At 39.3% G+C, this 72,089-nt stretch overlaps 2 protein-coding genes across 4 annotated transcripts; both read right to left on the bottom strand.

Annotated features, from left to right (window-relative positions):
• On the bottom strand, positions 17,486-49,748 carry LOC109229421 (mRNA-capping enzyme-like). Of its 3 annotated transcripts, none has more exons than XM_019394852.1 (19): positions 49,674-49,748; positions 49,387-49,446; positions 40,139-40,344; positions 38,979-39,111; positions 37,263-37,414; positions 36,741-36,824; positions 36,570-36,632; positions 35,122-35,253; positions 34,832-35,038; positions 31,386-31,505; positions 31,124-31,170; positions 29,002-29,194; positions 28,776-28,913; positions 23,243-23,365; positions 23,037-23,135; positions 22,595-22,684; positions 22,336-22,417; positions 18,225-18,355; positions 17,486-18,070 (listed from the first exon to the last, which is right to left on the bottom strand). In XM_019394852.1, the coding sequence occupies exons 3-19, from the start codon at positions 40,277-40,279 to the stop codon at positions 17,939-17,941; spliced, it is 2,067 nt and encodes a 688-aa protein (XP_019250397.1). In that variant the 5' UTR covers positions 40,280-40,344; positions 49,387-49,446; positions 49,674-49,748; the 3' UTR covers positions 17,486-17,938. The 3 variants fall into 3 exon arrangements, with proteins under 3 accessions (XP_019250397.1, XP_019250398.1, XP_019250399.1); XM_019394853.1 differs by having other exon boundaries at positions 40,139-40,338; XM_019394854.1 differs by having other exon boundaries at positions 29,032-29,194; positions 49,387-49,743.
• On the bottom strand, positions 59,702-68,720 carry LOC109229420 (bet1-like protein At4g14600). Its single transcript, XM_019394851.1, has 6 exons — positions 68,436-68,720; positions 62,909-63,034; positions 62,712-62,801; positions 62,369-62,492; positions 61,014-61,070; positions 59,702-60,238 (listed from the first exon to the last, which is right to left on the bottom strand). The coding sequence occupies exons 3-6, from the start codon at positions 62,768-62,770 to the stop codon at positions 60,077-60,079; spliced, it is 402 nt and encodes a 133-aa protein (XP_019250396.1). The 5' UTR covers positions 62,771-62,801; positions 62,909-63,034; positions 68,436-68,720; the 3' UTR covers positions 59,702-60,076.

Raw genomic sequence — 72,089 nt, 5'->3', positions numbered from 1 at the left:
GTGGAGGTTTTTATATGGGCTGCCCGTTGATGGACTGCATGTTGCTCTCCCGCCTGGCATGAGAGAGATGACACGTGTGCAGTACCTGGACATGCTGTAGCAGCTCACTGCTTTTCGGCCAGAGGATGAGAATGTACTGCATGGGATTAGTCATTTTCCGCTGACGTCTATTCAACAATGGTTGGAGGCATTGCATCCTGAGATCGATGGCGATATGCCGGATTATCATGTTGACCGGTAGGGGTGTACATAGGTCGGGTTCGTTCGGATTTTACGATTACCAAACCAAATCAATTGTGTCAGGTTATCAAATCTAAAGACCAAACCAAACCAATAAAACTCGAGTTTTTCAATCTCGGGTTTTCTCGGGTTTTTGGGTTATTCGGGTTTTTTCCGGTAAAATTTTTGTAGAACAAAACATATAACTTGTGCTCAAAATATATCTTTAATCCTAGTAAGATACAACTATATAAAGTATTTTTCAATTAAATAATACAAAATATGAGATGTGTCACGGCATTATCCTAAAACATTCAACAATAAAGACACAACAAAATTATGTGATATAAATATTGCTAATTAAGAAACCATAATAAAAATAAACATAATCTAAAAGTACTAAGTCATGCTAAAGTAAGTAGACTAATAAGGGAGTATTAATTACATGACTAAACGCTAAAGAAAAGATAAAAATAGGTTATGTGTTTACCGCGAAAATGGTAATAACAATTAAATTTATTGATGGGACTCTAAAAATACGTTATCTATTTTTATGCTAGTTGTTTAAGCAGATGATGCTAAGTGTATGAAGTTTTAGAGACGAAATGCAAGCTAAAATAGAGTTACAATCGAACCGATGAGCTGAACAATCGGGGCCTCGGACTAACCGATATGGGGCCTCGAGGTCGATTCCTGGGCTCGGGCTCGAGCTATTAAGGGTAATCAGGGAAGGGCTAACAGTTGTAAAATAATCGGCGAAGGCTCTTTATGACCAATGATAAGCAATAAATGAAGAACAAGTATGAAAGTAATAAATAAGAGCAACAATATCGAGAGAATATGTTAGAGAGAAAAGAGAGAGAGTTCTTGTATATTTCGTGTGAAGTAGTTGGAGCAACAACCGCCCCTTACAAAATGACAAAGATCCCCTTTCTATAGAAGGGGAATCCCTACATGGTATAAAATACATTAATTGTAAAGATATGGGGATGGGATGGCAAGACGTGACACCCTGATTCGGGTTTAGAGTAGGCCGTTCAGAGTAGGCCGGCCAGGCTTTGTCACACTTAGCCGCGTGTCTTGGGAACTCCCCATCTTTACCCTTGCCACGGTCAATAATGCCTCTAGGCCGGGCGTCGACGAGCCTCTAGGGAGGGAACTCGGTCACAGCTTTGCGGCCTTGGGGCTCCGAGATGGTCTTCTGGAATGCCTTAATGACGGGAAATCGGACCCTCCGATTTTACCTTATACAGATAGTCTCCGCGTTTCCTAGAACGAAGCGATGGAAAATGATTTTGATGCCCAACTCTTCGGGCTCCCCGCGACGATGTCATACTGATGATGCAACGTGTGACATAAGCTTTCATGATAACCGAAAATGTTCTACCATCTCGATTTTCCAGGATCATTCAAAGCATTGCGGTTTCTCACTCTTCTAAGTCATAATGTCGCCGCCGATTCATCTCCCAAGGACGCATTAAATGTGCCTGCTGTTACGCTTTCCAAGGGCGATAGTGGCGTCATCGGTTACGCTGCCTCCCTTCCTATAAATGGGAACATCCTGGGATTAACCTTTCATCCAAGTGCTTTCCCATATTTACCATATCTTCTCTTCTTTCCATCCTTATCTATCGTTCGCCATGTTTAAGGCCCATGGCCTCGCGATCATCTGGCCGTGCTCATATCGGTCGTGCCAAGGTCTACCTCCTGAACCTCCCTCAGTCGAGAGATACTTTGTTGTTTCGTTGTTGTTTTTGTTGTTGTTCCGAGATGATGAGACAGGAGGCCGATTTCTCCCGTACGGGGAATGTGTTTGGACTACACACCGCTGCTCACGAGGGTGTTTTGACTATACTCCGCTGCTCACCCTTCTGCCCCGGCTTGGTGCACTACACCCTCTTTGATTTCCTTGGGGTGTGGTGACACTATCTATTAACTGTTGCATCCCGTGCCGGGGCAATGTCCCAAGAAGCGGCTTTACAAAAGTAGTACTGGCAAAGTTCACACTAGCCAGATTTTTCACCCAGCCACTTCTTCGCTCCTTTTCAGCTTCTCCTCCGTCATTTTGCTCTTCTCCATCGCTTTCCCCTTCTACATATTCCCTTTTGAAGATTCCATTCTGGGGGGTCAAGATAAGACTCCCGAGGGGACGGTGCTTTGGAAGATATTGTCTTTGATGTCGTGCGCCCGGGGATGATATCCGAAGATGCTGCTGCCGAGGTCGTACCTTTGAGAATAGGCTAGGCTCTTAGTCTTTTGCTATGTGTACCCCTTAGCTTCTTTGTTTCTGTGTAAGGACCCCTTGTGGGCTTTTGTAACCAAACGTTTATGAATATAAGGATATTTTCTTGACTTTCGTCTTTGATGCTTGCCATATTCTTTTATGTCTGTGGAGATTCTGAATGTATGCCTCCGCTGACTATTGTCCATATCTAACCCGGATGCGAGTATTCTTTCTGGTCTTCGGTTGATAGAAACGGCACCTCTCGGAGCCCTCTGTTGTTCCTCGGATCAACTTGAATTGGTCTGATAGACTCGGGCCATCGGGACCCTTGGGTCATACGAACATAGTACCTCGAGCCTTGAAATTTTTGAGAGTGTTCTCCGAGTGAGGGTCAGCTTTAGGCACCTGGAAACTTGCTTTGAACTTGATGTAGATAACCTTTGAGGTGTTCTAGATAGGTCCCAGATGAGGGGTCTCCAGATTTTAGGCGATATCCTGAGGTCGAACCCTTATGGACGGAGCTCGAAGTGCTTATTTTTCTTCTTGAGAGGAGCCTTCGAGACAGGGTACCATCTCGAATCCTGCAATGGTGCTAAATGCTTCCGGAGTCTACTTCTTTTTGATGGAGGTCCTCGAGGTCGGGTACCACCTCGAGACTGGAGATGATGTCGTTGGCTTCTTATAGCCTGGCTTCTTTTTTATGGAGGTCCTCGAGGTCGGATACCACCTCGAGACAGGAGATGATGCCGTTGGCTTCTTAAAGCCTGGCTTCTTTTTTATGGAGATCCTCGAGGTCGGGTACCACCTCGGATTGGAGATGATGTTGTTGGCTTCGTAAAGCTTGGCTTCTTTTTGATGGAGATCCTCGAGGTCGGGCACCGCCTCGATCTTGGCGATGATGCCGCTTCTTCATATATATTTATAGGGTCGTTTCCGCTCATTTAGGGATCTCCCCATTTTAGATAGTTATCCTCTCGCTTCAGCGTTGATCCCTTCATTACCTTAGCGTTAAAGTATTTATGCAGGTTCCTACTTCAGTTCTTCTAGTCTCACCATAGCCATGACTGTTACATCGGGGCCTGTTCGGCAGAGAGGGGAGAGTTCCGCTCCCGATGCTCTGGATCAAAGAGAGTCTTCCTTGAATATTATTTCTTCGATAGGAGAGGGGCACCTTGAGTTAGTGAGGAGAGATTGTGGATGAGGGGAGAGAGTAGTGTTACAGACTCTTTCCTCGGATGAGGGCATCTCAGATCTTGTTGATGGATTCCTAACCGTGTACACGTATCCTTTCACACTGGGCCCCCTCGATAGGGTTGTGCTCGACTTCTATTTAAGGTATCGGGTTACCTTGGCGCAAATACATCCGTCATTTTGGCGAGTAGTGTTGATGATGAGGTTCTTTGCGGAGAAGGCGGGGCTTGAATTTACGCTCAGTCATCTCATTAGGCTGTATCGGCTCTTTAACCACCAAGGTCTGCTAACCTTGCAGTGTCGGTCGACCACGCCCTTCATTGTTAACGATGAGGAAGATGGAGATCGGGGGTGGATGAGTCAGTTCGGACGGGTTCGGATGGCTGACGTTATCCCCGTGGAACTTATGCCATTCCCCGAGGAATGGAACTATGCACGTACGTGGTACATCCCGTGCCTTCTCAGATTTGTTTATGGCGAAGGCTAGTTTGTAGCCGCATTTTTTCCTTTTTTATAGCGATTTCATGGGCGCCAAGCGACGTTCCTGATCTGCCTGGTTGGGCCCGGAAGTTGGCGACCCACTCGACTTGTGATGAGCGTAGGTGGCGAGCCGTGTCCCGGGGCAGATGGGAAGCAAAACATCACAGTATGAGTGTGTACTACTTTTTCCTTACCCTTTGTTCATTCGGAGAGACATTTTTCCTTTTTGCATATTAATCTTGCTGTAGTAGGTATCGGAGAGCCTTCAGAGGCGAGGTCGTGCTCCTCCGGAGAGGGGGAGGGTTGCCAGCTTTCGAGCTAAAGAATGACAATAATAAGCAGGACATGCATTCGCAGGGCGATGGCGCTCTGAGTAAGGCAAAACGGAGTCGGGGCTTCGAGACGGAAACGTCGTTTGAGCCTGCCGTGCCCGTAGTTCCTGATTCTGGAAAGGTGGTCTCTACAAGCGACCGTGCCTCGACCGGAGTCGCTTCTTCCAGGGCTGAGGGGACTAGATCAACAGATTTGCCCTCGGTCTTCGAGGAATTCTGCCGGCTTCACTTTGCGGTGAGTTTCGACATAGGCCTTTTGAATCCCGCGTCTTGCTTTCCTTATCGAGTTTTCTTCTGCAGGCCTTTGACAGGCTTAGGTCTGAGCTGCTCCGTCATGGAGCTAGGTTCCGGAAAGCTGTGGATGAGGATAGATCCCTTAGGCTCCTTTGCGAGGAAAAGGAAGTCGAGCGGGCACACTTGCAATATGAGGCGTGCCGGAGCTTGAATTACGAGAGCTATTTGATGGAGATGGTAATTTTCCATCGAGGGTGCGTATGTGTTCCGCCTTTTAGCTTCTGAGGCTAACGCTTCGTTTATTCCAATTGCAGAAAAAGACGCGCCCTTGAACATCTTCGGAGCCGACCGAATCAAGAATGACTGTGACGAGCCAAGAGCTCGGGCGGAGGTTCAGGCTTTAGAGGAGAAGGATGCCTTAGCTAAAGTTCCTGCCTTCAAGGTTCAACTCCGCTTAGCTCGTGATAATGCTTTAGTTCAAGCGGATATGATCACAAAGCTCGAATCCGAGCTTTCGAAGGTTAGGGCTGAGATCGTTGATGCCCGGACCGGAGCAGTACTAAGCCGAACTAAGGCTGATCAGGAGATGGCAATTTATTTGAAGGACGCTACCGATGCTCAAGCTAAGTTGAAGAGGGTCCTCGATCGTTAAGAGAGGATCAAAGAATACGCTCGTTGCAAGTCTCGGAGAAAGATTCTCGAGGAAATCTGCGCCAGGGGTTTTGTCCTCTCGGAAGAGCTGGCACAAGCGAGGGCGGACGAGCGTGATGATCGGTGACTCCTGTCCGACACCGAGGAGAGTGAAGATGAGGCCGATAGGCCGTAGTTCCCAGGGGTAGGACGTAGATTTTTCCATTTTGTACGTAGCAATTCCAGAGCATGTTTGTAGATGGAGAATGCGCTTTTTCACGTATGTGTATGAAAGAAAACCTTGTGGCTTTACTTCTTCTGTCTCGCATTTGGCCAGGTGAACTGGTCTCAGAGTCGGTGAGAATCCTTAGATTCGTGATATGGCCCTGGGGCTCATTAGGCTGGCCCGGGGGCTCTTATGCGCTCGGTCGATGCGACCTTTAATATAAGTTGGCGTTTGAGCTCTTATGCTTTTGCTCAACTGTTTTGGGTTTAGTTTCCGAGTCGGGTTTCGACTCGAGCTCGTTTGGCCCTCAAGACTTTATGTTTGCATGGCTGGCGACAATGGCTCTTACGCCTTTGATCAAAGCGATCTTTTATGTGCGTGGCCTTGAGGCTCATTAGGCTGGCGACAATGGCTCTTACACTTTGCCCTGAGGCATATGTAGTTAACTATTTTGGGTTCTGTCTCCGAATCGGGTTACGACTCGAGCTCATTTGACCCTCAAGTTTTTATGTTTGTGTGAGCTGGCGACAATGGCTCTTACGCTTTGGGCCGATGCGGCCTTTTAATGTAAGCTAGCAACAATGGCTCTTATGCTTTGCCCTTAGGCATATGTAGTTAACTATTTTGGGTTCTGTCTCCGAATCAGGTTACGATTCGAGCTCATTTGACCCTCAAGTTTTGTATTTGTGTGAGTTGGCGACAGTGGTTCTTACGCCTTGGTTCGAAGCGACCTTTTATTGAATTTGTTTTCCCCTCGTCAAGGACTTTTTGAAGTAATTTTTGTCTGACCCGTTGTCGGTTCAGGAAGAACCTCTATTTCGAGTCATTTCATGGTGATGATCGAGCACCCCGTAAGGTTTGGCTCGGAGGCTGAGTATCTCGAAGCCAATGATGTGGAGTTGACGTGGTCGAAGCTCTTTTGCCTATGTCGAGGGTAGCCTGTTTAACCGGTTCATTTCGAAGTAGATTCAAAGTAATGGCCTATGATTTTGTAGCGACGGTCGGGCGTCCCCAAGTCGTGTTAGTTTAGCTGGTACAGCCGTATGACCGTAGTCATTTTTGTTTGGCCGGAGCCATTTTGGTCCCGAGTGTAGTAGTTTATTTGTCTATATCGAGGGTATGCCTTTTTAGGGATCTTACAAGTTCGATATATAGCCTAAACTTCGGGATCGAGTTTATGCCTATAGTAAGGTCTTACAAAATTTTCATGTCTTTGAGGTCTTACAGTTTTGTTGATACTTGGTGCAAGTATGATTCATGTCTTGCTTGAGGTCTTACAGTTTTGTAGATACTTGGTACAAGTATGATTCATTCCTTTCTTGAGGTCTTACAGTTTTGTTAATACTTTATACAAGTATGATTCATGCGTTGCTTGAGGTCTTACAGTTTTTGTTGTAGCCTCATATGGGTCTTACGAGACCAAATCTGCCCGCTCGGGGTCTTATGGCCTCGGGTTTTTTACTGAATGGCGATTGGCGACAGTCTCCGAGTAGTCGAGGTTGTTTTGGCTCATGAGCCGTTACTCTGCAGCTCGGTATTGCCTCATTGAGGGATTAAAATTTCGGAGATTTCGACCCTGAGGTCGTGCGATTTTTGAGTTTTCGACGCCAGTCCCAGAGTGTTCGGGGCACTTTTGGGCCTTATAGGTGTTTCATGATTTTGACACTACCTTGTAGAGGGCATATGAGTTTGGAGTTTCGACCCTGAGGTCATGCGGATGCCGAATCGTTGACGCCAATCTCCGAGTATTCGGGACGTTTTTTATGGAGAAATTGTTTTGGCGAAAATGTTAAGTTTCCTTTGGAGTATGAGATGCTTTGACAAAAGGTGTTCTTTGATTGCTTGGTACATGTACATGTGTCTCCGCTCTCGGGAGCTCGGCTACGCGGACACGGTTCATTCGGCCGTTTGGCCCGGTACATCATTTTCCTATTGGGACCCCATTTGGCATTTTTTGGCTTTTCCGAGGGGATGATCTTAATGGGGGGATGCCCTCCAGTGTTCGAGGTTGATTGCAAAAGAAGGCTTGAACATTTGTCTGGATCTTCCTTAGGTAGCATATAAATGTTGCCTCATTAAAACCTTGACGGTAAAACCCTTCTTGTGATGAAACCCGGCCGAAGGAAAAGAGTACAACGCATGCTTTCGAAACCTAAGGCCTTCGGGTTGGGAAGGGCTCTGGTTGTTTCGATCGGGTGCCTGCATGAGGGTTAGTATGAAATATAAAATGAAAAGGGAGATGATTATACCTTAGCATGGGATGCGCCGGCGATGTTCCAAAGTCTGATATGTCTCTGTCGCTTGTAATGAGGACGCGGTATGGTCCTTCACTATGTTTAATCGGGCTTAGCCAATGATGTAGTTTGCTTTCCCTTTGGTTCTTTCGAGAGTGGAGATATTGGTGTCGGTGCCACGTCGTGCACCGCGAACATTTCTCTTATCGCGTGCTGTTCCCCGTAGACGGTTTAATCCCATCCTTTGTTGGGAATTTCATCATTTGGTGGAGGGTGGATGGCACTGCTCTCATGCAGTATATCCATGGTCGTCCGAACAAGGCATTATACCTCATATCTCCTTCGATGACATGAAATTTAACATTTTGGGTCGTGCCGGCCACGCTGACTGGGAGGGTGATTTCTCCTTTCGTTGTTTCACTTGCCATGTTGAATCCGTTGAGGACTCGAGTGGCGGGCACGATTTGGTCTAACAATCCGAGCTGCTCTATTACCCTCGACCTGATAATGTTGGCCGAGCTACCTGGATCCACGAGTACACATTTTATTTGAAATATATTCACGAAGAAAGAGATTACCAGTGCGTCATTATGAGGTTGAGATAAGGCCTCGGAGTCCTCTTTGCTAAACGTAAGGGCATCCTCGGATATGTACCCCCGAGTTCTCTTTTCTCTAGTGATGGATATTTTTGTCTTTCTCATCACGGGCTCCTGGGGATCATCGACACCTCCCAAGATCATGTGGATAACATGTTGTGGCTCGTTCGCTTCATTCTTTTAGGCCGCCTCTCTTTCTCAGAACTGATTTTTGGCCCGGTCGCTTAAGAACTCTCGGAGGTGACCTTTATTGAGTAGCCAGGCTACTTCCTCTCGGAGTTGGTGGCAATCTTCGGTCCTATGGCCTGAGTGTTATGAAATTCACATACTAAGTTATGATTCCTTTGGGAAGGATCCGACTGTATAGGCCTGGGCCATCTGGTGTCTCTAATTTTGCTGATGGCGAAAACGATATCCGATACATCGACGTTGAAGTTGTATTCTGATAAGCGCGGTGCCCCTGTTGGCCCAGCGTTTCCATCTAATCCGATTCTGTTAATGAGTCCCCGAGGATTCTGTCCTCGGTTGATCAATCAATCGTTGCGAGGTGGGTTGCGCCTCAAGGCGTTCCTTCTGTCTACGGTGTATGGATGATATCTTTCCTTATTTGGCTTTGGCTCCTTCGTCAGAAGCCTACTCGGGTATACTGAGCCTGAGGGGGCTCCTAGTTGATCATCCCCGACCTTGATCTTTGACTGATATCGGTTGTGGACGTCCGACCAGGTTACGTCGGGATACTCGATCAAATTCTCTTTTAGCTGCCTAGAAGCTACTGAGCTCCGCTCATTCAGGCCTTGAGTGAAGGCCTGCACCGCCCAGTCATCGGAGACCGGTGGTAGTTCCATTCATTCCATTTGGAAGCGAGATACAAACTCTCGCAGCATTTCGTTCTCCTTCTGCTTGTTCTTGAACACGTCAGACTTCCTCGTTGCTACTTTGATGGCACCGGCATGTGCCTTTTTGAAGGAGTCTGCCAGTATGGCAAACGAGTCTATGGAGTTGGGAGCTAGGTTGTGATACCACATCATGGCCCCCTTCGAGAGCATTTCCCCGAACTTCTTCAGTAAGACGGACTCGATCTCGTCATCTTTTATGTTGTTGCCCTTTACTGCGCACGTGTAGGCAGTAACGTGTTCGTTGGGATCTGAGGTCCCATTGTACTTTGGGAGTTCCGACATTCTGAACTTCTTTGGAATGGGTTTCGGAGCCGCTTCCTCTGGGAACGGCCGTTGCACGAACTTCTTCGATCTACACCTTTCAGGACCGGGGGTGCGCCCGGGATTTGGTCGACCCTGGAGTTGTAAGTCTCGGCCTTCTTGTCGTTGGCTGCTATCATTTTCTCGCCCGATTCGATCCTTTTGGTGAGGTCCTCGAGCATTTTTATGATGGCGGGATCGGCTATCGACCCATTATTGCTTGACCTCTCCAGTGCTTGTTTGGCTGGGGGAGCTGTCTCCGGTGCTACCATGCTAGGAGTCTTATGGTGACTTTCCAGCTGAGCAATAACCAGTTCTTGTGCCTGCAACATTTCAAAAATAACATGAAGGCTAACTTCCTGTTCTTCCCGAGTTGGGGTTTTTTGGGCTTCCTATTGGTCGACTTGGTGTATGCTCCTGTTAGTGTGGGAGCTTGTTTCGACATGTCGAGCGTCACATGAGATTCCGTCTGCTGGAATCGGTCCTGGCACGTTCTAAAGATTTTGTGGCGGCTCACCAACACTTGGAACAGCCACACCATTTTCTTTGTGATTCTCAATATCGTTGTTTACTGAATTAGACATTTTAACCGAAAACCAAAGATTTTGGACAAGAAAAAGTGTGAAAGATAACTTGCGTTATGTGATGTAACCAGCAAGAAAATAATCACTATTATTTTTAGCCCCACGGTGGGCGCCAAACGGTTTACCGCGAAAATAGTAATAACAATTAAATTTGTTGATGGGACTCTAAAAATATGTGATCTATTTTTATGCTAGTTGTTTAAGCAGATGATGCTAAAGTGTATGAAGTTTAGAGACGAAATGCAAGCTAAAACAGAGTTGCAATCAAACCGATGAGCTGAACAATCGGGGCCTCGGACTGGCCGATATGGGGCCTCGAGGTCGATTCCTGGGCTCGGGCTCGAGCTATTAAGGGTAATCAGGAAAGGGCTAACAGTTGTAAAATAATCAGCGAAGGCTCTTTATGACCAATGATAAGCAATAAATGAAGAACAAGTATGAAAGTAATAAATAAGAGCAACAATATCGAGAGAGTATGTTAGAGAGAAAAGAGAGAGAGTTCTTATATATTTCGTGTGAAGTAGTTGGAGCAACAGCCGCCCCTTACAAAATGACAAAGATCCCCTTTCTATAGAAGGGGAATCCCTACACAGTATAAAATACATTAATTGTAAAGATATGGGGATGGGATGGCTAGACGTGACACCCTGATTCGGGTTCAGAGTAGGCCGTTCAGAGTAGGCCGGCCAAGCTTTGTCAGACTTAGCCGCGTGTCTTGGGAACTCCCCGTCTTTACCCTTTCCACGGTCAATAATGCCTCTAGGTCGGGTGTCGACGAGCCTCGAGGGAGGGAACTCGGTCACAGCTTTGCGGCCTCGGGGCTCCGAGATGGTCTTGTGGAACTCCTTAATGACGGGAAATGGGACCCTCCGATTTCACTATATACATTATGCATTTTTATCTAAATTATTGCAAAACAAAAAATAGATATTCAATACATTCTCGTTTGTAGTATTGACTATTGAATTGAATATCTTTTGTTAGCATTAGTATTGATTTGATTTTGGTTTAAGCTTTTGTTAGCATTATTTAATTTACTAATATTAATGGCTATAAAACTTATTGGAACAGTCAAAAGTTCTTAGTCCAACCTTAAAATAATACCTTAAAAGATAAAATTATGAAAAATTTAAGAAATATTTATAAATTACATCACAATAAATATATTTATATATTAAATATATCTAAAATTTCTATATATATAATGTCGGGTTGGTTTGGTTTCGGTTTGACTTTCTTTAGTTAAAACCAAACCAAACCAATTATGGTCGGGTTTTTTTTTCTAACACCAAACCAAATCATAGTCGGGTTTTTTTCTCGGTTTGACTCAGATTATCGGGTTGGTGCGGTTTTTCGGTTTCCTTTATACATCCCTATTCATCAGTATACGAGGTTACTGCTACTCCTTACGTTTGGAGGGGTCTTGTTCCCGAACACTTCGGGGAACCTAGTCAGCTTGAGATTTCTTCATCATCTTGAGCGGCTAGATCATTTACCCCAGTACAGCTGGGGCTCTGCTGTTCTCGCCTACTTGTACAGGCATATATGCCGGCGAGCATGGGCACCCAGAGTGACGTTGCTAGATTTTGCCGCTACTACAGGTGACAACATATTCGAATACTCTATTCATTTTAACATACCTAGTAAAAATATATCTTAAATTTTACGTCAACTTTTTATGTTAGGTTTGGGCCTGGGAGCGGTTCCTGCAGTTGCAGCCACCTCTACCACTATTAGATCCAGGTGTACCACCGGAGTTGCTCCTTCTAGCTAGGAGGTGGATTCTCCGGCGGGGATATATGCGCGAGTACGAGGCTCGGCATAATCTCTCCTTGTTGAGGGATATATTGGATTTGTTGGATGGCGCACAGGTAAATGTACTTCTAAGTTTACTTGTAATACACTCTAAACACAAGTTGCGTATAATGACGCTTTCTGTACTTACTTAATAGTTCATCTGGATGCCATAGAGCAATGAGTTGATAGCTGGCTTGCCCTATTATTGCTCGGTCGGCCGAATTATGTGCCCTCTTCTGTCCCGTTATTCTGCCTTGATATTGTGGAGCATCATGCCACCGAGCGGGTACTTCTCCAGTTTGGCCGTCCGCAGCTCATACCGACGCCACCCACCTGGGAGACCACATATTACCAGCGGGATGAGCGTACCAGGGTTGACGACGTATTTTTGGCATGGCTACAGGACCAGATATTTACATGGGACCGGCGAGCTGACCTGATTCCTCCCTCCCTCCCCCCCCCCCCTTCACCGAGATGGCCGGATACTGAGCTTGATTACATGGGTTGGTACCGCGGTGTTACCTGACTTATCGTCGGGAATCCCGTTCACCGAGCTAGCGGTCGGTACGTTCCATACGCCGGGAGGCACGAGGCACTAGTATGTTATTTGGTATTCTTACTTATAACTGTGATCTAGCGTGTCGTAATTTATATTTTACATATTGTGCAGGCTATTGGCCTACATTTAGTCCACCAGTTGGGACTGCAGATGCAGCAGCGCGCAGGCGATCCTGCTATCGCTTTGCAGGAGTATGGTTGGCAGGTTACAGAGCTGGCTGCCCAGACACTGCATCGAGCCAGAGAGGACGATCGTTAGAGCATGTCCCTACTTATGTGGCACCAGAGCACTACCATTGAGGTAGGCCTGTCCCACGACATAGGGATACCCCACGAGGCAGGGCTGTCCCACGGGGTCGTGGGGGCTGGTGAGGAGGTGGTCCCCAGCAAGGGGGCGTTGAGGCACCTGTTCAGGCACCTGATGATGATGTTGGAGCTGATCTGCCAGGTGACCTCCATCAGCCAGACGAGCATCCCAACAGCATGCCGTCGTACAGCCTTCAGCTGGTGTTCACTCCAGCCGCATTGCAGGTGATCCCGTCAAATCCATTGTTGATCACGGGCACGAGCCTTACCGGACATGATTGGGAGTAGATGTTTTCAGGCCCATCGACCGCTGTTGAGGATCGGCCGACCCGAGATGTGGATGGTGGGCGTCGGCTGAGTTATGGCTCATCGTCGACGGGTGGTGTGGATCTTTCACAGGATCAGGTATGTTTGTATTACTATTAAATTTAAATATGTTTTCATCTCATTAATTCACAATAAATAACTTTATAATTTTCTTATTAAGGCTTCACCCTAGCCCGTCACGGAGGCCACTTTGTGCGATGCATAGCAGGATGCGACGGATGCTTATATTCAGGAGCCCGACGAGACCATTGTAAGAAATTTTTTTTGACTTAACACGTACATTACTAATATATGTTTTCATATATTGAGCTGACTTATTCTTTTGTAGGTTGCTAATGGACCGAGGGCCCCTTCTACCGATCCTGCTAGAACTACTGACGATCATGCTGCAGCGCATCCTCAGATAAAGAGGCGACGTGATGAGAATGATCCTGATAGCGCATTCGGGCGGGATGGGCTGCGCCTCAGGCCAGCGGCTGCATTGAAGTACACAGGTTGTGGGACACATTGATTTTCTTTTTTTTGTATTTTATGTACGCTATGTAAATATTATTTTATGTAAATAATAACAGCAATTTTTTTATGTTTTCATAATATGCGCATTATGTTTTTATTTCCCTGTTTCTTCTTTATTTCAACACTACAACACAAACGCAAACATAGAAGCTTAACATAACTTAAATTCAATACAACTAATGAAAACACATGACACAGAAAACATAAATATAAACTACTACAGTCAACACATACATGTCATTGTTTAGTCATGACCGCCTAGTATACTCTGCTCCAACCACTTAAATTTTTTCCAACTTATTTTTTTCTTCTTCCACCTTTTTGAGTTTCTCCTTCAACTCTGCAACTTCTCGTTTGTATTCTCGTTCATAGACCCACTGTTTTTTGGTCAAATCATGAAGATGCTGCAAAGATTGTTTATAGCATTCCTGCTGACAGGGTTCATCAATCCATACCTCAACTATAGGCTCTTTCGCCTAACTGCCGGATCGATTCCATACGCTTCCTGAATTTGCACTGCTGGTGATCAGTTGCAGCCATCCACATTAAATCATGCAAGTCCTTGTTGGGATATTTCTTCTGGAAATTGGCCTTCAGGTGCCTCACACAGTAATGGTGGTATGCATAGGGTTCCTGCCATTTAGGCAAATGCTTTACAGAACTTAATATACCACCATGCCGATCAGATATTAGACAAATATCTGAACGCTGTTTGACAACGTGCTGCTTCAAGTGGTTCAAAAATAGCGTCGATGTCTCTTGGCTTTCATTGGTACAGATGGCAAAATATAGTGGAAATATTTGTCCATTGGCATCTACTACAACGGCGATCAACAGCTTAATATTATACTTTCCATAGACATGAGTACCGTCTATAGAAATTATCGGACGGCAATGCACAAAACCATAAATTGTTGGTTTAAATGCCCAGAACACGTATCTGAATATATATTCCGGTATTCCTGGACTCCGCTCATGCTTCTATTCAACAACAGTCTCGGGGTTAAAGTGTTTCAGTGCGGCCATGTACCTGGGTAGAGATGAAAATGACTTATCTCAGTCACCATAAATAATTTCAAATGCATGTTTGCGCACGAGATATGCCTTTCTTTTGGTAATAGTACACCCATATCCTGGTGGACGGATGTAATACACTCTTTGATCTTGTACCTAATGGACACTTCCAAGTGTGGAATCAAGACAAGAGAAATCAAGTCAACATCCAAGTTGAAGTGATTCTCATTGAATGTATCCATTTCACAATTGTGGGTGCTAATATATTTACCCACTTTCCACAACCCTGATTCCTTCTTGCTCGCACGCACCATCCAGTGACAACCCGTAAACCATCTACGGAAAACAACCTTGTATACCTCCGGACTTGACTCCCATACTATCATCTCACGACACTCTCTTACGTTGTACATTTTACAAGCTCTGGATAGGCAAGCTTTATTGGAAAAATACATGCCCTTTGCCAGCACCATTGGTCTAGACTCATCCCACATTGCTGACCAAATTTCGTCAAGATCCCTTGTGAGGGCATCCACATACGGCATACTTGGCAAATTATCAAGGTAGGGAATATGCCTTGAATGAAACGGCTCATGGGACTCGTACACTCTTGGTCTAACGGGAGGTGGAGCATGCTCCCTCGTCAGCTCAGGTTCGACATTCACTTCCTCCTTATAATCACCCTCGTCAGGGAATGGTGTGTCATCTCCAGATTCATCGGCATTGTTGTCATAATCACTATTATCTTCCTGACTCTACGCATCTGTCAAATCACAAGTAAATACGTCGTCTACGGGCAACTGAGTGAGGTCAGGACCATCAAGTTGCTCGTTTTCACAAATAACAAAATGATAAGTTACTCAAATTGATAAATACTTTACATATAGCTATATCACTTCACTTACAAGTCGTAATTTGTTGACATTCCATGATGGACATTATCCTGTTGGTGATGACTCCCGTATGGACCACCGTGATCCAACACACCAAAACTATGCATATTCCAACTAGGCGTGGGGATAACATGTAAAATTCATATCTGGACGGTACCCCCTGTGGAATATATGAGTGTAAGTACAAATTCAATATAACAAAGATAAACATCGTAACACAAAGGAAAATTGAAGTTTACCAGTCGTCTTGTGGATTATGTAAAGTAGGAGAGAAATTATTTCCTCGCTCCTCGTTCGCCCGCGGAGATAAGTTTAGATCCGTCCAAACTCTTTCAGCCGGAATCTGGTGGGCTAAAACTGCTCCAGAATAACCACCCGATGATTGAGGGTTATCCCTGCTCCGCGCAACATCATTATTGCGAACGTCTTCAACCTTCACGTACATTTCCAACATTTTTATCAAAATAAGTTCCCGGTATTCATCCGGAGTCCCCGAAAAATCTCTCAGAGTTTCATCATCCTCGATGTTAAACTCAGCGTAACAAGCAACCCCTTGCGGAGTCACAGAATACGGATATCATCTGCTTATTTTAAGATTCACCGAACGTTTGCTCAACCTCATTTTATTGCATAACAACGATACCAGTCTATCGTACTCCAATGTAAGTGGCAACTTAACATGGCTCTGTGGAGATAAACTATAGGTCACTGAGTTATTCGCCACCATAACCTCCCCCCCCCCCCCCCAAATAAAATGAAACCCTTAGACATTGTGAAAAAAGCTTGAGACTTTAACAACAAGAAAAAATTATCACAAAGTTGGAGTATTTCTAAATGATTTTTCTCAAAACCCTTAACGCCTTTATATAAGGCAATGCCCAATCCAGGGGGGTCAAATTTTTTGGGAGTAAAACGCATTTAAAAGGGCGTTTTACATATTTGAATTATTGTTATGTCAGTTAATTGCAGAAGAGTTATTGGTGGGCCCACAAAACATGTAAAACGCGGTTTGTTACTGTGTTTTACATAAAACGCAGTAATGATCCGCGCTTTATATAGTTGTCTTATTAGCTTCCAGTAAAGCGCTGTATTAAATTGCATTTTATATAAAACGCAAAAATAAACCGCGCTTTACCTTAACGTCCCAAACGGCTGTTAAGGTAAAAGGCGGTTATGTACGCGATTCATAACCGTGTTTTATATAGAATGATAACTTTTTTTTTACACCTAAAAAAGTGTTTTGAGCCCAAAACAACCACATTTCGGTTCTGGACTCCTCCTCATAAGGGTTGGTACAAATAGGTGGTGAGAAGTCAAATAAGTTCAACTCACCTACAAGTTTGAACCCCGTGAGTTCTGTTCTCTTACAATCCCTGTCGAGTGAGGATTAAGGAAGGACACTATAATGGGATAAACCCTTGTTTACCCGTCACGCCTGAACAAATAAGTCAATACATCATTGCTAGAAAATAATGTCCTATCATTATCAAGATTGTCCTCGATATATTTGTCAGAAATAAAGATGACTGGTGTTCACTTGTTTTGTATTCCAAGATTACTCTAGGAGCTTTGCTATTCTGATGTCAGATATTATGTAATATGCTCTAACATTTTAACAATGAACTCAAAAACTATTAGTACTTATATTACTCCTACCCATCTAATCACCGTAATTTGGCCGAGCACAAATTTAAAAAGAAAACACACATTCTTGAAACTTGTAGTGTTAAACATATATTACTATAAAAGCATGCCATTAAGGGTACAACGAAACTTGAAAGTGAAATTATTTTCTTATAAAAAAGTTTCATTCCCTTCTTTACGAACTAACAAGAAAATAATTCCACCTAATAGAACAGATGAGAGTAATTTTTAAGGTCAAGGACATCGGAATATCTACTAAATTGGAAGGAAGACAGCGCAACACATGCAGAGTACTCTCGGTAGCCAATGTGAATATACGAAGAACAAGCGCAAATGATAAGCTACAAATTACTTGTATAACAGACTCATATTCACAGGGGAACAGATAACATAGAGATTTAAGTTTCACTCCTGCTGGAGAAACCTACCAACAACTTGTAACCATAAAAAAAAAAAAAAAAGAGAAACTAAATAAACTAATATACATGACAACTTTTTTGCTAATTCCCTCTAACAGGAGGAAAACTAAAAGGCCGGAGTCATGCACCACTAAGTTTACAGTGTACCAACTGGATCATACAACAAACCCAGTGTAGCACACATTACATGCCTGGGGACCAAGGATGCTCGTAAATACCCTTCCGTTGATATACATGAACACGGCTAACTTCCAATGAGAAGTTAATCTGATCACTAGCTACCACCAATAACAATGCGGTCCACTTAATCAAATTCATTCATCTGCGTCGTACATGGTGAGCTTTGCTATCATTATGTATCCTATCAGCATACATTGGCAGTCGTATGATCTCATAGATCTCATTCAACAATACTTCTTCAGTGATGTTGTCAGTAATACTTCTAAATACCTGAATTTTGTTGTAAAGGAACCACAATTAGTCTAATAGGAGCTATCCATCTTTAATAAATGAGAAAATATGGAAGAGTTTCTATTAAAGCACAAGTCCACGTATCAACAAATCAACTGCATAACTTAGTATTTGCCATTAAAGCGATACATACCTTTCTGTAAGTGTTGTAATCATTTGGAGTTCCTTTATCAATTCTGGTCCTCATCCACACCCATTCTTGGTTACTGGTATCCCAAGAACACTCTACTATTTTACCAGAGTAGTCTGACGGGTCAGAACTATCTGTCACCATGAAAGATCAATTTTAGGATATGCACCAGAGGTAAATACCCAGAGAAGCAGGGAAAAAAATTCACGGGATACAAATAAAGCACAAGGAAACTGCTCAGATATGCAAGTCTACAGGACAACAGATTAGACATTTCCCTGAATGTCCCTATCCTTACTACTAGCATCAGTAGCTCACCAACTCGAAGCAACAAGGATCAACCATTTGAATGACCATCTTAAAGAGTAAGAGAAGAAACAAAATTGTTCAATTCTTGTCAAAATCTCGAGAGGTGCACGTCCTAGTCTGACTAGGATGATCTTGTTAATCAAAATTTTACCATTAAGACTAAGGAGACACCTAAATGTGGGTTATCCTGTTCATATTCACGTGCGAATGGTTACTTCTCTGAAAATGCAAACAAGCTTCTGTTGCCCTTGATTCATTGAGAACCTTATTGTAATATTCCAAAATAATCCCACTAACATGTCCGACCCTTATCATCTTTAGCAACTGATCCAATTTCAAGTTGTGGACCATCCACGTTCTAATTTCTGAGCCTCAACTATCAAAGAGAAAAAAGTGAAAGCAAGAATATGTGTCCTGAACTCAGACGAGAGTAGGATTAGAAAGGAAGGTCAGTTGTGATAGCAATATTGCCTTCATTTTTTTTTCTCCTCAATATTGCCTTTAGTATTTAGTACCTATAGAATTGTTATCCGCATTCTTTTTTTAGATAAAGTAATTTTATCCACATTCTAACAATGACTTAGCACCTCACAAGATTCAAAAAAGAACCTTAACTGTGGCAGGAGAGTAAGTGTGAAATGGCCTAGTTAACTTTTTATTTTTATTTATTATTTCTTTTTGGGAGGCGCTGGATGAGGTGGTGCGGGGTATTCCGCCGACGGAGAAGCTATTCATAGGAGGGGATTTCAATGGTCATATTGGGTCGTCTGCTGGTGGCTATGGTGAGGTGCACGGTGGCTTCGGCTTTGGTGATAGGAACGGGGGTGGTACCTCACTGTTGGATTTCGCTAGAGCTTTTGAGTTGGTGATCGTGAACTCTATGTTTCCGAAGAGGGAGGAACATTTGGTTACTTTCCGGAGTATGGTGGCTAAGACGCAAATTGACTATCTCCTCCTCAGGAGGTGTGATAGGGGGTTGTGCGAGGATTGCAAGGTGATCCCGAGTGAGAACCTCGCAACTCAACATAGGCTCCTAGTGATGGACGTCGGTTTTTTGATGAAGAGGAAGAAGAGGTTTGTACAGGGTCCGTCGAGGATAAGGTGGGGAGCTTTGTCTAAGGATAATGCGCAAGAGTTGGAGGGGCGGCTGACAAATATGGGTGCCTGGAAGAGTGGTGGGGACGCTAGCGCTGTGTGGACGGCGACGGCGGACTGTATAAGGGAGGTAGCAAGAGAGGTGTTGGGAGTTTCGAAAGGCTATTATGGCGGGCACCAAGGGGACTGGTGGTGGAATGACGTGGTCCAAGGTAAAGTAGAAGCCAAGAAAGCGGCGTACATTAAGTTAATAGAGAGCACCGACGAGGATCAAAGGAGAGCAAACAGAGAAAGATATGAGGCTAGGAAGGAGGCGAAAGTAGCGGTCACAGAGGCTAAGACTGCTGCTTTTGGTCGGCTTTATGAGGAACTGGGGGGCAAAGGTGGTGATAAGAAGTTATTTCGATTGGCCAAAGCAAGAGAAAAGAAGGCTCGCGATCTGGACCAAGTGAGGTGTATCAAAGACGAGGACGGTCGAGTATTGATGGAAGAGGCCCAGATTAGGCAAAGATGGCAGTCGTACTTTCATAACCTTCTGAATGAAGAGGGGGATGGAAACATCGTGTTAGGGCAATTGGGGCACTCCGAGAGTCACCGAGACTTTAGGTATTGTAGGCGCATTAAGGTTGTGGAGGTCGTGGGTGCGATGGGTAAAATGAGTCGGGGCAAAGCGACCGGACCTGACGAGATCCCAGTAGAGTTTTGGAGATATGTGGGTAGGGCAGGCTTAGAGTGGCTGACTGGGTTGTTTAATGTTATCTTCAAGACAAAGAGGATGCCTGATGAGTGGCGGTGGAGTACAATGGTTCCGGTGTACAAGAACAAAGGAGATATCCAGAATTGTAACAACTATAGGGGTATCAACTTACTAAGTCATACCATGAAAGTCTGGAAGAGGGTGGTGGAAATGAGGATAAGGAGGGCGGTGTCCATATCGGAAAACCAGTTCGGGTTCATGCCGGGCCGTTCTACTACGGAAGCTATCCACCTTATCAGGAGGTTGGTGGAACTATACAGGGATAGGAAGAGGGATTCGCATATGGTATTTATTGACCTAGAGAAGGCATATGACAAGGTCCCTAGGGATGTCCTTTGGAGGTGTCTGGAGGTGAAAGGTGTGTCGGTGGCTTACATTAGGGCGATAAAGGATATGCATGATGGAGCTATGACTCGGGTTAGGACTGTGGGAGATGACTCAGAGCCTTTTCCGGTGGTTATGGGATTACACTGCGCTCAGCCCGTTCTTATTTGCTCTGGCGATGGACGCCCTGACACACCATATCCAAGGAGAGGTGCCATGGTGTATGTTGTTCGCTGATGATATAGTTCTGATTGATGAGACGCGAGGCGGCGTTAATGGGAGACTGGGTATGGAGGCAGAGTCTAGAGTCTAAAGGTTTCAAGTTGAGTAGGACTAAGACAGAATATGTGGAATGTAAGTTCAGCAACGTGACGGGGGAAGCGGATGTAGAAGTTAGGCTTGACTCACAGGTCATCACCAAGAGAGAAAGTTTTAAGTACTTAGGGTCAATTATCCAGGGAGATGGGGAGATCGATGGGGCTGTTACGCACCGTATAGGAGTAGGGTTGATGAAATGGAGGTTGGCGTCTGGAGTCCTGTGTGACAAGAACGTGCCACTGAAACTCAAAGGTAAGTTCTATAAAGCGGTGGTTAAACCGTCCATGTTGTATGGAGCTGAGTGTTGGCCAGTCAAGAATTCACATATCAAGAAGATGAAAGTAGCAGAAATGAGGATGTTGAGATGGATGTGTGGGCACACTAGGCTGGATAAGATTCGGAATGAAGATATTCAGGAGAGGGTGGGCGTGGCTCCCGTGGACGATAAGATGCGGGAAGCGCGGCTTAGATGGTTCGGACACGTGTGGAGGAGAAGCCTAGATGCACCGGTTAGGAGGTGTGAGCGGTTGACCTTGGCAGGTACGAGAAGAGGCAGAGGGCGGCCTAGGAAGTATTGGGGCGAGGTGATCAGGCAGGACATGGCGCGACTTCAAATTTCCGAGGACATGGCTCTTGATAGGAACATGTGGAGGTCGAGCATTAGGATGGTAGACTAGGGGGTAGTCAAGAGTTCTTCCCCCTGGGTACCGGGGAGTCTGTTAGAGTTCCGTTAGGTTTGTTAGCGGTCTTTGTTGTATTCACATTGGTGTTTTGCATAGTTTTGTCTTATTGTCCTTTCACTTATTTGTTTGGGTTATTTTCTTTCTGGTATCTTTTATTGTTACATGTCTTTTCTCTTATTTCTTTTCTGATATTACTGCCTTTCCTGTTGAGCCGAGAGTCTCCTGGAAACAGCCTCTCTGCCCTTTTCGGGGTAAGGGTAAGGTCTGCGTACACTCTACTCTCCCCAGACCCCACTAGTGGGATTTTACTGGGTATGTTATTGTTGTTGTATTATTTCTTTTTGGGAGGTAGCTTTAGCCTCCTTACTTTTAAGATCATACAATGAATGCAGGTTAACTAAATCAAATAATAGCACTGCATCCAATTTCCCCACAACACACCATTTTACTAAGAAATCGCATCCACCCAGGTTGATAAAGTACACACGCCAGCAAACAAACACTAAAAAGAGTATGGATGCATACGATATTCACGCCTATTATATTTCCAATCAAACCCTAAGTAAGGGGAAACATTCCTCTATGATACGACAAGAGGTATTAACTAATATAACTGGGAATTTCTAACCTGGGAAAACAACTCTATTCCCTTCCATTAGTTTCTTCTTCCCTCGTTCATGTAGATAAAGCAATTCACGACCGTCGACCACCTGCCATATGATCAGAGATACTCACACTTAATTCCAACATGACCCAGGCCTTTCCACTTAAATCGTGGAGACAAATGATATTTAACAGGTGAGTGGTAGGGATAAAACAAAAATAAGAAACCAAAAGGACGAGGAAACTGAAACAGCTCTATTCACTAGGAGAGCAGAGAGCACAACCTCAAACAGAAAGTCAACTGAGTTCATTTCAGGGTATTTCCACTTCAAGAGACCTTCATGCGTGCGAGGAACATAAGGATCATCCCAACCCTAACACGGAAAGAAAACAGTAGCTGAGCGTACAGAACCTAAAACAATTACATGTGTATGATTTGTGTATCTCTGTCACTGTTAGCCGTAAATATGTCATTTGCAATTAACTGAATGAGAATATGCTACCATCTTTAATAACTTCTCTGCAGCATAGCAGTAAACAAAGATAAAGGTTGAACCACTTTCAAATAGAGTTTCATCAAGATAGCAATCAAAATATACACACCATATAACTTGGAAACATCTAAAGTGATGCAAAAAACTGACTCCTCGGGAGAAACTCAATACAACACTAGAACAAGAAGACATTCAGTATAATCACTCTAAAAGATTTGTCACTCTTTAGAACCTGAAAAATGAGACCGTCTGCTTCATGTGAAAGCTTTGGAATAAATTCTTTGAGAAGTTTCGTGACAGTAGAGAGCAACCAAAAATCCTTCCTCCTCACCTGGTAGACGTTGAGAGATCAGCAGCCACTTTAGCTCGAAAAAATGATACTAGAAATCAACTATAATTAATCTTATGACACTATGTTCCAAAGTTGACGAAACATACCCTGAAAGGCTCCAACTCGTATCTATAGTAAGGGTTTCTACTCTGGTATATATGTTGACGTTCATAATTCCTGGGCTCAATCACTTCTTTGTCAATCATTTTCCACCGTTCATAAAAGGGTCGCTGTAAAATACCAGAACAGAGAATGAGCAACCTCGACGGACAGATAATGTTTGTAAAAAAAAGCACATACTCAAGCAAAACAGAATGAAGTGAAGTTAGCAATGCTTATCCAGTGTAGAATGAGAAGAATAATTGAAATAAATAGGTTTCGTGGCCTCCAAGACATTTATATCTTTTACCATACAAAAGCACAATCACACACCACAATACACAACTGATTAAAACAACACGATGATCGAAGCATATGAAACATGCCGGTTATCTACCTTTTCTGAAGTAAATGGGGCTTGGATAAACGAAATATGATGTGCCACATATACAGTACTGATAAGCGTTGGGCTGTAGCAAAGCAATTCTGTCTTTCTTTCACTCGATCCTATTAGGGTGTAGGAGCTCTAGTTGCAGTAAGCCAGTAACACAAATAAACTTTTTGAATTACTCGTACAGAGAAAACATAGCAGTATGATCAAGAACCCAATAGTCTGGAATTGGTGAATAGTTGATTTATTGATGACCCTCTTAGGTAACCACATTGTTGAGATGCACATCAGATTCAATTAAGAAATAAAAATACTTCGACTAATCAGGCCAGTAAATGCCTCATACTAGTGGTGACACGATAGCAGCTGGAGCTCACCTGAAAACTATGTAAACAAGTTCTATTCCATTCCCTAGCAAATAGCATATTAGCATTCCTCCACTTTAAGGACTCAAATGCAACTATGTATCCCTGCAGCTCCACTTTTTGTAGAGGGATCCATTATCCACTTTGTTTGAAGATTCTTTTAATTAATGGCAACCAGTAACAATATGTCCAATCAGCAGATATATGTAATTCTTTCAATAATGTGTATAAAAAGAAAGTATGCTATGTCTTCATACCATGCTTTGACATCCTACACCTACAGCTGTTCAGAGCACTACAAGATCTGTAAAGGTCTCATAGCACTATAATATAGCTCTTTGCCATTAATAGAATATTATCTTTAAAATGTTTTGGCATATTATTCTTTGCTAAGACAGTTACATTTCAGAGGTAGAAGAATTTCATATGCAACACACATACATCATTATACCAGAAAACAAACATCTTTTTCTTCGAAGATGCATGTCAAAAGATCCTATTGGCACCAAGTGATAAGGCGATAAATTAGGGACACAGTTCAACTGACTGACAATATCAGACAACAGATTAAAGAAGTAAACACATCATGTAGTAATAAAAAAAGGGCAGCTCGGTGCACGAAGCATCCCGCGTTCACGCAAGGTCCGGGGGAGCACCGCACCCCAATGGGTGTGATGTAGGCAGCCTACCCTGATGCAAGCATCAGTGGCCGAAAAGAGGTATGCAACACAAGGACTTCTCAGCGGTAAACATGTTGTGATTTTCTAAAATTACAAGCATAAATGACTTTAGAAGACTCAGATTAAAGAAAAAATAATCACACAAGGAAATCTTACTCTGCCACGAAACACTAACAGACTTCAAAAGACATGTTAAACACAACGCACATAAACGCAGACCAGTATACGTATAACATAAATCAAGGATGTGTTAGCTCCAGGTGTGTTTGAATACCCGCGAGAAATGACAATATCGAAACTGCTACAAGATACTCAAGGAAATATTAATGAACATATGACATCATTATTCAAAATCTGTCAACTGCAACTTGTGCAAATAAACAATCACAGAAAAATTACGACAATAATCTGACGACTTATAAGTGGTCATTTGGGTCAGAGAAATTATGCATGGATTGTAAGATACGAATCTTAATACAGCGAACAATAATCATTGGATAACTTGTATTGTGTAAAGTATGTTGAATTCTGGATATAGTAAATAATCTAAAACATGAGATTGGTTCTAAATCAGATACAGATTAGTTTCCAGTAATATCTTTGGTACGTATTACTTTTCTGATTAAAAATAATAAGCATAATATAATTAAGAGTGAAAACATCCATTACAATAAATTAAAAAAAGGGCAGCCCAATGCACAAAGCATCGCACATTCACGAATGGTCTAGGGAAAGACCGCCCCCCAAGGGATGTGATGTAGACAACCTAACCTAATGCAAGCACTAGTGGCTGCTTCCACAGCTCGAACCCGTGACATCTACTTTACCGTTGCTCCAAGTTTCCCCTTCCAAAAACGCCTATTATAATTTCTTGATAATAAATGAGAACAACAACAACCCAATAAAATCCCACTAGTGGGGCCTGGGAGTGTACGCAGACCTTACCCCTACCCCGGAGGAGTAGAGAGGTGGTTTCCGAAAGACCCTCGCTCAAGAAAACGAAAAGAGACAATAGATCCGTAACAACAGAAACCAAAATAATAATATCAGCATTGTAAGAGACAGTAAACAGATCGAAAAGCAATAACAAAAAACTATGAAAAACGGAAAAATAGTGTAAACACAACATAAGCCGCTAGCAGTCCTAGACAAAACACTATCAGACTAGAAAAACGCTCGACTACACCCTAACCTTCAACCCTAGTGCTCAACTTTCACACCTTCCTATCAAGAGTCATGTCCTCGAAAATCTAAAGTCGCGCCATGTCCTGCCTGATCACCTCGTCCCAATACTTCTTAGGCCGCTCTCAATCTCCTCATACCTGCCAAAGCCAACCGCTCACACCTCCTAACCGGGGCATCTAGGCTTCTCCTCCGCACGTGCCCGAACAATCTAAGCCTCGCTTCCCGCATCTTGTCGTCCATGGGAGCCACGCTCACCTTCTCCCGAATATTTTCATTCCAAATTTTATTTAACCAAGTATGCCAGCACATCCATCTCAACATCCTCATTTTTGCTACTTTCATCTTCTGGACATGTGGATTCTTGACTGGCCAACACTCAGCCCCATACAACATGGCCGGTCAAACCACCGCTTTGGAAAAACGCTCGACTACCCCTAACCTTCAACCCTAGTGCTTGACCTCCACACCTTCCTATCAAGAGCCATGTCCTCGAAAATCTAAAGTTGCGCGATGTCCTACCTGATCACTTCGCCCCAATACTTCTTAGGCCGCCCTCTACCTCTTCTCATACCTGCCAAAGCCAACCGCTCACACCTAATAACCGGAGCATCTAGGATTCTCCTCCGCGCATGCCCGAACCATCTAAGCCTCGCTTATGCATCTTGTCATCCATGGGAGTCACGCCCACCTTCTCCCGAATATCTTCATTCCTAATCTTATCCAGCCTAGTGTGCCCGCACATCCATCTCAACATCCTCATTTCTGCTACTTTCATCTTCTGGATATATGAATTCTTGACTGCCCAACACGCATCCCCATACAACATGGCCGGTCTAACCACCGCTCTAGAAAAACGCTCGACTACCCCCTAGCCTTGTACTCCACACCTTCCTATCAAGAGCGCTATCCTTGAAAATCTGAAACCGCGTCATGTCCTGCCTGATCACCTCGCCCCAATACTCAGGCAGCCCTCTACCTCTCCTCATATCTGCCAGAGCCAATCGCTCACACCTCCTAACTAGAGCATCTAGGCTTCTCCTCCGCACGTGCCCAAACCATCTAACCCTCGCTTCCCGCATCTTGTCGTCCATGGGAGCCACGCACCCCTTCTCTCGAATATCTTCATTCCTAATCTTATCCATCCTAGTATGCCCGCACATTCATCTCAACATCCTCATTTTTGCTACTTTCATCTTCTGGGTATATGAGTTCTTGACCGGCCAACACTCGGCCACATATAACATGACAGGTCTAACCACCACTCTATAGAACTTACCTTTAAGTTTCGGTGGCACATTCTTGTCATATAGGACTCCATACACTAACCTCCATTTGTTTCACCCCACCCAATATGGTGTGTGACATCCTCGTCGATCTCCTCACTGGATAACTGACCCTAGGTACTTGATACTTCCTCTCTTGGGGATGACTTGTGAGTCAAAACTGACTTCCATGTCCGCTTCCCCCGTCACGTTGCTGAACTTGCACTCCAAATATTCTATCTTAGTCATACTCAACTGAAACCTTTAGACTGCAGGGCCTATATCCAACCTCCGGCCTCTCATTAACGCCGCCTCGCGTCTCATCAATCAGCACTATATCATCAGCGAACAATATACACCATGGCACCTCCGCTTGAATATGGTGTGTTAGTACGTCCATCGTCATGGCAAATAAGAACAGGCTGACTGCAGATCCTATAACAACCAAAAAATGCTCCGAGTCACCTCCCATAGTCATAACCCGAGCCTTAGCTCCACAATGCATATCCTTTATCACCCTAATGTAAGCTACCGGCACACCTATCACCTGCAGAATCTCCAAAGAACCTTCCTAGGGACCCTTTCATACGCTTTCTCTAGGTCAATAAACACCATGTGCAAATCCCTCTTTCTATCCATGTACTCTTCCACCAACCTCCTGATAAGGTGGATAGCTTCCGTAGAAGAACGACCCAGCATGAACCCGAACTGGTAGTGTGATATAGACACCGTCCTCCTTACCCTCCCTTCCACCACCCTCTCCCAAACTTTCATGGTATGACTTAGTAACTTGATACCCTATAGTTGTTACAGTTCTACATATCACATTTGTTCTTATACAACGGAATCATCGTACTCCACCTCAACTCATCCGGCATCCTCTTCGTCCTGAAAAGAACATCAAACAGTCCAGTCAGCCACTCCAAGCCTGCTCTACCCACATACCTCCAAAATTCTACCGAAACTTCGGAATAAATGAGAGAGAAGATAAATAGATAATACAACAACCAAATGAATAAATAGATAATGCATCCATCTCCTACTGCATTAATAAGTACATCACCCTTTTCATTCTAATATTCAATAGTTAGTCCTTTCAGACAAATTAGGGGTTCTCTAACACTAGAGGCCCTCTATATTTCCTACCAACATACAGACCTCCAAAACAAACTAAAAAGACATTGTACCTAATAATTTGTTCTAAACACTTCCCAACAATTCTAAAATCATTACTAGAACGATCAGAGGTAACGAGTAGGAGATGGTTAAATAAACAAATAACAGTGTAAAGGTACTTTATCATCTGTATACTATTCCTCATTGGCTTTTTAAAAATTCACATCTTTTTTGGCTAATACATTTTCTACCCCATCGGGGTAGAGGTAAGATCTGCGTACACACTACCCTCCCCAGACCCCACTTGTGGGACTATACTGGGTTGTTGTTGTGGGCTAATACATTTACCACATCACTAATGCAGTTAATATATACACAAAATCAGGAAACAGACAACCAAACACATGGCAATCAACGCAGAATTTAATAACGGGATAATTCCCAGTAATACAGAGAACCAAAAAGACCCCTAAGCGTATAGCCAGATCTAATTTTTTTTTTTAATAAGGAAATGAAAACGAGTTCCTGTATTAGAATCCAACCTCAATGACAGACACATGATTAAGGGCCATCAGATCATAAATGAGGTATCTCCTTTCCTGCTTCTGTGTGTCAGGCAAAGTATCAATTACCATCTCCCCATCAAGTAAAGTGAAGTGGTGCGTCTTTTCGGCCAAACCCTGGGAGAAAAAACGAGAACTTCACATGATAAAACACAGATAGTTTCCAACAGAGAGACATAAAAAGGAGACAAGAAAAGATCAGAACATCCTGATAGCTGACTGGATATGAGCGTACTTCATTAGTGTGTCTGCATGGAAATCTCATCTGAACCCTTCGGAAGTTGAAATGTCTATCAATTAAGAAACAACCATCCATCGTGATCAGCATCATATACCGTGTCCCATCAGCCTTCCATGTGGCATAGTAGTAACGCTGCCTCAACAATTGCAAGTTGTCCCTGCAAACAATGACAAAGATTACCTTGAGATGAACAATTCTCAGAAAAAAAATTACCTTAAGATGAACTCTAGTTTATGGGCTTTCTCAGTCTTTGTTTTGTATTGGATGCTACCGAAGTTTGCAAGGCAGTTAGCCAGTTCAATAAATAAACAATTGTTTTCTCAGAGACTATGTTAATATCCATATCTGAGTCCATATGAGGTTCAAATATAAAAATACAAGAAGGTTACTATCCATGAGTAAAATATGTAGGAATCTAAAGAAAATAATTAACTAACTCAAAACACATCGGTTGACAAGCTATCATGCAGAACAAAGAAAACACAAGCCAAATAAACAAGCAAAACAAGCTTATTCATGCCTTGCAAGCATAATATAACCAGAGAAACTCATTCGTCCATGCATGACCTTCAATGTCTGAAACCGTGTTAGATGCACAGGCAAAATAGGCATACTGCCGAACCATGCAAGTTGACCAGAGGCATCAAGAACTAGTTGGTTCAATATTGGCCACCGTGTAAAGAACGCAAAATGAAAAGATAGAAAAACGGTGGGCTCTGGAGATTTTAAAACCTTCCATGAAGATCAAACTTCCAAGAGTTCTAACAAGAATAGAATCATATACTTCTTCCCGCAATGGAAACAGCCCCTTCGAGGAGCCACAAATCCACCCGACCAAGGTAATTTATACAAAATAAAAAGGTGTGCCTTTGCTGCTTCTTGACAGGTCAAATAATCAATGTCTTTCAGTCTGAACTCGGAAGTCATCGCAAGAACTTGAACATTTATGATCTCCCCAAAACCCTCTCTATGTGATAGCGTAGTTATTATATTTTCAGAATCTGATCTAACAAAAACACAACTATAACATGTGGTTTAAGAAAATATAAGCTAGCATCAGGAGACTTCCAAGAAAAGGTTAGATGCAACATTTGTGGAAACAGAGCTAAACATACTTCGGAGACAAGTGCATGACTTCTGCAGCACCAAATGATGGCCAAGGGACACTTTCATGGTTGGGAGACAAAAAAGCTAATGAAGATTGGGCAAAGATTCCTAATGACAGATTAAAAGAAGCAGAATAAATGGCAGCAGTAAGAAATCAAGAGGTAGAGAACGAAACGCTTGAGCAATTCCCAGGAGGAGGAGAAAAGTGAAAACACAATGAGGGGTTTGATACACAATTTAGTGTTTAAAATTAGTTACTAACACAGTTTAAACAAGTCTATATTTTCTTTTCCAAAGATCAAAGCTATTGCAAATCATCAAATCAACATGTTTCCAGCTTTCAACTAATCCATCTCAGTGGCAACGAGGATAACTCATTCTGCAGCTATATAACTTAGATTTCAGGCTTCGATGTCTTCAAGCTTATATTTAACTGCGATAACATGTCAATGACATGAGGAGATGCTTCCATTTTTCTCTCTCTCTAGGTAAGTGTGGTGACAATATTTCTCTCTTTCTTTCTGTTTAGACTAGTTTCTCCGGCGATATCTTCTATCAATTCTGATTGTCCTATAGCAGTTTTTATGTTTCTCTCTCCTTGCTTCTTACTTTTCTTTCTAGTTTTCCTTTGCTGACATTATCCGCATGTTAAAGACAACCAATCATGTCACATGACATAGCAAGGGTTTCTACTGTCATTTCCACATATCCAGGAAAAGTAGATAAACATCATGTATAAACAATGGAATTTTATGTGGAACCTTTTCTCTTTTTTCAAAATCAAATTGTACACAGTTTCCAATCTGATTTAGGCAGGACCAAGTGTGATAATTTCTTTGTTCTTTCCAATTTGTGGGTGAACAGACGCTTCTTGTATGTATGGCTAAGCGCAAAATGCTAGACCTAAGGTTCCACCTGACTGTGTACAGCCAAAAGAATATGATGAAGTGCAGTTCCCCGAACAGAGAGAAAATCAAACCTGCTAAGAGAGACTGGATGAGAGCCAGGAAATTGTGGGCCTCTACCCTGAAAGACAAATACACCAAAAGGATTTTTGAGTTAGAATAGAGCAGACAAATCCATACTTTGCAGGAAGTAGTCTACATAATCCACAACTTAAGTCCACAGCAAGACCAGAAAATAAAAGTAACATGCATAAACAACAGAAATGATCATCATATACAAATTCTCCATGCAACAATTTTACAAAGACATCAAGCAAGTCGTTGCAAGATTCCTACCCCTGGGGTCATTTTCAGTGCTTGATAACAGAACTGCCGCATATAATTTTGCTGATCTTGTGGGATTGCATCTCCCAAAATGTCGTCATTTGACATTACCACTTGCGCTTCATGATTATCCTGAAAAGGGAGAAAATGAGTTATAAGGAAATTCTAAAAGCTCTGTCGAATAAATAAACCTCATTGCAAGGCAAAAGTGTAGAAACCAAAACCATAGCATGTTGGTATAAAGATGTAATCACAAGCAGCTATAAGCTATAACCTTGATATCAATGTTATCATGCTGAAATTTATACTCCTAGTTTGACCTGCACCGTTTGAATAGATTATTACATTGAGTTTTCTCAGATAGCTTTCTAATCAATTGCTCGAATTGTCGAACATTTAGTTGGTAAGATGTCAAATCCAGTTTTAAGTACCAAAAGATTTTCTTAGTTTGATTTACGGGGCAGAGAAAGACTTTTCATTTTACGGAAAAAAAAAGAGACTTTTCATTTAACGAAGGAGATCGTGTTTTCAGGGAAAGCAAAATCAGGTTTACTGTAATGGAGGGAGTAGTAGATTAGGTCAGATCAAGCAAGCAGGTCATTCTTCTTGAAGCATAAGCATGATACCCTCTTAAACCAAAAACCCCTCCTCTCACTTCAATACACTCCTCGCAACCCCCATTATATCCCTCCGCGTTGCTTCCTGTCTCTCTTCTACAACCCCCCCCCCCCTCTTCCCTCTCTTTGCTTAACACACCACCTGTTAACTACACCACCAGGCCCACCTCTCTTGCTCACCTCTCTGGCTCTCAGTCCAGTTTGTTTATTGGGAATCTAAACTTTCAAAAAGTAAAAGGCGAATCAAGTTGAACATCAGAAAAAAATAGTCAAACATCTGCCATCTCACCCTTCTGTGAACTGCAAAGATGCTATCCGACAAATTAACTATTCTGTAACCATTTAAGCACCAATTGCCAAAAGCTTGAAAAGAGAGGGAGGAGTCGTCATAACATAAAAAAACACCAAAATGCATTGTCCAGCAAAATACTAGAGGAAAAGGACTAGAAGGTCAGCAAATATGACACCATCAGGATGTGTATTTTATTCTAGTTTCCCATCCCAAACACTCTTTACCAAGCCAGAAAATATTATGCTTCTTCTAAGTTCTAAGCAAAGTTAGACCTCGTCCAGCACCGTTTAGTGCCCTTGACAAGCCTTAAAGAAAAACTAGATTTCTTCTTGAGCAATTCTTTCTTTAATTAGTAAAGGGCAAAGGCGATGAAAAAGTAACAACATGGAGGCGCAAAAGCTGGAAATGCAAATAAGAAATATAGCAAAGTACACAGTTCTGAGGGATTATATTAGAAACAATAATGCTCCTTTTTTTCCTGGTAGGAAACCTTAGGCAATCCAGGTTAGAAATAAAAAAGAAATGGAAACTATTCTGCAGCATTAAATTTTGGCTACTTATTTCACACTTAAATGGAATAGAAAAAGGAGCACAAGAGATCATTTTTCTATCATCCCGTAATTAGAATGAAATTGGGTCTAATAGAGCAAATTATATAGAGGATTCATATCCTGACCTGAAACTATTTTGGGTGAAGCATAGTTAATGAAGCAGCAACAACAACAACAACAACAACGACGACCCAGTAAATCTCATTAGTGGGGTCTGGGAACGCAGACCTTACCCCTACCCCGATGGGGTAGAGAGGTTGTTTCCGAAAGACCCTCGGCTCAAGAAGACGAAAAGAGACAATATATCAGTACCATCAACAGAAACCATATAAATAACAACGGCATCATAAGAACCAGAAAATAGATGAAAAGCATGACCAGTAAATAGACCCGGCACTATGAAAAACGGAAGAGTAGTGTGAACACAACATTAACCACCAGTAGTCTAAGACAAAATCCTATCAGACTAGCCTCACACTGGTACGAAGTAGAAGTAAGCCCAACTACCTCCTAATCTACGACCCTAATGCTCAACCTCCACAGCTTCCTATCAAGAGCCATGTCCTCGAAAATCTGAAGCCACGCCATGTCCTGCCTGATCACCTCTCCCAAACACTTCTTAGGCCGCCCTCTACCTCTTCTCGTGCCTTCCAAAGCCAGCCGCTCACACCTCCTTACGCGAGCATCTGGGCTTCTCCTTCGTACGTGCCCGACCCATCTGAGCCTCGCTTCCCGCATCTTATCATCCATGGGGGCCACGCCCCCCACCTCCCGAATATCCTCATTCCTAATCCTATCTATCCTAGTGTGCCCGCACATCTACCTCAACATCCTCATTTCTGCTACTTTCATCTTCTGAATATGTGAGTTCTTAACTGGCCAACACTCAACCTCATACAACATGAAAAAGAACTCATCACTCTAAGAATACCATATTGACAGGTTCAATTTCACCGAACCAAACAAGGAAGACATCTCATGGTTGACGGAAGGAGACTCCAATCAACTAATCTGACAAGCATGGGGCTTAATGGACAGACAATGCCCGCCATTAAAAAGTTGTTGCAGTCATTGCATCCCAAGTATTGCAAGGTCGTTACTAAGAGTTACTTGTTGACAAGTTCCATTAGCCAAAAACTTGGGAATGTCATAAATTGGTGATTTTCAAAATCAAGCTTAATATTGCACCCAAAATCAAGATTCACTACTTCCTCACCATAAAAGTATCAGAAAGGGATGGGTTTCCCTCTTTACCCGAGGGTCTATCGGAAACAATCTCTCTACCCTTCCTGGGTAAGGTTAAGGCTGTGTACATCCTACCCTCCCCATACCCACTTGTGGGATAACGCTGGGTTGTTGTCGTCTAAGGTGCACGGACTCTTCGATTTTGGTGTCCCCGTCCCGATATGAGACGGGGACGGGAGCAGGATACGTCCCGGATACGGTCTACTGACTTTGGACACTTTAGCCGGAGTCCATCAACAAATTTGGGAGAAAAATTGAGATTTTGATTTCTCAAAATCAAAAATAAAACAGATTTAGGAGAATGAATAATGTCCATCTTGGAGAATGAAAGATTGTATTCTACAATATTCATGTAAATTTTTCACAGAATATCTCTCAAAATTTACAATATATTATAGCTCTATTTTTTATTAGCCGAATCCCCGCACCCGCATCCATATTCAGATCCGCACCCCTGAATCTTAAAATTTAGATTTTGCCGATTCTGATACTCGGATCCGTCCCCGTATCGGATACCCGCACCCGAGTTCGAGCAACTTAGGTTGTCATTGTTATAAAGGGATGGGTTTCTCATTCTAATGTTGAGAGCCACTAGCATGGTAGCACTGCAGTATTCACATTCAATCATATTCAACACTGCCTGGTGAAAATCGAAGGCTTAAACTTTCAGCAGAGAAGGAATTAATCAAACACTTCACCCATGAATAAAGTGCCAATATATCAAAAGGAAAGTTCTCTTGCAGAAACACATACAGGCAAAGGAACCGCAGGACCTCCATCGTCGTCGTCATCCGGCATAGCATCGCCATTCAAATCAAGCTCAGAAGATCTTTTCCACTCAGGTGTTGGAGGGCAAACAACCATTTCAGGTTTTTTCTCATGATAAAAGGCATATAAGGCATCAATATAGTCCGGCTTATAGATCCCAGGAGGTCGAGCATCAGAAAAAATTTTAATTGCCTGCATAAAAGTACTCTGATCATTCGGAGATAAGTAGTTAAATTTGTAGCAAGAAGGAAGTAAAACATAGCAAAATTGCTAACCTGGCTGACAGATATCGGCAGCGTACGCATCAGATAATGAATGATCATAAACCCAGTGCGATTATGCCCATGTGTGCAATGGACAAGAATATACTTCTTCGCATGTTTCTGACGTGCAAGAAATTGTGAAACCTGATAGTAAGCTATAAATATTAGTATCCAGTTCCTTTCAATAGCATATAGTATTCACTGAGGATGTGAAAAAGTTACCCTTTCTTCGCCTAAACAGAATAAAACTCAGAGCATGCTTCTCATCAATGTTGAGGTTCCTAATGCTTAGAAAACCTAACTAGAAGTTAACAGAAAACCTTTCTAAACTCTAAGAAAATTATAGTACTCCTTTTTTATCTGAGAAAAAATTCTCACAAAATACAGTATATCCTGCAATTTGGCAATTTATCGGAAAAGAAAAACAAAACTCTTTTACAAGGATGTTCGAGTTCATAATGCTTTGACCATTCTCTCTTCCGTGGTTTTGATAATGGTAACATGTATATTAATAAATAAAACAGCACTAGGGCAGTGCCAAGCCATATTTACAAGGAAAACAAAAACCAGCTATGTCCACGTAAGATTACAGTGCACCTATCAGGTCTACTAGAGATTCTGCCTCCTCTACACAGCTTTCTTTACACCAGAAAGCTGTGTCTCTTCCGTGTTCTCCTTTGCTTTTTTGGAGGGAAACGGCACGGGCACGGGCACGGGCACGGGCACGGGGACGGGGACGGGGGGGGGGGGTTTCTTATGTAAATTGGGACAACCCAACAAGCTTCCACTAAGTACAAGGTCCAGGGAAGGGCCCGTGCCAGACCATAACTATTGTAACGCAGCATTACCTTGTATTTCTGCAAGAGTTATTTTCATGGATTGTACATGACTTCCTAGTCACACGACGACAACTCTTACCATTGTGTTAAGGCTCCCCTTCAAAGAGTGGAGTACATTCATAATATAACATAAACATTTACATCACATCTACACCTACCTTTCTCAACATTTTTTTCTATTCCAAAAAGATTTTTTTGATAACCGAGAAATCCATGAGGGCCATCGGTGCACAATTCGAACTCGGTGGATAATTGTCTTCCCCTCAACCCTTCTCTACTGAAATACACGGCTTTTGTCTGCGTAGGGATCAAACCCATGATGTGTTCCTAACCCATAGATCACGTGTTGCACCCTTATCACCAAACCGGGGCATATACCTAAAAGATTACAAACTAACTAGCGATACACATGCGTTTTCCGCTTGATTAACAAACAACAAACATTAATAATTGCACCAAGTGTAACATGTGAAGATAGATCCGAAACAAACAGAGTAGATCTAACCATGGATGCATAAAGGTAAATAAACAAATCTGCAGTACTTTTACATGTTAACTAATGCAAGGTCATTCTTAGATACAGAATTCAACTAAAACTGCAACTAACATAAATAAAATTACCTCATAGACAAATAAATTTACAGACTCATTGTCAGGTACAGAATCACGGCCTCTGCATTGAATCTAATAGACATAAGAGATTCAAATTCAGGACAACAACCATAATTCAGAGAGAAAAAACTACTTCCCCAAAACCTATCCTCCTCCATGACTTTATTACCATGTACCAACCTTAACATGCTTGATGCCTTCCTTCCTCCAATCTGACAATGAATAGTATCGAGTTGTATTTGTGAGATCAATCACCATCCCAAGCTGAAATTTGTAACATGAAATGAGTCAGTTGTAGGATTTAGCAGATCCTCTGTTGTCAAAGTAACCTAAATGAATTAACGGGCCAGAATTAAGAAGGCTCTATCATACTAAGTGGCATAACAAAGTAGCAAATAAGCCTCGGGTTTGATATAAAACATCTCCAAGACAATATAATTTATTAGTCATATAAAACATCTCTAAGACCATAATTCATAAGCAGCACCTTGTTTTCAGAAACTGATTTGCACTAGTTATCTAAGTCAAAACTAGAATCTACAAGATATATAACAAACAAATGCACTGCCCACAACGTAACAAGAAAGCATCAAACAGCAATACAATTTTGCCTCATGATAACATCTAGGAATCAGGATTTTTAAAGATGAAATCCAGATCAAGAGGATGAACAAAGAACCACATTCAGGTTAACACACTCACCTTTCTTCCTAAAACTCTCTGTTGGTGGAGGACTTGCCTAAACGAGTATCTCTTGCCGGGAAGAACACAGTCGTTGAAAGTTTCATCCAGAGGAACCTTTGAAGGAATAATGCAACCGATCTCCTGTCCAAATGCAGGACAATCCAACCAACCTGCATAAGCAATTGAAAAGATAAAATGATGTAATAGAACTAAGGGAAGTCAGGGAGCGGGAAAAAAGAACAAGAACCTTTGTTGAAATAATAGTCAAATAAGACACATCCTATTAAAGTTATGGGCAACCCAGTGTTTTGGATAGCGTGCGGCGACAAATAGCGACGAGGGCCCGCTTCACTGAGGCGAGAGGCGCGCAGCGAAGCGCTCGCCTTTTTGATGTGAAGCGACAATTTATACAAAAACATAAAATATTATATACATCTAACCAAATAACAATAATATATTAATAAATATATCATTCAAAAACTAAAGACTCAATAGATAGTCATAGACTCATAGTAGATTCATAAATTAAAGTCTAATAGTCTAAACTCTAAAACAAGCAACATCTATTCTTCTTCAACTCAATATTCAATTAATTCTACTCTATAAGACTATAAATCTATAATTGAAAAAACAGAGCAACAAATAAAATAAAGCTACTGCCTCTGCTCGATTTTGAAAAACAGAGCAACAAAAAAAAATTAAAGCTACTGCCTAACTGCTTCTGCTCGATTTTGAAAAACAGAGCATCAAAAAAAAAAAAAAAATACAGCCTCTGCTCGATTTTGAGAAACAGAGCAACAAATTGAAAAAACAGAGCAACAAATAAAATAAAGCTACTGCCTCCGCTCGATTTTGAAAAACAGAGCAACAAAAAAAAAATTAAAGCTACTGGCTGACTGCTTCTGCTCGATTTTGAAAAACAGAGCATCAAAAAAAAAAATACAGCCTCTGGTCTGAAAAAACAGAGCTGAAAGAGATGATGGAAGAAACAGAGCAAAGAACTCAAAAACAAAGCAAAGAAAGAAAGAAAGAAGAAGAAAAACAGCGATCACTGAAGAAAGAAGAAAAAAAAGAAAAAAGAAGACCAGCAATGGTGGTCGACCAGAAGAAGAAGAAAGTAGAAGAAGAAAGGAGAAGAAAAAGAAAAGAAAAGAAAGAAACATACCTGGTGAAGAAGGGGTCGCTGATGGCTGACGATGGAACCCAAGCCCTAATTTTTTGAACCCAGCCCTAATTTGTCGAAGGAGAACTGGAGAAGAAGGTCGCTGCTCGTATCGTGAGAAGTGTTTTAACTCAAGCCCTAATTTGTTGTTTTAGACTTTTAGTAATGAACAGATGCCTTTTCTTGCGTTTATATTCAAATAGCGACACCTCGAATCGCTTCTCGCATCGCAGCGCCTCTCGCTACAAAGGCAGAGGCGCTCGCTTTTCTTCATCGCAACGCAACAGACTAGGAATGGCGACACTGCCTCGCATCGCATCGCTACACGCTTTTAGCGCTGTAGCGAGCGCTATTTATAACACTGGGGCAACCTAAAGTTACACTTAGATGACAAGAATAGAAAAGAAAGATGGACTACACAAAGGGAAGCAAGAATCAATTGCTACTTCAACAAGTCCTCCACACACACACACACACTAAGAAAGAGATACATATAAATAGAGGGAGAGAGAGAGAGTACACACACATAGTACGTCTTATACAACTGGCACACTAGATAAAACCCAAATAACCTGGAGGAAGTCTGCTGCTAGGCTTCTGTCTCTTGGTCTGAAAAATCTCATCGCGTATTCGTGGCTGAGATGGATATGCTGGCCTATCATCTGGACGTTGTCTTTTAATTCTTTGAATCCTTTCCTCCCGCTCCTAAAACAAATAGCATTTAGAAAGCGGGCATGGAAATTAGAAGATATTTTCCTTTTTGACATGTAAGAGACTATAAATTAAGAATATTTATCAAAAAATATATATCAAAAATAATATGTAGGTCCCCCACTGGCCCACAGTAATAAAATTCACAAGAACATACCCCTATCTTTGGGCACTTACTCCCTTGTCCCCCATCTTTTTCCACTTTGCATGGCACCAAAAATAGTTCACATTATATAACTAAGCTGACTAGGAGATAACCAGATTACCAATAATGCTGAATATCCCCATTAATCAGAGGATAATCTGTTCAACGACCTAAGCGACTTCCCCATCCATACTTTTTTGTTGATCCCAAACTGCTTGCCTGACTAAAAAGCGAAAGAGGGGGGGGGGGGGGGAATTACACAAAAAAGGAAGGAAAAAAAATAAAATAAGCTAATCTTCATTCTTCAACCATGCTATGCTAAGGCCCCATCCAAGGAACTTGAGCCAACATATAAGAGTTCAGATTAACACGAATTCTGTACTAGTGAACCAAGGTAGTTTTATCAACTGTATACCAGTAAGACTTCAGCAGCTTCAGCCTAACACTCATTGTAGACAACTCAAGCTTCTCATTGTGCTAGTTTATGGGTTAAGGAAAATCCAGCATTTGGACTTATTCAAAAGAAAGGGGAAATTTCAACACTTCGGATGCTTTCTCAAGCAACTGTTCATCTGTTTGAAAGATGAATAAGAATAGCTAGGGGAAATTTCAACACTTCGGATGCTTTCTCAAGCAACTGTTCATCTGTTTGAAAGATGGATAAAAATAGCATTCTCCAAAAAAAAATTGCCTCAAAGACGTTGCACAAAGCTATCTACAGGAATTAATCTGCTGAAGACAAACAGCAAACGAACATCTAATATAAAGGAGAGATGCATCGAACAAAAAGCGAAAGAGATATCCAATAAAGAAGCAAGTTCCAGTAAGAGTACAGCTCAATAGCTGATATAGTGAGCAGTAGAAACAGAGACATACGCGACGTGAAATCTCCACTGCACTCGTATAATCTGCACGGTCGTCACTATGTTCTACATTGGATTCTTCCGGTTCCTCTTCTAATTGTTGTCCAAAGATCTCATCGTCATCCTGTGGCTGTGGCGAGGCATTCAGATCCATGCTGGTGATTCAAGTCTCACCAAAAGCATATGTCAAGGTGCCTGTAAGTAATTTATATTCTGTTCCTACAACAAATAAGATAGCACATTGAATTGTTCAACTACCCTGTGGGGAAGGCTGAATTTATTCAAATCCAATGCATAGTTTTCTGATAAATAAAATTTCAATGCATCATTCAAATATTAATAAGTTAATGAACCAAACAAACATCATAAATTTGGATATTAAAGATATATATCAATGCATAGGACACAAAAGTACACAATGCTGGAGTCGACATGATTTGAAACAATATAATAGTTGACTCGAGTCAAAGAATACAACCTTTTTTAAACTAGAGAGAAAGAAACTTATCGACCTAAAAAGTTCATAGTGATCTCCTCCAGTGCCATTATTCGAGTTTCATTTGGGTTCTCAAATACGCAGCATGGTCAATTTTGATGGAGAGAGGATAATTGTTTATGAATGACCATGGTTGCGAATTGAGAGGGCAACTAAGTGTAATTATGCCTACTTTAGCAGAAACGATTCATGACAGAGGATGTAAGCATAATTCGAGAACTCAAGGAAGTGACCAAAAATAACTTGGGCTGCAAAAGTACTTCTTAAAGAATTTTTGTTCACTTGTGATCCTAAATATCAATTCACTAGCAAAAACATATAAGATGGGCATAAGTCCAGAAAATAAAAAGGAGCTTTTTTTCTCCCTAAAAAAGGAGAATATTAAATAATACTCTCTTTCCCTTTATCACTCAGCAACAAAGAGCCCCAATTGGTGCCGAGAAGCAAGTTTCATGCACTATTTAGCCCCTTGCGACCTCCCTCTTTCTCCACCAGCAAACAACCGTTTTTGTTCTCCTCTATCCCTGCTTATGTTAACCTTCTCTCTCATGAATGCACTCTACAACCTCTGAATGGTCCCAGAAAGTAAGCTCTCCCTCCACCTCCTTAGAGCAATCCCTAATTATAGGCAATATCTATTTGCATGTTATGGGCACCCACCTTTACCCACAGCGCACTAGAATTAAGCATTCTTTTACAACCAAGTGACCACCCCTTCCATCAGCCGCACTCAATTTATTTTCCACTTGGTGCGTGTAAACCTAGACCTCACCTGGATTTGAAGTTCATCCAATGTAATAGCACAACTATTATAAAGCTAATCTAACTCTTGATGAGTTCCTGTGAGATGTAGCTAGTATCTAAATCCAAAAAGTATTAGCACGTTATAATTTTTCTATGAGATGTGTTAGTTTGGTAGTTAAATAGTTACACGTAAATAACCCTAATCCTATATGTAGTAGGAGTAGAACATGTATTATATATATAGGACTCATTGTATTATTGTTAAAACATCAATAACATAATTTTCCCGTTCTCACATGGTATCAGAGGGGCAGTGAGAAAACATCCGGGAAAGAAAACCCACCCAAAACAGTCGTCGTGCTTCAATTCCGGCGACCTTTTAGGGCTGTTTTTCGGAAAAAAAACAATTTCCATCGATGTTGTGCAAAAACCAACACCACCACAAGGTCCCCAACCCCCCGACCAAACCCCATCAAACACCTCCAGCAGACAACCTCCCACGCGCCGCCCGAAGAAACTTTTTTTCCGGTGAGATCTGCGGCGCGTGGAGCCCTTTCTGGCCATTTTTTGAAATTGCTTCTTCAGAACAGTCGGACCTACTTGTAATTCCGAGCCTACCCGTGCTTTTATTTTTTGATTCCGGGCACTTTGAAAATTTTCCGGCAACTACAGTAGTTTTCCGACAGCTACAGTATTTTTTCCGGCAAAAGTATCCAGATTTCTTCCGTATTCGCTGATAATTTTGCTAGCCCTCTCTTTAATCCAACCATGTCTCTCGGATTTGATGCTTTTGGTTCATAAAACAGTGGCGTTGAAAATTCAGTCTTGATGATTACTTCTGAAGCCCTACTTGGGAGTTCCAATTATTTATCTTGGGCCCCGTCTGTTGAGTTGTGGTGTAAAGGTCAAGGTGTTCAAGATCACTTAACCAAACAGGCTAGTGAGGGAGATGACAAGGCCAAAGCACAGTGGGAAAAGATCAATGCTCAGTTATGTAGTATCTTGTGGCGATCTATTGATTCCAAATTGATGCCTTTGTTTCACCCATTCCAGGCATGTTATTTAGTTTGGGAAAAGGCTCGTACTTTATACACTAATGACATATCTCGTTTCTATGATGTGATATCGCGAATGACAAGCTTGAAGAAACAGGAATCGGATATGTCTACTTACTTGGGACAAGTACAAGCAGTGATGGAAGAATTTGAGAAGCTGATGCCAGTTTCTGCTAATATTGAAAAGCAACAAGAGCAACGACAGAAGATGTTTCTAGTTCTTACACTCACTGGTAGGGGTATTCATAAAAATCCGAAAAACCGAACCAAACAAAACCGACCAAAAAAATTGATACTTTTTGGTTTGGTTTGGTTTTGGTTTTGAATTTTAAAAAGTGATCAAATTTGATTTGGTTTTGGTTTTAATCAAAAAATAACCGAAAAAAAACAAATCAAACCGTCTATAGGAGTAGCTATTTCAAATTTATTATTACACCTATATATATGTATAGTTTTATACAAAGTTTCAAAAAATTTTATGGTGAATGTTAATCGTTTGCACTTTTAGTACAGTTTTTTACCTTTATATTCTAGTTTGATTGGTAGTTTTCTTTTGTTAAGTGTAAGAATCCATTTTATGTTAAAAATATATATTTTTAATTGAGTCCTTAAATTATTCATCACTATTTGATTCAATTATCATCAATATATTTTAGTAAATAATAGATTTCTCAAAGGGCAATTGATTTGATAGTGTTACGTTGATAATGTGATCGCTGGAATATGTGTTTGGTAGTGTATGTCTTATATTTAAGAAAAAACCGACAAATAACCGAAAAAAACGAAAAACCGACAAAACCCGACATAAACCGAATCGAGAAAAAACCGACTTAATTGGTTTGGTTTGGACCTAATATTTGAAAAATCGATCCAAATCGAACCATGAACACCCCTACTCGCTGGACTTCCTAATGACCTTGAATCAGTACGTGACCAGATATTGGCTAGTCCGACTGTCCCTACAATTGATAAATTATTCTCTCGATTACTTCACCTTGCTGCAGCACCAAGTCACCCAGTGATCTCATCACAAGACACTTGAATCCTCTGTTCTCGCATCCCAGACAATGGAAAATCGGGCATCTCAAACTTTGGAGAATAAACGAGGAGGAGGTCGTTTTGGAAGATCTAGACCTAAGTGTTCTTATTGTCATAAACTTGGACACACTCGTGAAGTGTGCTATTCTTTACATGGTCGACCACCCAAAAATGCTTATGTTGCTCAGACCGAGACTACATGTAACCAGGGATTTTCTTTATCGGAAGGGGAATATAAGGAGTTCCTTTGGTACCGAGCAAGTAAGCAGACATCTCCACAAATAGATTTTGTTGCTCAAATTGATACTTCTGTTGCTAGTAATTCTTTTGCTTGTCTTTCCCAATCTAGTACTCTTGGACAATGGGTCGTGGACTCATGTGCTTCTGATCATATCTCTGGTAATAAATCACTTTTGTCAAATATTGTGTATTCACAATCTCTTCCCACTGTTACTTTAGCCAATGGATTTCAAACTAAAGCAAAAGGAATTGGACAAGTAAATCCCCTACCCTCTGTCACTCTAGATTCCATTCTTTATGTCCCTGGGTGTCCTTTTAGTCTTGCATCTATTAGTCATATGACTCGTGCCCTCCAATGTGGTATATATTTTATTGATGATTCTTTTATTATGCAGGACCGCAGTACGGGACAGACGATTGGCACAGGACTTGAATCAGAAATCCTTTACTACCTTAACTCACTCAATCCCTCCAAGGCATGTCTAGTTACAGATCCTCCAGACCTAATTCACAAACGTTTAGGACATCCAAGTTTGTCCAAGCTTCAGAAGATGGTTCCTAGTTAGTCTAGTTTATCTACATTAGATTGTGAGTCGTGTCAGCTCGGGAAACATACCCGAGCCTTCTTTCCTCGTAGTATTAAGAGTCATGCAGAGTCTATTTTTTCTTTAGTTCATTCTGATATATGGGGTCCTAGTAGAGTCAGTTCAACCTTGGAATTTCGTTATTTTGTTAGTTTCGTTGATGATTATTCAAGATGTACTTGGATTTTCTTAATGAAAGATCGTTCTGAGTTATTTTCTATATTCCAGAATATTTGTGCTGAAATCAAAAATCAATTTGGTGTTTCTATTGGCACTTTTCGTAGTGATAATGCCTTGGAATATTTATCCTCTCAATTTCAGCAGTTTATGACTTCTCAAGGAATTATTCATCAGACCTCTTGTCCTTGTACCCCTCAGCAAAATAGGATTGCAGAGAGAAAGAATAGGCACCTCATTGAGATTGCTCGCACACTTCTTATTGAATCTCATGTTCCATTGCGTTTTTGGGGCGATGCAGTTCTCACAGCTTGTTATTTGATTAATCGAATGCCTTCACCTCCCATCCAGATCAGGTTCCGTATTCAATATTGTTTCCCCGGTCACCCTTATACTCTCTTCGCCCTCGTGTTTTTGGGAGCACTTGTTTTGTTCATAACTTAGCTGTTTCGTTCATAACTTAGCTCCTGGGAAAGATAAGTTAGCTCCTCATGCTCTCAAGTGTGTCTTCCTTGGTTATTCTCGTGTTCAGAAGAGATATCGTTGTTACTCACCTGATCTTTGTAGGTACCTTATGTCAGCTGACGTCACGTTTTTTTAGTCTAAACCTTTCTTTACCTCTTCTGACCAGCTTGATATATCTGAGGTCTTACCTATACCGACCTTTGTGGAGTTTACTATAGCTCCTCCTTCAGGACCTTCACCTTCCGCCACAGAAGTCTTACCCATTCCAACCGTTGAGGAGTCTAGTGTGGCTCCTCCTAGATCCCAGCCACAGGAACACCACTCTTGACTTATCATCGTCGTCCGCGCCCAGCATCAGGCCTAGCTGATTCACGTCCTGCACCTGACCCTACTCCTACTGCGGACCCTGCTCCTAGTACACCGATTGCACTTCGGAAAGGTATACGGACCACACTTAATCCTAATCCCCATTATGTCGGTTTAAGTTATCATCGTCTTTCATCACCCAATTATGCTTTTATATCTTTTTTGTCCTCTGTTTCCATCCCTAAGTCTACAGGTGAAGTATTGTCTCATCTAGGATGGCGACAGGCTATGATTGACGAGATGTCTGCTTTACATACGAGTGGTACTTGGGAGCTCGTTCCACTTCCTTCAGGTAAATCTACTGTTGGTTGGGTTGGGTGTATGCAGTCAAGGTTGGTCCGGATGGCAAGGTTGATCGACTTAAGGCCCGTCTTGTTGCCAAGGGATATACTCAGATATTTGGGCTCGATTACAGTGATACCTTCTCTCCCGTGGCTAAGATAGCATCAGTCCGCCTTTTCCTATCCATGGTTGTTGTTCGCCATTGGCCTCTCTATCAGCTGGACATTAAGAATGATTTTCTACACGATGACTTGAGGATCAAGTTTATATGGAGCAACCACCTGGGTTTGTTGCTCGGGGGAGTCTTGTGGCCTTGTATGTCGCTTGCGCCAGTCACTTTATGGTCTGAAGCACAGTTATTCAGGAGTTTGGCATGACTCGTAGTGAAGCTGATCACTCTGTGTTTTATCGGCATTCTGCTTCAAGTCTCTGTATTTATCTGGTGGTCTATGTTGACGATATTGTTATGACTGGCAATGATCATGATGGTATTACTAAATTGAACCGACGTCTCTTTTAACACTTTCAGACTAAGGATCTAGGCAGACTAAAGTATTTTCTGGGTATTAAGGTTGCTCAGTCTAGCTCAGGTATTGTGATCTCACAGCGGAAGTATGTCTTAAACATTCTTGAGGACAGGAATGATAGGTTGTAGACCGATTGACACTCCGATGGATCCGAATTCTAAACTTCTGCCAGGACAGGGGGAGCCACTTAGCAATCCTGTAAGATATAAGCGGCTGGTTGGCAAATTAAATTATCTCACGGTGACTAGACCTGACATTTCCTTTCTTGTGAGTATTGTAAGTCAGTTTATGGATTCTCCTTGTGATAGTCATTAGGATGCAGTTGTCCGCATTCATCGGTATATAAAATTGGCTCCAGTCAAACGGTTATTGTTTAAGGATGAGGCCATGAGCAGATCGTTGGATACTCAGATGCTGATTGGGCAGGATCACTTTCTGATAGACATTCTACGTCTGGTTATTGTGTTTTAGTAGGAGGCAATTTAGTGTCTTGGAAGAGCAAGAAACAAAATGTAGTTGCTCGGCCTAGTGCAGAAGCAGAATATCGAGCAATGGCTATGACAACATGTGAGCTAATTTTGGATCAAACAATTGCTCAAGGAGTTGAAATTTGGTGAAATCAGCCAAATAGAACTTGTGTGCGATAATCAAGTTGCCCTTCATATTGCATCAAATTCGGTGTTCCATGAGAGGACTAAACACATTGAGATTGATCGTCACTTCATCAGAGAAAAGATACTCTCAGGAGATATTGCTACAAAATTTGTGAAGTCGAATGATCAACTTGCTAATAATTTCACCAAGTTCCTCACATGATCCCCGTATTAGTTATATATGTAACAAGCTCGGTACATATGATTTATATGCACCTGCTTGAGGGGGAGTGTTAGTTTGGTAGTTAAATAGTTACATGTAAATAACCCCAATCCTATATGTAGTAGGAGTACAACATGTATTATATATATAGGACTAATTGTATCATTGTTAACACATTAATAATATAATTTTCTTGTTCTCACAAGAGCAACACATGGTGCTCCTTCCAGTAATATCACGACATTCACGAGGCAATGACTCTTACTCTTGCTTCTTTTTGGCTTTTGTTTGTTTAGGGACTTATTGCAATAGTTATGAGCTTTGACCCAGAATTGGAGAAGGTACACTCAATTTGTGCAAGAACCAGAGTTAGTAGATTCGCTTCACATTATTTATAATCGTCCAACCATTTTCTCTATCTGTTCTTCCTGGAAGAACTTCTTGAACCCACTCAGTACTCACCTAAAGGGTGAAGTACCATATCACAGAATTAGCTAGACCCACCAGTTTGACTTACCAGTGGTATACAACTCATAGTTGAGAAGTCCAATTTTAACTTGGGCCTATATCATAAACTAATAGAGAAAACCAACCACCTCAACCCGCTTTCAATTGAATTGACCAAATAGAAGTCAACCTTTTGAAAAAATTTCCATCCCCGAAAATACTAGAAAAGCCATAGAGAAAATGATCTTGGGCAGACCAAACCAATAAAAGATCATTCTACCTTAAACGATGTGAATCAGATTCTATATCATGGATATATGCATATCCTTCACCCTCTCCTCACAAATGCCCGAGCCAGGAAGAAAAAAAACACTTATATTGACAACTGTGATCTCCACCAGGTTAATCTGTTTGTTTGATTTACCTTTTTTTTTTTGATTTACTTTTATAAATTCACCTCCTACAAACTTTTAGCGTTCCATCCTCAAATCCCATTCATTTGGTTTCAGGTGTATAAGCAGCAAGTATATACAGCCACAGCATCTCAATCACGCAAGTATTAAAGATTACAGGCACCAAATACCAAATTAAGCCATCATTAATCATTAAAAACGGGCTAAACAGACAATTCCACACCTTCTGCTTGGTGGGCGATCTCACATACTAAAGATGTGCCAGTCGAAAACCTTAATCTATAGAATGAAATCCCAATATTCAGGAACAAGACTATCACATTACATTCAAAGGATCAACGGTATAAAGTACAATAACCAAGTCACTGAAATCACAATTGCATCATCCAAGCATAGAAATAACAACCTCCTATAACATGAAAATTGTCGAAGAACAATGACCATATTCAAAACAAATTAATTCTAAGAAGTGGTTAAATGTCTAAAATCTCCATACCAATTTTAATACTCCCTGTGGAAATTCGTTTGTCCCCCTTTCCTTTATTGTCAATCTCAAAAAGATTGGCACCGAACTGTTTAAAATCTAATAATTATTACATTCCCATTTTACCATTGACATGGCGAGCTGTAGATCCCACTAAATACAAAAAAGAACAAATCTGTACCAAAGGCACTTTAAGCTTATATCAGAAGCATTTAAACTCCGCATCTAGCCAAATACTGCCGAGCAAAATTGGGATGAGGGAGTATTTCTTAATGAATTCTCCACATTTAACAATTCAGCATAACCATGCACATTACATTTATAGCACCAAATCCCCACAGGATTCTACCACCGCACACAAAACACATGTAGTTATAAATGCAATATTCCAAATAATAAATGACTTGTGAACTAAGTCATCAGATTGACAAAGAACGTTCCTGTACACCGACGCCAACAGAAACCCCAACAAGTGTAACAAACCAATTCTATTTCAGAAACCCTGTAAAAGCCCAATCAAACCCCGACACAATTAAGACATTCAGGACAGCAAAATGACAAACAAACAGCACGTGCTCCTCAAAAAAATATCGGACAAATGCAGCCAAAAAAGAAGCTATCATCGCGAATATCAGTCTCAATTTCAAAGCTACACTATGAATTTAGACAGAAAAGTGCAAGAAACAAAAGCAATTGAACAAGGATAGAACAGAAAATAACAAATAAAATGAATTTGGATTAAGCCATTACTCTGATATCTTTCAAAAACAACACTAACAACAAATAACAGATAAACGATTTCGTATTAAGCTCAAAAAATAATAATCAAACAGCACATGCTCCCCAAATATATCAGTGTCAGTCACTATAAAAACTAAAACTTCGAGAGAGGAAAAACTAATCAAAATCAACTCCACACCAACACATTGCATACAACTGCACGGAGCATACAAAAAACCTAAGGTATGATTAAACCTAGCTCCAAAACTGTAGATTAAACAGTTACCAAATCTCATAAAAAACATTTTAAAAAAAAGAGCTGACAAAAATGCATACAAATAATTAGTCCAAAAATAAAAATAAACTCAAATTAGCTAAAAAAGAAAAGGAAGGAGAAGAATTCAAACCTGCTTTATACCGTAAAGCGAACTGGAAAACCCTAGTATACAAGTAGAAATGCTATGATTCTTCAACAACAAAAAAAAAAAAAAAAGAAACCTCAAAATTTCAAAACCCTAGATGGAGAGAAAAATGAAGCGGCGATGTTAGAAAGAGAAAGACGGAGAGAGAGAGATTCATGGCTTAATACATGACGAAGACAAAGGATTTTGCCGATTGCGAAGAATTGAAAATGAAAGGGGAAGATATAGATGGTTGAAAACTGAGAGAATTTAGACACATGTTAAGTACGTACATGTGATCTTGTTAGGAAAGAACAATTAAGAGCCGGATCTGTGAGGTTGGAACTTGGGGGTGGGCTATTTAGGGTGCTGAGGTGTGAGTAAATCCTTAAAAATCGACTAAACCATGGAAATCGTATATCAAATTTATTTATTTTTGATAAAACCGTAAGTTTTTTTTTAAATATATTATAAAATATATTTTGTATATTAAAAATAACTAAGCATTATTTTTTCCTAACGCCTTGAGAATATGAAAACGACTATTAATCAACATGTAATTGACACTTTTAAGTTTCCTTAACCTATTTTAATACTCCTGTTGAAATTAAATTAGTTCCAGCATTTTAAGTAGTAAGTCACAAGATATTTTAATAATTTTAAGTAGCAAGTCACAAGATATTCTAGTGATTTTAAGTAGCAAACAATATGGCATTGAATATCTTCCCTCTTGTATGATTTAGATTTATTTGTTGAATAATGCATCTTCTCAAATAATAGATTTTATTCTTGAGTCCCAATGATTAATATTTTTTCGTGATTTATATTCCTCTCGTCTTTACTTAACGTATTTTATGTTGTTATAGAATAGTGAAATGGTTTTATTCGGGCTATTTTTCATGTTCTCTTGATTTATCACCTCCTACACGGGGAGAGTTTTTTCAAAGTCCTATATACAAGTACACATATTGTCAAGTTTTACTTCTACTAGCGATTTTGACATGATGTTTAAAAAAATATCAAAAATTAACCGAACTGTACTGATACCGAAGAGAAACCGAGATGATTGGTACGGTTTCGAAAAGTCTAATATTGGTTTTACAAAATAGAGGAACCGAAAAATAGTATGATATAAATTTTATAAAATAACAGGCAAAGTCGAACTATTGATACCCTGAGTGAGTATATCCGTATTGAAGCCCCGACTAAGAAGCACTTCCTATTAGGATTTTTCTATTTTCGCCTCAAATTTGCAATCTCTGATTATATAAAGAGAAACTCTATTTATTCCACTTTAATCCTGGATAGTGCTTATTTAGATATGTTATGAAATATGTTCAAAATTAGGTGTAATAGCGCATAAAACGAATTTTAATTATATACACCTCGAATTGTATAAACGCAAGAATTAATTAAAAATATTTATGTATCATATTAAATTGCTATAAACACAATCATATTTAGCAAGTGAGTGCAAGTAGTTCATATGATTGAGTTGTATTCCGTAGAAAGTATAAAAATCTCTAATTATCGAGTAGTAGAATAAAATGAGTTAAAATAAGATGAATAGGTATAGGTGATGGTTGGTTAGGATATATTTTGAATCAAACAAAGTGATAGATTGCATTCGTTGCTCGAGATGTTACAACAATGTGGGAGAAAAGGGGGACGTGACTAGTAGGCTAATTAAAAAGACAAAAAGTGCGATAGGAGGTTTTATGATTTTATTAAGAAGCAACAATCACTTAAATAATGGTAACAAATAACAATGGTCTCGTGTTAGAAATACGCAAGTGTTACGAGTTGATGTGCGAGCAACTTTTATTCTTTTAATTCCTTTTGTCGCTCTTGTATTCGCTGTATTGATTATGCATTCATCCTTGGATACAACACGTGATTTATAATATCGTGACGTGATGCGTTTTTTTTCCTAATGCGGTTATTAGTGGTATCGTTATATATTTTCTCGTTTAGAAAATAAAAAATAAAAGAACATTTATGTGTTTTGTTTCTTCACTAAGCAACTGAGTTCCACTACCCAACGCAAAGAGAAAGCAACCATGAAATGAGACTCAGCTGCAGCACGAATTGGAGGAAGCCACAGCTAGGCTGGTTCAAATTAAATCTCGATGGTGCTCACAAAAAAACTATGAGTGGAATAGGTGGAGTTGTGCGTGACCACAACGGCCACTAGATAATGGATTTCAACATGAGAGTTCAAGCTGTTTCATGCACCCATGCAGAACTTCTGGCTTTTCAGCAAAGTCTCAAGTTTGCCATAGAAAGAAACCTAGCTATTTCCAATGGAAATTGAAACTGACTCGATACAGGTAATACAACTCCTTGAAAATGGCGATACTACATTTGACTCTATTGTTCATAATTGCAGGTGCTTGCTATCCATGAAGGAGAGAGATCTAGTGGTTCGACATAGCTTCAGAGAAGAAAACGGAGTAGCAGACCTACTGGCCAAGGAAGCTGCCAGTCAGACTATCATTAATAAGCTAGTTTATTTTGTTATGCCTCCCCCGTTTGTCGTGGCCAGGATGCTGGCGGACAGGGATAGAGGTGTTAGTATGAAATTAGTGCTTAAAAGCACTTGTAGAACTCTAGCTACTTTTGGAAATCTAAATGCCATAGATGGCATTAATGCTATGTGTAATGATCCAGTGGATCAATGTACTAATATTTTCTAGTATTAAATAAATAAAAAGTATCTCTTGTTAAAAAAACACTTTATCAATGTTTCGTGCGATACAAGCTCATGTTCGTAGGCTGGTCTAGATTTTTAATAGGATGGATGTACTATTGTAAAGAGGTATAGATTTAGAATTTACGCTTGATGGGATTAACTTTAGCCTCTTATCATGAACCCGGTACACTTTGAAATTATAGGTTCAAAATTATATTCTTTTTGAAAATTCAGTGACTTTTTACACACATACACTTCGCGTCAAAAAAAGACCACTCATAGTGAGATTTGAACCGCCAATTTTACTTGTAGAGGTACACCAAATAATTATTGCATCATAGAAGTCTTTAAGCTTGGGTGCACACATGCACATATATTTAAGTAATTTAAAAAAAATATATAATATATACATAGTTTAAGGAGAAGATGATGGGTTCACGTGAACCAATATCTCTTAACCTAGATACGTCCCTGCTCATTTTTTGATAATGTTGCTATGTGTGACTAAAAAAAAAATAGCACTTAGAGCCTGATTAATATTCTTACCATCATTTTGTTTTTACATAATTTGACTACTTTTACTAGTTTGAATATAAAATGTTGTTTAGTGCAAGAAAAGAAGACATTTTATGCAGCGGACTTTGTATCAAAACTAAACTAAGCAAAACGAATGCTACATTACAGTAAATTTTCTAAAAATAATGTCTAATAACCCAACTATATGTACAATCATGGACTTACATAGTTGATCTAACATATAATTGGGTCGTGTTATAAACGCTCTGGCTAAACCTATTGATGGTAGAGGTGAATTATCAGCTTAATATATTTTCAGTAATTTAGCTACAAAGGGTACGGTCAGAAAAATTGAAACAAACTTCATAATTAAAATGACACAAAATCCCTTATTTGCTTAGTTGCTACTTTCAGGGTGCGAGCAATCGCTAGTCGCAAATAAATTAATATTTCATGAATATTTGTAATAGGCACAAGGATCTAACATGCGCCTATTTAAATCTAACATGCTACTCTAAGTCTCCTATAAAATGAAGTTAGACCTTCCAAAAATTGGGCAATCCAAACACACTACTAATAGCCTACTCTCCAGACGACAATACTGCTCAATTTATAATTTTCGTTAGTGATGGAACGTTGTACTGTACCACTTTAGTTTTTGAGGTTGCTCTGTAACAATCTCTTTTTCTTATAGAAATGATAGTGTCACATTGTAGTTTCGATGTAAACAAGGAATTTTTTAGTTTAGAGAATCCAAAAAACACATAAGAACAACTAACTAATTATCAGCAAGCAAGCAAGAATATTGGATCTTTGTAAAGCTTTTAGAAGGTGTAGTAAACATAGTTACGTAACTAATTAAAAGCAATCACAAGTCCACAAGTAATTCTCTTAAGGCATGCATAAAAGACACCATAATCATGCTGTCGATGTTCAGTAGTATGCATAAACAACAAAAAGAAAGGTGAAAAAAGACAATGTTAGTTTGGGTGTACTTGTCCATATATACTATTCCAGTTTCCAACAAATAATTAGACTGACTTTATGTGTTATAAGTTGTCTTCATCCTTCATACACTTCTGGAAAATGGCAGATTTCCGACCGCCAAAATGGTCGGAATTCGGTCGGAAATCACGTATTTCCGACTACTTTCCGACCAAAATTGGTCAGTCGGAAAAAAGTTGGTCGGAAAGCAATTTCCGACTGAATCTGTCGGTGATTTTCGACCAAAGTGATCGCAAATTTCAAAAGGTCAGACAACCAAATATTTCACGTTTCCAACCAAAGTGGTCGGAATTTACCGACTGAATCAGTCGTAATAATACAAATAAGATAATTATTTATTTAAAATTAAATAATATAAATATAACATTTCCGACTGAATCGGTCCGTGATTAAAAATTAAAAATTAAATTTTATTTATTTTCCGACTTAATCCATCAAACTATTGAATAAAAAATTAAATTTTATTTAATTTTCGGTGGATTTCGTCAAAAATAATTGAATATTATCTTTTTTTTAAAAAATTTCCGACCGAATCAATCGGAAATCTGGGAATTTACGGTTAAATTTAGGCAGTTGTCCGACCGTTTTCGTCGGAATTTTGTAAAAAATTGGCAGAATTCTGCCCAATTTCAAGCTATACCACCTGTCAAACTATTACAAATAAAAAAATACCAACCAACAATATATTAGCACAATCTGAACCAACGTACATTAATACAATAATACCAACCAACAATACAATAACACAATCTAAACCAATAGTGCCAAACATTAACACAACTTAAATGAACAATACCAACCATTAAAGGGAGAAATAAAAAAAATAGCCAGATTTACAAGTGGTCCTTCAAAAATAGCCCAATTTCAAAAGTAATCGAAATCTAGCCACTTTTCATGTAAAGATAAATCTGAGCGAAAATACTGTTTCAAAACCCGAAAAATACGCCAGTATTATGCTGGAGTTCCAGCATAAGTATACTTGAACTCCAGCATATTATACTGGAGTTCCAGGATAAATTTGGTGGAACTCCAGCATATCCAGCATAATATACTGGAGTTCCAGCAAAGTATATCGGTCCAGTATAATATGCTGGAAGTTCATACACAAGTGCTCGAATCTCCAGTATATTATGCTGAAACTTTCCGTATGTTGGAATTCCATCATAATATGCTGGAAATTCATACACAGGTGCACCGAACTCCAGTATATTATGTTGGACCGGTCTCTGTTGCAGCAAAATAGTGGTTATTTTTTATTGACTTGGTAAACGCTGGCTATTTTTGAATGACCAGTACAAAATTTGGCTAGACCGTGCTATTTTTACACCATTAAACCTAACAATTTTGGGCATAAAAACATCAAAATAGTAGCCCACATTCAAGTTTAAAACAATACATAAAGTTGTCTCTCACAATCAAGTTTACCAATCAACCAAAACATCACAACTAAACTACTACACATCAGATTCAGTTTGTTCATCCTCATCATCTGATAAATCATGCCATGTTTTCTCATGAATTTCTACATCTTAACAAATGTTCTATACTGGGAGTCCAATTGTTGCTTCAAATCATGAATTTCGTTTCTCATATCTTCCATTTGTTCTTGATTTTGAGAAGAAGAAGAATTGGCTAAGAGTGAGTTTGGATGACCTATAGGTCGACGTACTCCTAGTCCATAGACTCTGCCTTTGTTTACTCCACCCCTTGCTGTCCGCAATGAAGCCATATCATCAGGTGTTGGTTGAGTTAAAGCAGGCTGAGTTTGTTGCCATTCTTCCAACCTTTTATGATAATCTTCCTGAAATGAAAAACATAGCTATTATGTAAACAAACTAATTAATAAACCATAAATAACTATAAAGTTAGAATTTTACATATGTGTCTGACGCATGCGTCTCCACCCAGTGTTCTCTTGTACCATCCTTCTTCTTTTTCTTATGCAACTCCTCGAAGACCTCAGCGTGACTAATAAAATTTTACTTATAAATATTTTTTCCTTATTTAAATCGTGTAACTATTTTCCTCAAATTTGACTCTTTCATTTTTACAAGTTTTAACACTTTTGGAATTATAACAAAGGACTTTTGCAAGTTTCTGCCTTCGTTTTAATTTTTGTAGGAATCATTAGCATGTTTTCAATGTTAATCCAAATTTTTACGTGTGCACAACGAGTTTCAGTTGACTTATAAATTCTCTATTTTTAATATAAATCTTTTAATCATTAATGATGGATAACATGTAAGTTATATTTTATGTTAGTTATTATATCATTCAAATTATATTTATAACATAAAAACTTTAAAATTAACTAACATTTTGCTATTGATCTTTATTTATTTGGATTATTCAGAGGGAGTTCTAATATTTAGAAATTCAACATCAAATAAAATTTTAACTTATATAACTTATTTTTTTATCTAAATTTCGTAAAATAATCTTTAGTCAAATTCATATCCAAAGAAGAAAATAAAAAAATTAAATTCAATTCCTTATTTATTAAGATCTACTAACAATCGTGAATATTGAATATCACCAAACTAAGTTGCACACATTTTAATAATTTTTCTTTGGATCAAAGAATGATCGAGAATATCAAGATATATTATCTTCTCCTTTGGTTGAAATATTCAATCAAAATTATTATATCATCAGTTCAAATGAGAAAAATGAGTTTGGATATAATGACGAACAAGGAAACAAAAAATAACAAAGTTGATTTCATACTGGACTAAATTGTTATTTAGGTTATTTTCCTAATATTTAGGAATTTGGAATCCTAATATTTATGAGTTCGAAATTTTAAAAATAGGTTGATCATTAATGCTTTCTATATTTTAACTAAGTAAAAACTACTAATGTGTAGCAACTCAAAATATATATAAATCCCTAGCCCAATATTTTGAACTTTATGAATATTTCTAAAATATACTACTTACCAAGTTGCCCCTTTTATACCAACCACTCGATTTTCTCTTCCTCTTCGAACTTCATAATGCTTATGAATATTCTTTATAATGTTTGGTGATGAAAAGTCAGTATACCCCCTAAATTTTAGTGATGTAAAGGTTAAACCTCAAGGTGTTTAAAAGTATATCCTTCCCAAACACATGAAAGAAAATAGTGAATAAGAAGATTTGCTGAAAAGGAGGATTAACTAACATAACTCTTAAGTTACATGATAATTTTATTATCATTAATAATCCGAAACTTATAGTAAAAATTTTTAGAGTTTAAACGAGAGATAAAGAGACGTGGTCGACAAGAGTCAATAACACTAATAATTCTGCAAATACGATGATCCAAAGTATATTAGATGGATATTTTACCCTTTAAGAGTAGCTTTTTATTGGATAAAATTATAACTACAGTTAAATATGTAAAATTGTAGACGATTTCATACTAAACTATGAATAAAAATAAACGATTTTTTAAAATAAATAATTAAGTTTTTAGAACTAATAGCAAAATAAGTTCATTTCACTTCTTTTAAAATTGTTCATATACGAAAAATTATTTTTCAAGTTGGTAAAACTCATATGGTACATAAATTTATTTTTACAAAATAAAATATTGGCGAAAAGAGAAATTAGAGATAGAGCAAACTTGAAGCGATAAGGATAAAACGTTAGAAGACAAAACGTATTCTATATGAGTTGTAATTTTTCTTCATTCATTATAAAGAATGGCAACTCCCTATATTTTTTATACATTACTTCTTGTAAAATATTAACTCAACATTGGTGGGGGCAAACGAGAAAACAATAATAATAAGGCATTTGAGGACTTATGTGATGGTAGATTACTTTTTCTAATTTTTATTTTAAAACTCAAACACATTATGTAGTATATATAAGAAAGAAAGAAAGATTTTCTCAAAATCGTATATTTATGAATATAGGATACATTTTGCACGTACCCTAAGACCAGTCATAATAATAATAAAAAAAAGGAATCAAGCGTCTTGGATTCAAATATTCAAACAATCTCTCTTGCTATCGAAATCTAGTTAAAATAAATGAAAATAACTTGCGGCCTATAGGAGTGACCTATAACAAAGATAAAGAAGACCTTTGTTCCCTGGTAATAATAATCAATTAATTACCAAAAAAAAAAGGGACCTTTGTCCGACCCATTAGACAATGGACGGTTTTCATTCTAATTGTTTTCCCCTCATATCTTAACTTTTTGTTTGAAAAAACCCCAGAAAGAATTGGATGTAAAAGAATTTTTGGAATTGTATATTCAATGATTTACCAATATTAATAAACTAAATTTGATTTAATGAATAGAATAAAATATTTATTATATACAGATATAAAGAGGGTGGCGAGAATCGAACCCCCATCATTAGCTTGGAAGGCTAGGGTTATAGTCGACGTTGATTTGTTATTTTTAAAGTCTCTGATTCAAAACCGAACATGAAACTTTGGTTTCATTTGGCTCCCACTGATGGCAAATCAATCAGGGATGACACACCAAGGTGCATGGTTGAGACCCAATAAGCGAGGTGTGTCCATCCCCGAAAGATGTTTGCAATGCTTTCATTTCATAAAGATGGCAGGGTTGGACACAAGTCACAACAAAACCTATTTTGCATAATGGGCTAGAAGAGTCATTGATCAAGTTAGGCTAAGTAAAGGGGTTTTGACACAGTTACCCACAAAACAAAACTATTTACTCTTGTCTACCCATTTTTTTTTCTACCCATAAATTAATTACATTTCCTACTCATAGTAGGTTTTGTGGGGGAATTTTCTCTTTATTCTCCAATTCTTTTTTATTTCTATGCTTCGTTTCTTTCTTTTTTCTTTTTTCTTTTCTTTTTCTTTCTCCTTTTCTTTTTTCCCGTTTTCTTCTTATTTTTTTCTTTTTTCCTATTCTAATTTCATTTAACTTCTTTTTTTTATTTTCTTTTTCTCTTAATAATCTAATTTCATTTCCTATTTTTATTATTTTTATTATTCTTTTTTTTATATTATTACTAAAGAAAAATCAAATTGTGTACCAATTAAATGTAGTTAATACAACCAAAAAAATATTAACTAACATTTGATACCAGTATAGTATATAGTNCGTATTTATGCTTCATGTTGTACTTTGTTATTAATTTATTATGCATGCCAATTTAGTTTTACTATTGATTTGTTATTTTACATTTTCGTCAAACACTTTAATAATTAGATTTCTATATTATATATACTACATATATTTATATAGCCATGCATAAGAGCAATTTATATATATACATACACATATGGTTTACAAGAAATTGACCTTAATATAAAAAAAATTAAAAAAAAAGCCCGGAAATAAAAAAAGCCCGTTAGACCCACTAAGCCCACGAGCCCGGCCCATTTAGCCCAGGACCATATGGGCTTAGGCCCGTCACGGGCTGGTCCTACCCGTTGAGCCCACGAAGCCCGGGACCGCGAAGCCCGGGACCGCCAGAGCCCGGGACCGCTAAGCCCAGGCCCGTTTAGCCCGGCCCGTTTAGCCCATTTAGGCCCGGGCCCGGCCCACCATACAGCCTTAGCAATATTTAATAGCACCCACTTTGAATCAAACAAAAAATCTTCAAAAATAAAATTGAGCTTCAAGCCTAACAATGGTGGATATTAAAGGTGATGGCCAGATGAAAGTCTTTATATAGGAAAAATACGATGTTTACAACTTTATACAAGGATCTGGTGAAGCCCAACAATCTTCAAGACTTGCATCTGGTGATAGCCTTACAAGGATTATTTTTTATATAGGAAGGAAAAGTTTGGAAGGAAAAAGTTTGCACCTGGGCTTCACCAGATCCTTGTATAAAGTTTGGAAGGAAAAAATACGATGGGTATAAAGTGAGGAAGGTAAAATGAGGAGGAAGAAGAAGAAATGCAGGTAAATAGTTTGGGGAGCATGGGTAGCAGTAGTAAATAGTTTGGGTCTGGGCATTAAAGGGTAAATAGTTTGGAATTAATGAGTATAAATTTTCTCCCAAGTAAAGCGGAGCAAGCCTCAGCTATCAAGCAAACAAGCAACAAAATGATTCAGAAGCATGTGTATGCTAGCCTTCTGTTAAGGGTAGACTTGGTAAGAGTTTAAAATCAAATGCATACACTGTTTGCCGAACATCGTCATCTGCAAAACAGGCTCGGCTGTTTAAACAAATGAAGTATAGAGCATCTTCCATTGACAATAATCAACCTTTTTTTTAGGATAAGCACACAATTATCATTGTCATATAGCAAGTATTACAAGGGGAAAAAAAGTGAAAAGAGAACACAAGAAACTAATGACAATCCTCAGTGCTACTAAAGATAGGGAAACTTTACACAAGACTGATATATGGAGTTCCTATAGTTGCACCCTTGCTGTCCCCAATCACTAAAAATTAACCTTGCAGCATTTGTATGATGCCTTGAATAGATTGTGTGTTTCTCTTATCTTCATCAAGACTTGCACCAGGAAACAACAAAACAATGCAGAAGATCGCCTTTATCTCCGTGAAAACTTGGACAGCAGATATATCACAAAGAAGCAAAATAGTGCAAAAAGAATAACATGCATCACGTGGTTTGATCCTTCCTGGATGATACTTCTGTTCAATCGTCTCATATTGTTCTTCACCCCTGCTTGAGCTTTGATCAGTGTCATTTGCTGTGATAATGGGAGGAGCAAGTTTTTAAGGAAACGGGGAAATCATGTAACTTACAAGAATGATTCCATAATCAATAAAATAAGCATACATCATGAGAATCTCAGATAGACCGACCAACCAACACATTTATAAACAGTGCCACACTAACTATAGGAAAGTTTCCTACTTCTAACGGCTTGAAGCAATCTATTGCAGCAATTTGCTAGACGGGATAACTATTAGAAATACAGATTCACAATCAGTTGAACATATGCGGTGTGTAGTTCAATATCCCCGCACAAATTACCCTCAAGAACAAAGAAAAAAAAGAGAAAATGGAATCAAGTTTGGGCTTTTTATTAGATCTAACAAGGATGTATCTTTCAAAGTACTAGAAAACCTATAAGAAAAGCATAGAGCAACAAAGGCATTCAGGCAGGTTGGTTTGGCAGTTCGTAAGGCATTCAGGCAGGTTGGTTTGGCAGTAGCAAACAAAGACTACGAGTACATTGTCATTTCCAAAATATTTACAGTAATAACAATTGCAATTCCCAGCATTTATAGAGGGAGAGAGAGTGTTAGATTGTTATCCAGCCTTGGGAACATAAACACAAAACAAGCTCCAATATACAAAAACTTAATTGTTAAGGTACATAAATATATGGAAAAGTGACAAAAGGAGTTGAAGAATATCAAATATACTTGGAAGAAAAGGAGAACAAGTTCATGGCATAACAACAACAACAACAACTACCCAGTATAGTCCCACAAGGTGGGAACAAGTTCATGGCATACCAGTTGGTTAATAAAATCATTCTGAAACTTTGCTTCAGACTCAATTTCTTGGGCTACCTGCAGCAAGAAATATCTATAAGTACTAGCAAAGGGTAAGTTGGAATAAAAATCTGAAACCCTAACAAAGATGAAATGACAAGGCGGACAAATGAGACATTGGAAAAAAATGACCTATAAGGAACATTGTATGGATCCACGGACAGGATATAGGAATGATAACCTCTCTCTCAGCCTGTCGTGAATGAACTATATGGATAACATGACACTGGTCCCCCTATTCTCAGATTTCACTAGGACAGATTTACAACCTAGAAATAAGCGCTGATGTCTCTCTAGCATCCACCTCAAGACCAGTTGAAGTATGTCAGCATGATAAAGCATCAATATATGCCGATATAAAAAATGAAGATAGACATAAGTAACCACCGGAAAAAGGAGTCATGTGTGTGAAAACACAACCTTTCTTCAAGATTGGTGACCAGGAATAAGTCAGTACTTGCTCCATATACAGTCAAACTTCATGTCTTCTTAATCTAACAATTGATTCCATCCAACAAGAAGTTCCTATACAATGTCTTTTATGCAAAGTATATCTAGGGGGGGGGGGGGGGAACCAGAATATCTTGGCAGTTGGTGTTGTTTCCAAAACAACGCAGTCTTACCAGTGAGAACGTAAAGCCAAAGAGTGAATTAACATTTTTCTCATAACAGTGGCGTGTGGCCAACTTGTGCACACCTCAGCCATTTAACCGAGTACTTGCTACCTCCAATTTGGCACAAGTATTGGGTACTTCCATCCGCCAAGGCTTAGGCATATGGAAATAAATAACCTAGTGTTTTTGTATTTCTGCTGGGACTAGAACCCTGATCTCCAAGGGTTGAACTCACTTCATTGACTACTAGGCAACAACCTTGGGTTGATGAACAGCTTTATTAATCCAGTACGATACGATAAATTAAAGGTAAAACATAATACATTTCCATTCCCAATTCTAAGATGAAATCCTAAATTAAAGGATAGAGAACAACATTCCTGAATGCAACATTGCCTTGTTTCGCTCAATCCCGAACACAGTATAATCATTACGCTTTCATTTGTTCGTAGAAGAGACTTCAACTATCTTCAACCTATATGCCTAACAAGTTTCACTGTGGTGTTCTAAGAAATACTATTATCAGTGTCCAAAGACAACACATCACCTTATTTGAAATGGATCCATGACATAACACATCACCAAATTTGACATGTACATGCATATTAAAGATGCCACCGGTTATGAAAAGAAAAAAAAATCCTCCAGCAAAAATACAAAATACAAATATAAAGCCAAAGACAAGGTGATAGGTAAGCATACATTTCTAAGCTGTTTTACTTGTTTGCGAAGACCTGTAATCTCGTCATCTAGGTCCCCGTGCATCGGATCAATCCGCACCTGTATCTCATCTGAACCACCTACTTGCCTCGTACTCAATCCATCTCTGATCAATCAAACAATGAAAGAAAACAACTCAATTTCTCAAAAATAAACCCAAAAAATGCAAAAAATGTATTTCTATTAATTTTTTCCTAATTAGGTCATGCTTTTGGTAACTTTTTGTTACACAACACTTCTCTATCACAATTCAAATTGTGCAAGCAAACCATAACAAAGTATAACTTAAGAAGACGATACTTTTTTCCCCGTTTTTCATAGATACCTGGATCTGTAGGAAGCAGCACCGTAGAAATCACCGCCTCTATGAGAGCTAGAAGCCATTGACAGAAAAAACTGAAGGAACCTCGAAACCCTAGGTTCCACGAAAAACTTTAAAGTATCAATAAAAAGGATTGAAACTTCAGCACGTCAGAAAATACTTCTGTGCTACCAAAGATCAGAGGAGAAATTTATAGTAACCTGTAATATGTTTGTTACAACTCTATTTACCAAAAAATGCTATTTACTCTGTAATACAGCCTATTTTTCAACCAATTTGTCCATTAACTGCTATCATGAACAGTCTTGTGAGCTATTTGTTTCATCCTGCACAAGGAATGTTAATGCAGCAGAGTATCAGAAACCGAACTCAAATGCACGTTAAATCAGGTAGTTTGCTTCCTCGTTTATGAAGTTAATTTGAGCCCTTGCCCTTTAATATCCACAAATGTACAGATTATATGCAACAAAGCTAGGTTCTTTAGTTCCACGATAAAATATAATTACAAGGCATCATCCTATTCAAACCGTAATATTCATTAGCAAGTTGTACTGCATAAATAAATGGTTAAATACATTAACACAAAGCATGTGTTCATATAAATAGAAGACCACTACGGATTTTCAACTTCTAAAAAAGAAGGGAAAAAAAATAACATGCTCAAGGAAAGACCCAAAACAATAGGTACATTTTTCATACAAGTACATCTCCGGGTCAGGAAAATGGAAAAAAACTATCATCCCTCCAAAAAAGGGAATATCCTTTACATCTAATAAACCAAAAAAAAAGATCTCCATTAACACATTTTACTCTTAGCAAGTTGTACTGCATAAATAAATGGTTAAATACATTAACACAAAGCATGTGTTCATATAAATAGAAGACCACTACGGATTTTCAACTTCTAAAAAGAAGGAAAAAAAAATAACATGCTCAAGGAAAGACCCAAAACAATAGGTACATTTTTCATACAAGTACATCTCCGGGTCAGGAAAATGGAAAAAAACTATCATCCCTCCAAAAAAGGGAATATCCATTACATCTAATAAACCAAAAAAAAAGATCTCCATTAACACATTTTACTCTTAATCATTCTTCTGTCACACATTAAATTTCCAAGTGCTTAGTGATTTTTCGCCAGGAATTCCAACATTTATTTATTAATGAGCTGCACATTAGCTCTATGATATCCTCGGTGCCCCCAACGGCTAAATACTTAGAAATCTTAATCCGAAAATGATAATGGTTATAAAGAAATTCAAACAATGTAATTTCAACATGGCATAAAAGTTATGAAATGCACATCAAATTCTTTAAGCTCCGAATGATCTCAATTGTGTTGAAAGTCTCGCTTCATTTAAAACTACAATCTTATGGTCCGTCTCTACCCTCCTCCCCTAACATATCATCAAATCTACCAACTCACCTTTGTATGATCTTACAATTTGAATTAAGAAAGCTAATCTCCACCATATAATAATAATATTATTGTTATTAATAGATGGAGACTTTTAATATTTTCACTACCTTATCTGTCAATATTTAAAAAACTGAGGGGCATAAATCACTGAAAATCAAGAGGTTTAAAATTATACTTAAACCATAATTTATTTATAGTTGAGTAGAAATACAACCTCTATCAATAAGGAAACCTTAGGTAGAAAAAGAGAAAAGGAACAGCTATGTACTACATGATGTTTAATTTAGCCACAAATCAGCCTTGCTCTTTTCCAGCAAAAGTAACAGAGGCAAAGAAACAAACCTCCAATGCCTGAGCAGTCCTGTATTTCGGGACATTCACTTAAGACATGCATATGTTTTCACTCACTCTCTGTAATTATGGCTGCGAAACTAAAACAACTCCGGTTTAAAAACCTACTGATTGTTTGAAAAAATCCTGGGAAAATGGAATCATTTAAGAGGAATGAAACTCAAACAAAGAGAAAACATATGACAGATTTAGTAAAGAGTGCATGTACTTCATCACTAAACTTCCGTTTAATGGTGAATGAGAGTGTATTTATTTCATGAACTTTACCTTTTATTAGGTTGTTAACTACTTTATTTCAGCAATACACAAATTTGTTAAATAAAAGATAATAAATGGAGACCGGTATCATGAATGCACTCTACAACCTCTGAATGTCCCAGAAAGTAAGTTCTCCCTCCACCTCCTTAGGCAATACCTATTTGCATGTTATGGGCACCCACCTTTAACCAAGCGAACTAGAATTAAGCATTCTTTTACAACCAAGTGGCCACCCCTTCCATCAGCTGCACTCAATTTAATTTCCACTTGGTGCGTGCAAACCTAGACCTCACCTGGATTTGAAGTTCATCCAGTGTAATAGCACAACTATTATGAAGCTAATCTAACTCTTGATGAGCTCCTGTAAGATGTGGCTAGTATTAGGGTCTAAAATCCAAAAAGTATTAGCACGTAATAATATTTCTATGAGATGCAGCACATGGTGCTCCTTGCAGTAATATCACGACATTCACGAGGCAAGGACTCTTACTCTTGCTTCTTTTTGGCTTTTGTTTGTTTAGGGACTTATTGCAATAGTTTTGAGTTTTGACCCAAAATTGGAGAAGGTGCATCCAATTTGTGCAAGATTCAGAGGTAGTAGATTCGTTTCACATTATTTACAATTTTCCAACCATTTTCTCCATCTGTTCTTCCAGGAACAACTTTTTGAACCCACTCAGTACTCACCTAAAGGATGAAGTACTATATCACAGAATTGGCTTGAGGCTCCACTTTGACTTATTAGTGGTAGACAACTCATAAAAGTCCAATTTTAACTTGGTTCTATACCAACAAAAACAACAACCACCCCTTATAATCCCACAAGTGGGGTCTGGGGAGGGTAGGATGTATGCAGCCTTACCCCTACCCTGGGAGGGCGGAGAGACTGTTTTCGATAGACCCTCGGCTAAAGAAGGTGAGAGAAGCCCTGATATAGCAAGTAATGGCAAGACAATAATTAGAAAACTAAATCGAAATAGCAACAAAGAATATGAAAAGGGTACCGATAACAAGTAATAGCAAAATAACATATTTAGAAAACTAATTCCAAGGCAACAAACGAGAATATGAACGAAGTACTGCTAGCAAACTACAGAATTATCGATGGCAAGTAACAACGGAACGAGACATGCGAATATAGCAAACTAAGGAAAAAAGGGTACCGTACTAGCGCTAATACTATCGAGCTAGAGAAGACAAAGGAAAATGCACGACTACCTCCTAACCTTCTACCCTAATCTTCAACCTCCACACCATTCTATCTAGGGTCATGTTCTCGGTTAGCTCAAGTTGCGCCATGTCCCGCCTGATCACCTCTCCCCAAGACTTCTTTGGCCTACCTCTACCCCTCCTCTTACCTCCCAAGGCCAACCTCTCACATCTCCTGACAGGGGCATCTGTGCTTCTCCTCTTAACATGCCCGAACCATCTCAACCTCGCCTCACACATCTTTGCCTCCATAGGGGCCACTCTCACCTTGTCCCGAATAACTTCATTCCTAATTCTATCCAATCTAGCATGCCTACACATCCATCTCAGCATCCTCATTTCCGCTACTTTCATCTGCTGGACATGGGAGTTTTTGACTGGCCAACACTCTGCCCCATACAACATAGTCGGTCTAACCACTACCTTGTAGAACTTACCCTTAAGTCTCAACGGCACATTCTTATCACACAAGACACCGGAAGCGTCATTCACCCTGCTCTGATACGGTGTGTGACATCCTCATCTATCTCCCCATCCTTCTGAATTATAGATCCCAGAAACTTGAAACTCTCTCTCTCTCCTGGAAATAACTTGCGAACTTGGTTCTAAATCATAAACTAATAAAGAAAACCAACCACCTCAACCTGCTTTCGATTGAACTGACCAAATAGAAGTCAACCTTTTGAAGATATTTCCATCACCGAAACTACTAGAAAAGGCCATAGAGAAAATGATCACGGGCAAACCAAACCAATAAAAGAACAATCTACCTTAAAAGATGTGCATCAGAGTCGATACATATCTTTCATCCTCTCCTCAAAAATAAGCAAGCCACGGAAAAAAATCACTTATTCATATTTGACAACTGTGATCTCCACCAGGTTGATCTGTTTGTTTGATTACATTTATAAAATTCGCTTCCTACAAACTTCCAGTGTTCCATCCTCAAATCCCATTCATTTGGTTTCAGGTGTACAAGCAGCAAGTATATACAACCAGAAAATCATCTCAATCACACGAGCATTAAAGAGTACATGCACCAAATCCAAATTAAGCCATCATTAATCATTATAAATGATGTGCCCCTTCTACTTGGTGGGCAATCATACATACTATAGATGTGCCAGTTGAAAACCTTAATCTATAGAATGAAATCCCATGTGTTTCGGAACAAGGAAGACCATCACCGTTACATTCAAAGGATCAATGGTATTAAGTGCAATAACCAAGTTACTGAAAGCACAATGGCATCATCCAAGCATAGAAAGAACAACCTCCTATAACATGAAACTTGTCGAAGAACACCGATCAAATTCAACACAAATTAATCCTAAGAACTGGTTAAATATTTAAAATCTCAATACCAATTTTAATACTCCCTGTGCCAACTTGTTTGGCACTTTTTCCTTTATTGTCTATCTCAAAAAGATTGGCACCTTATTACAATCTAATAATTATCACATTCCTATTTTACCATTGACATGACGTGTTCTAGATCCCACTAAACACAAAAAAGAAAATTTTGGTACCAAAGGCACTTGAGGCTTATATCAGAAGTCTTTTCTTTCTTAAACTCCGCATCTAGACAAATACCGCCAAACCAAATTAAGAAGAGGGAGTATTTCTTAATGAATTCTCCACATTTAACAATTCAGCATAACCATGCACATTATGTTTATAGCACCAAATCCCCACGGGATTCTACCACCGCACACAAAACACCAGTAGTTATAAATGCAATATTCCAAATAATAAATGACTTGTGAACTACGTCATCAGATTGACAAAGAACGTTCCTGTACACCGACGCCAACAGAAACCCCAACAAGTGTAACAAACCAATTCTATTTCAGAAACCCTGTAAAAGCCCAATCAAACCCGGACACAATTAAGACATTCAGGACAGCAAAATGACAAACAAACAGCACGTGCTCCTCAAAAATATATCGGACAAATGCAGCCAAAAAAGAAGCTATCATCGCGAATATCAGTCTCAATTTCAAAGCTACACTATGAATTTAGACAGAAAAGTGCAAGAAACAAAAGCAATTGAACAAGGATAGAACAGAAAATAACAAATAAAATGAATTTGGATTAAGCCATTACTCTGATATCTTTCAAAAACAACACTAACAACAAATAACAGATAAACGATTTCGTATTAAGCTCAAAAAATAATAATCAAACAGCACATGCTCCCCAAATATATCAGTGTCAGTCACTATAAAAACTAAAACTTCGAGAGAGGAAAAACTAATCAAAATCAACTCCACACCAACACATTGCATACAACTGCACGGAGCATACAAAAAACATAAGGTATGATTAAGATTAACCTAACTCCAAAACTGTAGATTAACCAGTTACCAAATCTCATAAAAAAACATTTTAAAAAAAAGAGCTGATAAAAATGCATACAAATAATTAGTCCAAAAATAAAAATAAACTCAAATTAGCTAAAAACGAAAAGGAAGGAGAAGAATTCAAACCTGCTTTATACCGTAAAGCGAACTGGAAAACCCTAGTATACAAGTAGAAATGCTATGATTCTTCAACAACAACAAAAAAAGAAACCTCAAAATTTCAAAACCCTAGATGGAGAGAAAAATGAAGCGGCGGTGATGTTAGAAAGAGAAAGACGGAGAGAGAGAGATTCATGGCTTAATACATGACGAAGACAAAGGATTTTGCCGATTGCGAAGAATTGAAAATGAAAGGGGAAGATATAGATGGTTGAAAACTGAGAGAATTTAGGGCCCGTTTGGATTGGCTTAAAAAAAAGTGGCTTTAGGGCTTAAAAGCATTTTTTAAGTGTCGGAGCTGATTTTATAAATAAGCAGTTATGTGTTTGGATAAAAGTGGTGGAGCTGACAAAAAGCTGTTGAAATATTTGGTAAACAAGTGCTGGTAAGCACTTTTTCTATTAAAATGACTGAAATATCCTTAAAGCTGTTAACACTATAAAAAGCTTATTACTATAATATTTTATTTCAAACTTATTAATATAAATACGAAATAATTAATATTTGAACTGATCACCTAAGATAATTTTATATCATTCCTTAAGTCCCATAGGTTTGATCCTGTAGAATTTGACCCATTTTCTCATTGAACGAAAGGTACGAAATAAATCAGATTGATAAAAGTACCATTATAAATATAATTGTTGAACTCTTATTTTACACTTCTTTTAACCATATAAATTTTTTATTTATTTCTTGATATTCCAAACTTACTGGGAAAACATATGAAATAACTATCACATTTTATTATTCTATTCCTTATTTGAACTATGTAAAAATTCCTAATATTTAGGAAATCAAAATAAAATAAACTTGTACTTTTTAAAATTATTTGAAAATTGTACGTATAGTTAATTAGAAATTAGAATGCAACTAGAATTGTTGGTCGCACCCGAGTTTAAATTCTTAGAAAAAAAGATCAAACACAAGTACAATACTACAATCTATGTAAGAGATTTTAAAGTTAAGTATGTTTAGCAAGCTTTGTCTGTTATGACTTCGCATGTATATCAATTTTATTAATTTATAATTTTTTTTATAAAGATTTACATATGATTATTATATAAATAAATGTTTAATCATTTTTATACTAATATTTAGGACTATTTTTCCTTCTTTTTAGGTTTAGGAGTCCTATTTCCTATCTCATATTTTAGTTATTTAGTAAGAAAACTTCATTAGGTAAATGTCGTATTCACCTTTCAAAGCAAAGCTAAACTTCAAAGTTCACGTTCTGACAAATTTTAAAAGTTTGAGTGGGATATTATAATTATTTCAAAAGTTTGTGACGGACATTTTTGGAATACTAAATATTATTAGGGACAAGAGGGTAAAATACTTGGTCAAATATAGTTGGCTTTTAAGCTGGAAAAAAAAAAGTTGGGATCAGCCAACTTGTGACTTTTGGCTTTTTTTAAGCCAATTTTAACTTTTTTTAAGCTGTTTTCTTTTTTACCAAACACTTCCGTAGACACATGTTGAGTACGTACAGGAGCAATTAAGGTCCCCAAGTTTTTCAGTTTTTTTATTTCAAATTTAAATATCAGAATTTCTAAAAATTTAAAAAACTCTAGAAAGCTGTTTCTCATCAAATCACTCAAAATTCATAAACAACTCTAAATTGTATTCATGTACAAACACAACTCTAATTTTCAAATACCCTTTTTACTTGAATTTACTTCCCACTTTTTTTCCGAAATTTCTCAATCCGGACTTGGAAGGTTGGAACTCGGGTGCTGAGGTGTGTGTAGATCTTTAAATTCTCTATGTTTAACGGTTTGGGCATGCTAGAGCAAGAATTCTGTGTAAGAATACCCGTCTATCTCCAACTTTAAATAGAGAAAAAATCGATTATTAAATTTCCTATAATAAAATCATAAGTTTTTTTTAACTAAAATTATAATCGTATTAAATAATAAGATAAGTTTTTAATCTTATAAAAATATCGAACTATATCTATAAATATATTACAAAAATATACTTCGCATATTATATTTAAAAATAGCAAACCATTTATTTTTTCCTAACGCCTTAAAAATATACAAGCAGATACAAACCAACATATAATTAAACACATAAAGTACTAACTCCTAAATCTACTTTGGTACTCCAATTGAAATTAAATTAGATATCGCATATTAAGTAGCAAGGCACAAGGCATTCCAATGATCTTAACTAGCAAATAATATGGTATTGGATATTTTTTCTCTCGCATGATTTAAATTTTTATCACTTCAATACTTAATCTTCTAATAAATTTTATTCTTAAGTCCCAGTGATTAATATTTCTCCGCGATATATTCCTCTTGTCTTTACTTAGTTTATTTTATACAACAACAACAACAAGCCCAGTAATTTTTTACAAGTGGGGTCTAGGTAGAGTAAGATGTACGCAGCCTTACCCCTACCCTAGAAGGACAGAGAGGTTGTTACCGATAGACCCTCAGCTGGATAATGGATGACAAAAGTACTGGCAACAAGAAGAAATATCAACAAGATAAAAAATACTGAAGCCAAGAAAGCAGTTAAACTATGGTAGTGTAGCAATATGTGAATCATACTAACACTAATGCTAGCGAACTGGGAAAGACAAAGAGATGCCCTCGACTACCTACTAGCCTTCTACCCTAATCCTTGACCTCCATACCCTCCTATCAGAGCCATGTCCTCAGTCAGCTCTAGTTGCGCCATGTCCCGCCTAATAACCTCGCCCCGAGACTTCTTAGGCCTACCTCTATAACGACCCGAACAGTCGCTTTGAGATCTAGCGTGTAATTCAGCAGTTTGAGGCCATGAGCAGCTTCACTTCAGGTATTATGACTTGTACGTGTAGTCGGAATTGAGATTTAGGGAGTTCGAAGTTGATTTGGAAAGAGAATTTTCATTTCGAAAGCCTTAAGTTGGAAGAATTGACTAAGATGGAGTTTTTGAGTAAACGACCTCGGAATCGGGATTTGAAGGTTCCAGTAGGTTTGTATGATGATTTCGGACTTGGGCGTATGTTCAGGTAAGGTTTTGGATGACCCGGGAGCATTTCGGCGCCTATTGTGGAAGTTAGCATTTTGGAAGAATTTCATAAATTTGGGTTGAAGTGCATTTCAATGTTATCGATGTCTGTTTGGAATTCCGAGGATGGGAATAGCTGCGTATGGTGATTTTGGTATTGGGAGCGCATCCGGAAGTGGATTTGGAGGTCCATAGGTCATTTTGGGTCATTTCGCGGAACTTAGAAATTTGAAGGTTTTTGAGGAATTTGACCATAAGTGGACTTTTTGATATTGGGGTCGGATTCCTATTCCGGAAGTTGGAGTAGGTCCGTAATGTCGAGTGTGGCTTGTGTGCAAAATTTGAGATCAATCGGACGTGATTTGATAGGTTTAGGCATCAAATATAGAAGTTTGAAGTTATAAAGTTCATTAAGCTTGATTTGGGATGTAATTCATAATTTGTGATGTTGTTTGATGTGATTTGAGGCATCGAGCAAGTTCGTATCATGTTTTGGGACATGTTGGTGTAATTGGTTAAGGTCCTGAGGGCCTCGGGTGAATTCCGAAAAGTTAACAGATCGATTCTTGGACTTAAGAATTTCTGAAGCTTAATGCTTCTGGTGTAATCGCACCT

Source organism: Nicotiana attenuata, chromosome 7 (assembly GCF_001879085.1).
Source record: "Nicotiana attenuata strain UT chromosome 7, NIATTr2, whole genome shotgun sequence".
NCBI classification, from domain to species: Eukaryota; Viridiplantae; Streptophyta; class Magnoliopsida; order Solanales; family Solanaceae; genus Nicotiana; species Nicotiana attenuata.
Note: the sequence above shows the minus strand (reverse complement) of the source record. Positions and strands in the feature narration are given on the sequence as shown.

Coding starts and splice junctions, on each gene's coding strand:
- LOC109229421 (XM_019394852.1), bottom strand. CDS start 40,279: ATGGATCTGAATGCCTCGCCACAGCCACAGGATGACGATGAGATCTTT. Junction 36,825..37,262: donor AGAGAGTTTTAGGAAGAAAG/GTGAGTGTGTTA, acceptor TACAAATTTCAG/CTTGGGATGGTGATTGATCT. Junction 22,685..23,036: donor CAGACGGTCTCATTTTTCAG/GTTCTAAAGAGT, acceptor TTTCCGTGTTAG/GGTTGGGATGATCCTTATGT.
- LOC109229420 (XM_019394851.1), bottom strand. CDS start 62,770: ATGGCTTCTAGCTCTCATAGAGGCGGTGATTTCTACGGTGCTGCTTCC. Junction 62,493..62,711: donor GCTGCTTCCTACAGATCCAG/GTATCTATGAAA, acceptor TTGATTGATCAG/AGATGGATTGAGTACGAGGC. Junction 60,239..61,013: donor ATGATTTTATTAACCAACTG/GTATGCCATGAA, acceptor CCATTATCACAG/CAAATGACACTGATCAAAGC.